At 30.4% G+C, this 69,588-nt stretch overlaps 10 protein-coding genes across 15 annotated transcripts in view; 6 read left to right on the top strand and 4 right to left on the bottom strand.

Moving 5' to 3' along the window:
* Positions 1-13,930, top strand: part of LOC119606509 (ERI1 exoribonuclease 2-like) — a 24,143-nt gene extending 10,213 nt beyond the window's left edge. The window contains exons 1-3 of one of the 3 annotated variants that reach the window (XR_005231651.1): positions 11,167-12,591; positions 12,948-13,132; positions 13,196-13,298. Coding sequence is in view for 2 of the 3 variants with exons in the window: in XM_037960042.1 (XP_037815970.1) it covers positions 11,264-11,637; positions 12,948-13,132; positions 13,196-13,770 (1,134 nt within the window). In the remaining variant the exon portion in view is untranslated. Of the gene's footprint in view, positions 1-11,166; positions 12,592-12,947; positions 13,133-13,195 lie in introns of those variants that run through there. The other 2 variants (XM_037960042.1, XM_037960043.1) reach the window with 2 other exon arrangements.
* Positions 13,931-16,670: 2,740 nt separating this feature from the next.
* On the top strand, positions 16,671-17,755 carry LOC119606512 (ERI1 exoribonuclease 2-like). Its single transcript, XM_037960045.1, has 3 exons — positions 16,671-16,849; positions 16,914-17,023; positions 17,084-17,755. The coding sequence occupies exons 1-3, from the start codon at positions 16,833-16,835 to the stop codon at positions 17,656-17,658; spliced, it is 702 nt and encodes a 233-aa protein (XP_037815973.1). The 5' UTR covers positions 16,671-16,832; the 3' UTR covers positions 17,659-17,755.
* Positions 17,756-21,365: 3,610 nt separating this feature from the next.
* LOC119606520 (ERI1 exoribonuclease 2-like) lies at positions 21,366-22,818 on the top strand. Of its 2 annotated transcripts, none has more exons than XM_037960058.1 (3): positions 21,366-21,459; positions 21,918-22,024; positions 22,086-22,818. In XM_037960058.1, exons 1-3 carry the CDS (start codon positions 21,452-21,454, stop codon positions 22,661-22,663), a joined length of 693 nt encoding a protein of 230 aa, XP_037815986.1. In that variant the 5' UTR covers positions 21,366-21,451; the 3' UTR covers positions 22,664-22,818. The 2 variants fall into 2 exon arrangements, with proteins under 2 accessions (XP_037815986.1, XP_037815985.1); XM_037960057.1 differs by lacking the exon at positions 21,366-21,459 and adding an exon at positions 21,514-21,758.
* Positions 22,819-26,400: 3,582 nt separating this feature from the next.
* Positions 26,401-27,720, top strand: LOC119606516 (ERI1 exoribonuclease 2-like). Its single transcript, XM_037960050.1, has 3 exons — positions 26,401-26,526; positions 26,746-26,852; positions 26,922-27,720. Exons 1-3 carry the CDS (start codon positions 26,519-26,521, stop codon positions 27,494-27,496), a joined length of 690 nt encoding a protein of 229 aa, XP_037815978.1. The 5' UTR covers positions 26,401-26,518; the 3' UTR covers positions 27,497-27,720.
* Positions 27,721-29,833: 2,113 nt separating this feature from the next.
* Positions 29,834-35,424, bottom strand: LOC119606515 (hormone-sensitive lipase). Its single transcript, XM_037960049.1, has 5 exons — positions 35,064-35,424; positions 33,029-34,978; positions 31,985-32,680; positions 30,602-30,727; positions 29,834-30,531 (listed from the first exon to the last, which is right to left on the bottom strand). The coding sequence occupies exons 2-5, from the start codon at positions 34,931-34,933 to the stop codon at positions 30,352-30,354; spliced, it is 2,907 nt and encodes a 968-aa protein (XP_037815977.1). The 5' UTR covers positions 34,934-34,978; positions 35,064-35,424; the 3' UTR covers positions 29,834-30,351.
* A 575-nt stretch (positions 35,425-35,999) lies between these two features.
* On the bottom strand, positions 36,000-47,115 carry LOC119606508 (small subunit processome component 20 homolog). The gene is made up of 5 exons (XM_037960041.1): positions 46,949-47,115; positions 41,460-46,827; positions 37,459-39,299; positions 36,735-37,397; positions 36,000-36,528 (listed from the first exon to the last, which is right to left on the bottom strand). Exons 1-5 carry the CDS (start codon positions 46,991-46,993, stop codon positions 36,094-36,096), a joined length of 8,352 nt encoding a protein of 2,783 aa, XP_037815969.1. The 5' UTR covers positions 46,994-47,115; the 3' UTR covers positions 36,000-36,093.
* A 943-nt stretch (positions 47,116-48,058) lies between these two features.
* LOC119606519 (mitotic checkpoint protein BUB3) lies at positions 48,059-49,309 on the top strand. Its single transcript, XM_037960056.1, has 2 exons — positions 48,059-48,372; positions 48,433-49,309. The coding sequence occupies exons 1-2, from the start codon at positions 48,172-48,174 to the stop codon at positions 49,219-49,221; spliced, it is 990 nt and encodes a 329-aa protein (XP_037815984.1). The 5' UTR covers positions 48,059-48,171; the 3' UTR covers positions 49,222-49,309.
* Positions 49,310-50,093: 784 nt separating this feature from the next.
* Positions 50,094-53,239, top strand: LOC119606517 (transformer-2 sex-determining protein). Of its 3 annotated transcripts, none has more exons than XM_037960052.1 (8): positions 50,094-50,270; positions 50,371-50,447; positions 50,533-50,649; positions 51,480-51,612; positions 51,681-51,809; positions 52,103-52,278; positions 52,341-52,483; positions 52,783-53,239. In XM_037960052.1, the coding sequence occupies exons 1-8, from the start codon at positions 50,268-50,270 to the stop codon at positions 52,806-52,808; spliced, it is 804 nt and encodes a 267-aa protein (XP_037815980.1). In that variant the 5' UTR covers positions 50,094-50,267; the 3' UTR covers positions 52,809-53,239. The 3 variants fall into 3 exon arrangements, with proteins under 3 accessions (XP_037815980.1, XP_037815981.1, XP_037815979.1); XM_037960053.1 differs by having other exon boundaries at positions 50,572-50,649; positions 52,783-53,202; XM_037960051.1 differs by having other exon boundaries at positions 50,521-50,649; positions 52,783-53,201.
* A 56-nt stretch (positions 53,240-53,295) lies between these two features.
* LOC119606518 (biogenesis of lysosome-related organelles complex 1 subunit 1) lies at positions 53,296-54,159 on the bottom strand. Its single transcript, XM_037960054.1, has 3 exons — positions 53,989-54,159; positions 53,851-53,923; positions 53,296-53,666 (listed from the first exon to the last, which is right to left on the bottom strand). The coding sequence occupies exons 1-3, from the start codon at positions 54,047-54,049 to the stop codon at positions 53,369-53,371; spliced, it is 432 nt and encodes a 143-aa protein (XP_037815982.1). The 5' UTR covers positions 54,050-54,159; the 3' UTR covers positions 53,296-53,368.
* A 5,542-nt stretch (positions 54,160-59,701) lies between these two features.
* LOC119606521 (WAS/WASL-interacting protein family member 2-like) lies at positions 59,702-62,744 on the bottom strand. Its single transcript, XM_037960059.1, has 2 exons — positions 62,470-62,744; positions 59,702-60,939 (listed from the first exon to the last, which is right to left on the bottom strand). The coding sequence occupies exons 1-2, from the start codon at positions 62,488-62,490 to the stop codon at positions 60,667-60,669; spliced, it is 294 nt and encodes a 97-aa protein (XP_037815987.1). The 5' UTR covers positions 62,491-62,744; the 3' UTR covers positions 59,702-60,666.
* Positions 62,745-69,588: the final 6,844 nt, after the last annotated feature.

Raw genomic sequence — 69,588 nt, 5'->3', positions numbered from 1 at the left:
GTCTATACTCTAGTCTATAGTCTAGACTATAGTCTAGTCTTTACTCTAGTCTATAGTTTAGACTGTAGTCTAGTCTGAAGTCTAATCAGTGTATAACAGTTTTTGCGTTAGAAAATCTGTTGTGTAACAGTTTTTTTTAGATTTCTGTTGCCAACGTTTGGAAAAACTTAAATATTATTTCAAAATTGTTTACATCCCAGCTATTTGTGTTTAGACTAATTTAATTTTTGCAAATTTTTTATACATTTTTTTTTTTTTTTTTTTCAAAATTCAATTATAAATTTGAATTGTATTTTAAACAAATTTATTTTTACACTTATATCTAGCAAATTGTTTATAAACAATGAAATGTTTTATAAGCATTTTCAATAAACGTTGTTTATCTAAAACTTAATTAAAATTAGATTTCCTTAGAGTTTTTTCTTCTATTTTTTGATAGAAACCATGACGCATTTTACAATTACAAACAAAATTATTAAACAAATAATCGAGATCTCTTGCAATGACGTTTTATCTTAAAAAAATAAACCAAAAATAAACTTGTTATTTTCATTAAATATTGCGTAGTAGCTAGCAAACAGTTAATAAACAAAAAGTATTTGTTCAAAATTTAAATAATAAAAACAAATTATTAAAAAAAATATTATCTACCATATTATTTTTGGTAGATAAATGTTTATTACAACTTATTTGAACAGTTGAGTTATGTTCACGATATTTTTAGAAAAATTTCAATTAAAAAAATAAATAACTTTTTAATCACGTGATTTTGAGTTCAATAATAATTCAATATTCCCATTAACCTAAAGCAACAAATTAATTCAATGAAATTTTTTTTTTAATCTCTAAGGAAAGGAAATAATATTTCCTTTTAAAACTGTTTTATTTATTTATTTTCTAGCTAAATAATCAAAATTTATTATATTCTTTATAAAATTTTACTCTCGCTTTTGTTTTAATACTAGAATTTAATTTTTTTTTTTTTTTTGACCATAAATTCTTTTTTAGCCTTTAGATTTGATTTTATTATCAACTAAATTGAATTATTTGTATTAATAGTAGGGTGATCGACTCGATTTTTCAACCGGTTTTAAAACCGGTTTTTTCTGCTTTACCAGTGTCGGTTTTTTCTAAATGTTGATTTTTCGAATATCGAATAACCCGGTTTTTTCACTTTTTAAAAACCGGTTTCGAATACTTTTATTTACTTTGTATTCAAAGATTATTTAAATGAAATTTTGAAGTAAATAATACAGCCCGTTTAAATTTTAAAAATATTCGAGTCCAGGAACTAGGATATATTTTTCTAATGCACCATTGGTTAAACTTTTTTGATTTTCCTAATTAATTAAAAAAATGTATTTGTAAAATTGATAACTGTTTAATAAAATTTTATTAATCTTAAGATTATATTCCAACTACAATAATTAATTTAACGCTGAAATATTATGGAAGTGTTGGAATGCCTATGAAAATTTCCTAAAAGGGCTTTAGAATAAGCTAGGATTACATAGTACCTTATGTTTAACAGAAGTGTCCACTTTTTTCCTAATTTTTTTTTTTATATTAAAGAAATAATGTAAATCAGACGACTAGATCTGAAGTTATAATCTGTTAAACTGTTAAAAATTATTTCGGGCCATGTTTTATTAATCAAATTTAAACATAAACATTAATTTCTTTAAATTAACATATATTTTTTATTTATTATGAAAAACCGGTTAACCGGTTTTTTCTGAATTTGAAAAATATCAACCGGTTTTTTTGAAATGTCAACTATTCGAACTATTCGAAAACCGGTTTTTGGAAAATGTCGAATAATCGATCACCCTAATTAATAGTCATTCTTGTTTGCAATTCTTTATTTTGTTTTGATAATGACTTTTTTATTACTTTATTTGTTTATAATAAAATCAAATACATTTCAATGTTTAGAGACAAGTACTTAAGGTAATAAATAAATTAATTTTTCTGATTATAAATTTAAATCTGAAAAAACTAAAAATAAACTAAACCGGTTTATTATTTATTACACATTTTATGGCTCATGTCTATAGACTTGTCTATGATTCAGTCTATAGTCTAGTGTATAGTCTAGTCTATAGTCTAGTCTATAGTCTAGTCTATAGTCTAGTCTATAGTCTTGTCTATAGTCTAGTCTATAGTCTAGTCTATAGTCTAGTCTATAGTCTAGTCTAGTCTATAGTCTAGTCTATAGCCTAGTCTATAGTCTAGTCTATAGCCTAGTCTATAGTCTAGTCTATAGTCTAGTCTATAGTCTAGTCTATAGTCTAGTATATAGTCTATAGTCTAGTCTATAGTCTAGTCTATAGTCTAGTCTATAGTCTAGTCTATAGTCTAGTCTATAGTCTAGTCTATAGTCTAGTCTATAGTCTAGTCTATAGTCTAGTCTATAGTCTAGTCTATAGTCTAGTCTATAGTCTAGTCTATAGTCTAGTCTATAGTCTAGTCTATAGTCTAGTCTATAGTCTAGTCTATAGTCTAGTCTATAGTCTAGTCTATAGTCTAGTCTATAGTCTAGTCTATAGTCTAGTCTATAGTCTAGTCTATAGTCTAGTCTATAGTCTAGTCTATAGTCTAGTCTATAGTCTAGTCTATAGTCTAGTCTATAGTCTAGTCTATAGTCTAGTCTATAGTCTAGTCTATAGTCTAGTCTATAGTCTAGTCTATAGTCTAGTCTATAGTCTAGTCTATAGTCTAGTCTATAGTCTAGTCTATAGTCTAGTCTATAGTCTAGTCTATAGTCTAGTCTATAGTCTAGTCTATAGTCTAGTCTATAGTCTAGTCTATAGTCTAGTCTATAGTCTAGTCTATAGTCTAGTCTATAGTCTAGTCTATAGTCTAGTCTATAGTCTAGTCTATAGTCTAGTCTATAGTCTAGTCTATAGTCTAGTCTATAGTCTAGTCTATAGTCTAGTCTATAGTCTAGTCTATAGTCTAGTCTATAGTCTAGTCTATAGTCTAGTCTATAGTCTAGTCTATAGTCTAGTCTATAGTCTAGTCTATAGTCTAGTCTATAGTCTAGTCTATAGTCTAGTCTAGTCTAGTATAGTCTAGTCTATAGTCTAGTCTATAGTCTAGTCTATAGTCTAGTCTATAGACTAGACTATAGTCTAGTCTATAGTCTAGTCTGTAGTCTAGTCTATAGTCTAGTCTACAGTCTCATCTATAGTCCAGTCTATAGTCTAGTCTATAGTCTAGTCTATAGTCTAGTCTATAGTCTAGTCTATAGTCTAGTCTATAGTCTAGTCTATAGTCTAGTGTATAGTCTCGTCTATAGTCTAGTCTATAGTCTAGTCTATAGTCTAGTCTATAGTCTCGTCTATAGTCTAGTGTATAGTCTAGTCTATAGCCTCTATATATAGTCTATAGTCTAGTCTATAGTCTCGTCTATAGTCTAGTGTATAGTCTAGTCTATTGTCTAGTCTATAGCCTAGTCTATAGTCTAGTCTATAGTCTAGTCTATAGTCTAGTCTATAGTCTAGTCTATAGCCTAGTCTATAGTCTAGTCTATAGTCTAGTCTATAGTCTAGTCTATAGTCTCGTCTATAGTCTAGTCTATAGTCTAGTCTATAGTCTAGTCTATAGTCTAGTCTATAGTCTCGTTTATAGTCTAGTCTATAGTCTAGTCTATAGTCTCGTTTATAGTCTAGTCTATAGTCTAGTCTATAGTCTAGTCTATAGTCTCGTCTATAGTCTAGTCTATAGTCTAGTCTATAGTCTAGTCTATAGTCTAGTCTATAGTCTCGTCTATAGTCTAGTCTATAGTCTAGTCTATAGTCTCGTCTATAGTCTAGTCTATAGTCTAGTCTATAGTCTAGTCTATAGTCTAGTCTATAGTCTAGTCTATAGTCTAGTCTATAGTCTCGTTTATAGTCTAGTCTATAGTCTAGTCTATAGTCTCGTTTATAGTCTAGTCTATAGTCTAGTCTATAGTCTAGTCTATAGTCTCGTCTATAGTCTAGTCTATAGTCTAGTCTATAGTCTAGTCTATAGTCTAGTCTATAGTCTCGTCTATAGTCTAGTCTATATTCTAGTCTATAGTCTAGTCTATAATTTAATCTACGATTTATAATTTACACTATAGTCTAGTCTATAGTCTAGTCTATAGTCTAGTCTATAGTCTCGTCTATAGTCTCGTCTATAGTCTCGTCTATAGTCTAGTCTATAGACTAGCCTATAGTCTAGTCTATAGTCTAGTCTATAATTTAATCTACGATCTATAATTTACACTATAGTCTAGTCTATAGGCTAATCTATATTCCAGTCTTTAGTCTAATCTACAGTCTATAGTCTATTATATAATCAAATATTTATTCTACTCTTTAGTCTTCTCTATAGTCTAGTCTATATTCAAGTATAGTCTGTAGACTAGTCTTTAGTCTAGTCTATAGTCTGGTCTATAGTCCAGGCTATAGTCTAATCTATAGTATAATTTACAGTCTATAATCTACACTACAGTCTGGACTGTAGTATAGTCTGGACTGTAGTATAGTCTGGACTATACTATAGTCTGGACTATACTATAGTCTAAAGTACAATCTATAGTCCAGTCTAAAGTCTACTCTATAGTTTAGTCTATAGTCTGTTCCATAGCCTAGCCTGTATTATAGCCTATAGTCTAGTATATAGTCTAGTCTACAGTCCAGTATATAATTCTATAAAAAATCATTTGTAACAAAATTTTTTCGTTAAAATTTTGCAATTAATAAAAAAAACATTCATTTATGTTACTTTGTATTATTTTAATTACATTGTAGTTTATTTACCCGGCTGTCTGCCAGTGTCTGGGTAGGAAAAATATTATTGATCGTGTAACAGGTTATTGGTTATTGGCAAGTTTAACCGGTAATAAGCGTTTATATTTAGAAATTGAAAAAAAATTATATTTATCATCTATTACATTATTGAAAGAAGAAACACTGACACGTTTTAATTGTTTAAATTTACTAAAAATAAATAGTCATTATTACCAGGCAGACAAATAATTCGTAAAGTAATATTAACGTAGAATTTTGATATACGATTTAAAGAAAATTGAGTTAAAATTAACCTATGTTTTATGTAGTAAATGTTGCACAACATAATGTTTTGCAACATTTGTTTACTTGAAATATAAGCAGCTTGCCAAAAATTATTGGCAGCACTGTTAGGTGGTGGCTTTTAACGGTAAATTAGTGTTGACAATTAAATTTTTGTGAAATTTACTTAATGACTCTTTAAATTAAAAATCTCTACTAAGTTTTAATAAAAACCCTATAAATTAATAATTTTGTTTAGATTTCCTAATAAGTCGGCAAATCAATTTAATCGCTTAAATAATTCGAAGTAAATTCCAAAACAATACAATTTATTTAATATACATTCTAGCAAATCCCTTCTGATTCTGTAAGAATTAAATTTCTATAAACTTAATTTTCCTATAAATTATAATCGGTTGTAATGCATTAAATATTAACAAGAACTAAATAAAAACAGTTGTTTTTGGGTTTTGTTTAAGTTCATTGATTTTCTCTTCTACTTACTCCTACATAAAGACACGCAATTTGCAACAAATGTTTATTTAATTAAATTATTTCCGTTAAGGAAGTGTAACTAAGTAAAAATGCAAACTATATAAATTGTTCATTCTCAGTTTAACATAAATAATGACAATAATTCTTTTTTTATACAAAACTGCAGTCGCTATTTGTAAAAGAGGCAACAGGGGCGTGTATTTGAAAAAGACTAGCCTATGGACTAGACGAAAGACTAGAGTATAGAATAGACGAAAGACTAGACTATAGAATAGACGAAAGACTAGACTATAGACTAGAGTATAGACTAGACTATAGACTAGACTATAGACTAGACTATAGACTAGACTATAGACTAGACTATAGACTAGACTATAGACTAGAGTATAGACTAGACTATAGACTAGACTATAGACTAGATTAAGACTAGACTATAGACTAGACTATAGACTAGACTATAGACTAGACTATAGACTACTATAGACTAGACTATAGACTAGACTATAGACTAGACTATAGACTAGACTATAGACTAGACTATAGACTAGACTATAGACTAGACTATAGACTAGACTATAGACTAGACTATAGACTAGACTATAGACTAGACTATAGACTAGACTATAGACTAGACTATAGACTAGACTATAGACTAGACTATAGACTAGACTATAGACTAGACTATAGACTAGACTATAGACTAGACTATAGACTAGACTATAGACTAGACTATAGACTAGACTATAGACTAGACTATAGACTAGACTATAGACTAGACTATAGACTAGACTATAGACTAGACTATAGACTAGACTATAGACTAGACTATAGACTAGACTATAGACTAGACTAGACTAGACTATAGACTAGACTATAGACTAGAGTATAGACTAGACTATAGACTAGACTATAGACTAGACTATAGACTAGACTATAGACTAGACTATAGACTAGACTATAGACTAGACTATAGACTAGACTATAGACTAGACTATAGACTAGACTATAGACTAGACTACTATAGACTAGACTATAGACTAGACTATAGACTAGACTATATGTTAGACTATATACTAGACTATATACTAGACTATATGGTAGACTATAGACTGGACCATAGGCTAGTCTATAGACTAGACTAGACTATAGACTACACTATAGGCTAGACTATAGACTAGAACATAGGCTAGACTATAGACTAGACTATAGGCTAGGCTATAGACTAGGCTATAGACTAGACTAGACTATAGACTAGGCTATAGACTAGACTATAGACTAGGCTATAGACTAGACTATAGACTAGGCTATAGACTAGACTATAGACTAGGCTATAGACTAGACTATAGACAAGACTATAGACAAGACTATAGGCTAGACTATAGACTAGGCTATAGACTAGACTAGGCTATAGACTAGACTATAGACTAGACTATAGACTAGACTATAGACTAGACTATAGACTAGACTATAGACTATACTATAGACTAGACTATAGACTAGACTATAGACTAGACTATAGACTACACTATAGACTAGACTATAGACTAGACTATAGACTAGACTATAGACTAGACTATAGACTAGACTATAGACTAGACTATAGACTAGACCATAGACAAGACTATAGACTAGACTAGACTATAGACTAGACTATAGACTAGGCTATAGACTAGACTATAGACTAGACAATAGACTAGACTATAGACTAGACTATAGACTAGACTATAGACTAGACTATAGACTAAACTATAGACTAGACTAGACTATAGACTAGACTATAGACTATGCTATAAAATAGACTATAGACTTGGCTATTGACTAGACTATAAACTATACCATAGACTAGACTATAGACTAGACTCTATACTAGACTCTATACTAGACTATAGACTAGACTACAGACTAGACTCTATACTAGATAATAGACTAGACTATAGACTAGACTCTATACTAGACTCTAAACTATAGACTAGACTTAAATTTTTACTACAGATAGACTTTTAAAAACACCTTAAAATATGTAACATTAATTTTGAATCCCCTTTTAAACAGTCTTGCAAAGAGACTCTGTCAATAATGCAAAATTACACAACGACATACAAACTAACATAAAAGTGTCCAGTGTAAATGGTTCACTTGCTTTTGGTCTCGTGTCATTTATATGATTAGTTTAATGTTTGTTTTTGTTTGTTCTTGCTGTATTTGTTGTTGCCGTATAAAATGACAAGTTGATTTTCATAATTTCTTTGATATGTTTGCTATACACATACAAAACTACACTCGACAAACCACAAACAAAACACAGAATTGAAAATAATATTTACAAAAGAAAAATAAACCCACAAAAAAATAAATAAACAAGTGCAAAATGAGTCCATTGACTTTAAGCTTTTCTTGTTGTTATTTTTGTAATTTCATTCATTTATGCACTTGTTGTTTTTATGATTAAAGCGTAGGAGAAAGAGTAGGTTTATTTTATATTCGTTCCTTTGTGCTTAAAGAATCAATAGTAATAATGTTAAGAGACAACTGTTGTTGCGATGTGATTGGGGGCACGTCTAACAAATTTACAAACCCAATTACTCATTCACTACCTTTAGACGGAATATCTACAGGTAGTATTTTTAAATATAGTTTTGTTTTTGTTTCTTAAGAATTGCAAAAAATAATATAAAACAGACTGAATGAATGACTTTAGTCTCAAAATCTAATATTTTACGTGTTTATTGGTTAGTCAGCTATTTAGTTGTAAATCTATGAAAAAAAACAGTGAAACCTTTTAAATATTACACATATAAGCTTTTAGTTTACAGAATTAATTCAAACTAAAGGGTCCCTCTTAAAGGGTCTTTTCTCTATTTGCTAAAAACCTGAAGTAGTATTACCTCAGTTTGCAAAAGTTAAAATAATAATTAATTATTTTTTAGTCTAATAAAAAACAACAAAAAACTGATATCATCTAGTATTAAATCATGAAAAATTAACATGAAATAAATAAACTATAATTATTTGCAATTAGTTTTTATATTTTTATTAAGAAAAAGCGCACAGTGGGGCGGTTTTCTAAAGAAATGATAAAGACGTAATATGACAATTACTGGTAAAATGTTACCTCAGACTATAGACTAGGCTAGACTATAAACTAGACTATAAACTAGACTATAAACTAGACTATATGCTAGACTATAGTCCTGACTATAGACTAGACTATAGTCCTGACTATAGACTAGACTATAGTCCTGACTATAGACTAGACTATAGTCCTGACTATAGACTAGACTATAGTCCTGACTATAGACTAGACTATAGTCCTGACTATAGACTAGACTATAGTCCTGGCTATAGACTAGACTATAGTCCTGAATATAGACTAGACTATAGTCCTGACTATAGACTAGACTATAGTCCTGACTATAGACTATAGTCCTGACTATAGACTAGGCTATAGATTAGACTATAGACTAGACTTTAGACTAGACTATAGACTAGACTATAGACTAGACTATAGACTAGACTATAGACTAGACTATAGACTAGACTATAGACTAGACTATAGACTAGACTATAGACTAGACTATAGACTAGACTATAGACTAGACTATAGACTAGACTATAGACTAGACTATAGACTAGACTATAGACTAGACTATAGACTAGACTATAGACTAGACTATAGACTAGACTATAGACTAGACTATAGACTAGACTATAGACTAGACTATAGACTAGACTATAGACTAAACTATAGACTAGACTATAGACTAGACTATAGACTAGACTATAGACTAGACTATAGACTAGACTATAGACTAGACTATAGACTAGACTATAGACTAGACTATAGACTAGACTATAGACTAGACTATATGTTAGACTATATACTAGACTATATACTAGACTATATGGTAGACTATAGACTGGACCATAGGCTAGTCTATAGACTAGACTAGACTATAGACTACACTATAGGCTAGACTATAGACTAGAACATAGGCTAGACTATAGACTAGACTATAGGCTAGGCTATAGACTAGGCTATAGACTAGACTAGACTATAGACTAGGCTATAGACTAGACTATAGACTAGGCTATAGACTAGACTATAGACTAGGCTATAGACTAGACTATAGACTAGGCTATAGACTAGACTATAGACAAGACTATAGGCTAGACTATAGGCTAGACTATAGACTAGACTATAGACTAGACTATAGACTAGACTATAGGCTAGACTATAGACTAGAACATAAGCTAGACTATACACTAGACTATAGACTAGACTATAAACAAGACTATAGGCTAGACTATAGGCTAGACTGTAGACTAGATTATAGGCTAGACTATAGGCTAGACTACAGGCTAGACTATAGACTAGACTATAGACTAGACTATAGGCTAGACTATAGACTAGACTATAGTCCTGACTATAGTCCTGACTATAGTCCTGACTATAGTCCTGACTATAGACTAGACTATAGTCTTGACTATAGACTAGACTATAGTCTTGACTAGACTATAGACTAAGGTATAGATTAGACTAGACTATAGACTAAAAATAGGTCCTTAAAAATAGAAATTGAGTCAAAATTTGGCATATTTTGTCTTTATAAATCAGTTCAATATTTGTCATATTTCGTCTATAGAAACTTGGCCAAATATTGATTAGAATAGGGCGTAGTTAAAATGATTACTTTTATAAAACGATTCAATTTAAATATTTATAAAACTTATTGTTTTTCTCAGACTAACAAAGGAAATAAGATATCACTTCATTATGCATTCATACATAAATAATAACGACACGATTATGGGTGTACGTGATCATTAACAGCAGCATTTGACCATGAATTTTCAGTTAAAAAAAATCAAATGCTAAAAAATTATGACTTTTTTAATAAGAAATTCTAATGAATGAAATTGTATTTTGCAAATGTTTTAACACAAACTGTTGGGAGAAATGTTAATAAACTTGTTTTTTTAAATTAACATTTAAAAATAAACATTTTGAAATAAAATATTTACTAAACTTGAAAATGTGCAAAATTTGTTAAAAAAAAGAAAGAAAGAAAGAACCTGGAAATGTTTAACTAAAATAAATAAACTTTGTTTTTGTTAATTCTTTGTTTATAGCAATTATTTACAGATATACGAAAATTCTTTAGATATAAAGGGGGTATTTCATAAAGAAAATTGTTTTTAAAACAACAATTTTAAAATAAATGAATTTTTTATAAAAAATGTTTAAATTCTTTTAATATTTTATTAGAAAATATAAAAATTAGCTCAATATTCTACTTTTTGTTTTTGTATTGCGTAAATTTTATTTTGTAGTTTTCTTTTTAATTCGGCTTGAAATGTTGGCAATAATATGGAGTATTTTTTTATAATTTTAAGATTAGCTATATGTTTTCTATCATTTTACAAAATTTTATCAAAATCGGTCCAGTCGTTTTGAAATTACAGCTTAATTTCTATTTGTTGAAAAAAAATTCTTTAACTATATCAAGCGTTGTTAAGAAAAAGTACCATAATTTATTGATTTAGTACTAAAATTTGCAACTGTGTTATTTATTTACTTCTCTTTATTTTTGTTTTTGCTATAACCTCTCATCATAGTGGCAGCTGTTGTGTTTTGTTATTTACTTTGAGGTTTTTTAATACAAAGTTAGAAAATTTTTAAAAATTTCTTAAATTTCTACAGAATAAATTAAATTTTTTAAACAAAAATGGATAAAAAAGATTCTAAAGAATCCACCACCTTGATATTTAAAAATATACCAAAACAAATAGATGATTTAACAGGACTTTTAGACAAATTAAAATTGCCGGCAAGAGAAGTTAAACCATTTGGACGCAAACGTGCTTTGATAACTTTTCAAGAAAAAAATGAAGCAGAACAGGCTTTAAGTGCTCTTAAAGAATTGGAATTTAATGGCAATTGTTGTAATATAGCAATATTTTGTAAAGACAAACCTAACAACAACAGCATAGTGCAAAAACCCAACAAAACTTCTATAAGAAAAAGCAATAAAAGTATACAGACCCAATTGGAAGACACGTCAGGAACAAAGGCTTTAAATAAAGAACAACAACTTAACAAGTACGTACAAAAGTTATATGCTGTAGAAGAAGAATTGGGTTTTAATCAGCCTCCTGCTCCCTATTTGAAATACACATATCCTCCTATAAATAAGGATATTTTAGATAACATTTGTATATCTTTGCTAAGTAATAAACGTTTCTATACACAAGCTTTACATCTAATGAATCGTATGAATTTGGAGCCACCTTTTAATAAAAGAAATTATAAATTTACCCCACCTGGGGTACCAAAGGAGGCACAAACCCAAACAGATGAAGTACAAATACAGGAAAAACAAACTTTATCTCTACAAGAAGAAATTGAAAGTGAATTGGAATCCGCAGAAGAAGAAGAATATAAACCAAAACCTAAACCTACACAACAACTAAAAAGAAAACTAACCAATCAACCAGAACAATATAAAAAGAAGGCCCGACAAATGTTGCTCTCTACACAAAAGTTAAATAAAGAAACGCACAAAAAACCAGCAAAAACTAATTTATCTATTAAGGAAATATTTGAGACAACAGAGCATAACTTAACCACCAGCAACAAAATAGAGTTGCAATTGAAGCCCAATAAAAAGGAAACCTCCAAATCCTTAGTATCACTATCCTCGAATTTAAATACACAAAAACTTTCTCTGGAAGAACTTGAAAAACTACCCATTTACAAGAATTATCAAAAAGGATCAGCCAGCAATAAGCTTTATATTAAAAATTTACACAAAGATGTAACCACTGATGATTTAAGATTAATCTATCAACGTTATCTTAAGACTGAGGCTCTCAGTTTAGATATAAAAGTTATGCAACATGGTCGTATGAAGGGACAAGCTTTTGTTACTTTTCAGGGCCAGGAAATGGATATTATAAAGCCTTTAATAGCTGAAGCTTTAGAGGAAACTAATGGTTTTGTATTACGCGATAAACCCATGGTAGTGTGTTATGGAAAACAAACTTAAAGAAAGAGGTTAATATGGTTGTTTTTGGGGAAAATTTTTGTTATATAGTCTTTAGTAGTTGAAACTAAACTAAATTTAGTCTTATTTTTATAGGCAAAATTTGCTACATTTTTTATAGAAATCAAGCCAAAATTTAACCTATTTTGTCTTTACATATTGGCATATTTTGTGGACAGAATTTGGGGCAATAAATGTCATAGTTTGTCTATAGAAATTATGCCAAATTAAGCTATAATTTAATAACATGTTTTAACAGTTACTTAAACCCAGTTTCTGTTTTTTTTTTTCTTTTTATTCTTATTACTTTTAGACCATATTGTCTAATATAATTAAATTTTTTCTTTTTATGCTTTTTTACTTTCAGACAACTTGGTCTTATCGACACCATTTATGTAGATGGTGGACAACCACAAAATAATAATACTTCCACAAAATCCAGTAAATCAAAATTATCTTTACAATCTTATGAATATGTTATAGCAGTAGATTTTGAAGCCACTTGCTGGGAAAATAAAGCTCCCCCGAAATGGCGTGAATCTGAAATTATAGGTAAAAGAAAAACTTTAATTAAAAAGTGTTTCAATTTTACATAAATTTCATTTTGTTTTCCAGAATTTCCCGCTGTTTTGGTTAATCTAAAGACCGGCAAAATCGAAGCAGAATTTCATAAATACATCATGCCCATTGAATCACCCAAATTGAGTGCATTTTGCACTGAACTCACTGGCATAACACAGAAAACTGTCGATAATGGCATACCACTGCAGACTGCCCTTATGATGTTTCAGGAATGGTTGCGCAAAGAGTTAAGAGCTCGCCATCTAATGCTGCCCAAAGTATCAAAAGATAATAAAATTGGCAATTGTGCTTTTGTCACCTGGACCGATTGGGATTTTGGCATATGTTTGGATAAGGAATGCAGCCGGAAACGTATTAAGAAACCACCATATTTTAATCAATGGATTGATATGCGTGTCATATACAGGGAATGGTATAAGTATAAACCGCTTAATTTTCTCGACGCCCTCACCTATGTGGGTCTACAGTTTGAGGGTAAACAACATTCGGGCATAGATGATGCTAAGAATTTAGCCGCTTTAACACACAAATTGGTAAATGATGGTGCCACTTTGGCCATAACCAAAGATTTGACACCCTTCCAATTGAATTTGAATTGTGTTTTCTAAACGAACAACAACATTAGCAACAACAACCATAATACACCAAACTGTAGCCATAGCTTAACTAACTAGGTTTTAAAAACAACTAGGTCTAGGGAGTATTTTTTTACATATTAACAAAACAAAAAACAACTTAACTATATTTAAAAAAAAAAAAAACAAAAAACATCACAAAACCTAAAAAACAAATTATTAATTTATATAATTACTTTACTATAACTACTATTTTATAACAAATAAACAAGAAAATTACAAGACTTGAAATACTTTTTTTTATAAAAAAATCTAAAAATCAAAACACGAAACTTAAAGAAATTATAAATTTCTCGTAATGTTTAATATAAAAAGTCTTTTTATAACTTTTTTTACCTAAGAAAAATTAAGGCCAATTTTAAATTTTTTTAAATAAAAGTAAAATTAAAATTAAGTTAAAAGTAAATTAACAAAATAAAGTATTTTTAAAGACCAATATTTAATATACAAACAATTTCCAATAATAATCTTAAAAAACGAAAAAAACTTATTGCTTTTTTTTAGTATTTACCACACAACACACATTTTTGTACTTTATTTATAATGAGAAAATGAAAAAATAGAAAAGAAAAACACACACACACACCTAATGACATGATATTAAATAAAAATATTCAAATATTCAAGTATATAAATACATAACTTTGAATTTAAATAAAATCTGTAGAAAAGTAAGTATTTCAAAATAAAAAGATATAATAACCATACCTAGCAAAAAAGGAACATCCAAAGAATATCAATTTGTTTTTTCTCCATAGTCTAGTCTGTAGTGTAGTCTATACTAGTCTAGTCTATAGTGTAGTCTATAGTGTAGTTATTTAGTTAGTTTGAAAGGAGGATGTATATACATTAACTCCATAACCAGTGCCTCAGGTGGGAATCTAACCCACCACCTCCGGTCTTCCAGACTAGAACACTAACCTACCGGAGGCCAGAGTGTAGTCTATAGTGTAGTCTATAGTCTAGTCTATAGACTAGTCTATAGTCTAGAGTAGTCATAGTAGTCTATAGTCTAGTCTATACTCAAGTCTATAGTCTAGTCTATAGTCTAGTCTATAGTCTAGTCTATAGTCTAGTCTATAGTCTATAGTATAGTCTATAGTCTAGTCTATAGTCTAGTCTATAGTCTAGTCTATAGTCTAGTCTATAGTCTAGTCTATAGTCTAGTCTATAGTCTAGTCTATAGTCTAGTCTATAGTCTAGTCTATAGTCTAGTCTATAGTCTAGTCTATAGTCTAGTCTAGTCTAGTCTAGTCTAGTCTATAGTAGTCTAGTCTATAGTCTAGTCTATAGTCTAGTCTATAGTCTAGTCTATAGTCTAGTCTATAGTCTAGTCTATAGTCTAGTCTATAGTCTAGTCTATAGTCTAGTCTATATTCTAGTCTAGTCTATAGTCTAGTCTATAGTCTAGTCTATAGTCTAGTCTATATTCTAGTCTAGTCTATATTCTAGTCTAGTCTATAGTCTAGTCTATAGTCTAGTCTATAGTCTACTCTATAGTCTAGTCTATAGTCTAGTCTATAGTCTACTCTATAGTCTAGTCTATAGTCTAGTCTATAGTCTAGTCTATAGTCTAGTCTATAGTCTAGTCTATAGTCTAGTCTATAGTCTAGTCTATAGTCTAGTCTATAGTCTAGTCTATAGTCTAGTCTATAGTCTACTCTATAGTCTAGTCTATAGTCTAGTCTATAGTCTAGTCTATAGTTCTACTCTATAGTCTAGTCTATAGTCTACTCTATAGTCTAGTCTATAGTCTAGTCTATAGTCTACTCTATAGTCTAGTCTATAGTCTAGTCTATAGTCTACTCTATAGTCTAGTCTATAGTCTAGTCTATAGTCTACTCTATAGTCTAGTCTATAGTCTAGTCTATAGTCTAGTCTATAGTCTAGTCTATAGTCTAGTCTATAGTCTAGTCTATAGTCTAGTCTATAGTCTAGTCTATAGTCTAGTCTATAGTCTAGTCTATAGTCTAGTCTATAGTCTATAGTCTAGTCTATAGTCTAGTCTATAGTCTAGTCTATAGTCTAGTCTATAGTCTAGTCTATAGTCTAGTCTATAGTCTAGTCTATAGTCTAGTCTATAGTCTAGTCTAGTCTATAGTCTAGTCTAGTCTATAGTCTAGTCTAGTCTATAGTCTAGTCTAGTCTATAGTCTAGTCTATAGTCTAGTCTATAGTCTAGTCTATAGTCTAGTCTATAGTCTAGTCTATAGTCTAGCCTATAGTCTAGTCTATAGTTTAGTCTAAATTCGGAACTATAGTTTAGTCTAGATTCGGAACTATAGTTTAGTCTAGATTCGGAACTATAGTTTAGTCTAGATTCGGAACTATAGTTTAGTCTAGATTCGGAACTATAGTTTAGTCTAGATTCGGAACTATAGCCTAGTCTATAATGTTGCTTATAGCCTAGTCTATAGTCTGGATTATAGTATCGTCTAAATTCTGCTCTATACATTGATTTATAGTCAAGCTAGTTATCTTGTCTATAATGTAATATTTAGTCTTAACGACAGTCTATTCTATAGTCTAGTCTTTAGCATTTCTTATGACAACAAGATGGTATGGTGACTCCATTAATGTTAAAAATAATACTCTATTTTATTAATTAATATGAATAATTAATCACCAGAATGAATATTATTTAAATAAATCACAATAAGAGCAGATGATCGAAGGTTAAATCATACAAAATACTATAAACAATTCACAATGGCAATAAAAAAATATACAGATATTTTAATAAAATAATAAATAAGGGAAATCCCCTCAAATTCTCGGTTTGACTATAAATTTATTTAATGATATTAGTCACTCAATGTACTGTATGACTAGAAATTTTTTTTAGTGATAAAATTGAACAAAATATTTGCATGCAATCAGTAGCTATTCTACAGTCAAATAACAAAGGAATAAATATTAACAAAGCGTTTTTTAAACCCAGCTGATATTAAATTCAAATTAAAAGTTTTTCTCTGTTAATTAAACTAAAGTTAACATTTGTTATAAAAGAAACATTTCAACAAGTTTTCGAACAAAATGGATAACAATGAGAAGTAAATATTTTTACAAGTTTTCACAAATTTGTTATAAATTATTAATAATTTCATTAATTAATAGAGCCGCCAATGACTCTAAACGGCCTTATAAGTATATAGTAGCGTTGGATTTTGAAGCCACCTGTTGGTTGCATCAACCACCGGCAGAATATAGAAATGCAGAAATTATAGGTTCGTGTTACTTTCCCTGAACAAAGAAGTGCCAATGTTTAATATTTTTTTATTTTATAGAATTTCCAGCAGTTTTATTAAATCTAGAAACTGGGCAAATAGAAGCTGAATTTCATCAATATCTCAAGCCCAGAGAAAAGCCGCAATTAAGTGATTATTGTCTTGAACTCACTGGTATAACCCAGCAAACAGTTGATAATGGCATATCATTAAAATCGTGCCTACAACTGTTCGAAGAATGGTTAAGCAAAGAATTGAGATCACGTCAACTCCAACTGCCAAAGGAATCAAAAGATAACCCATTGGGCAATTGTGCTTTCGTTACATGGAGCGATTATGATTTGAGCGTATTTTTAGAATTAGAATGTCGTAGAAAATCGATTGAAAAACCTAAATATTTAGATCAATGGATTAATATGCAAGCAATATTTAAAAAAAAATTCCATAGAAGAAAAAGTAATAACTTTTCGAATGCTTTAAATTATGTCGGCTTAAAATTTAGAGGCCAACAACATGCTGGTATTGATGATGCCCGAAATTTAGCTTACTTAACATATAAAATGGTTAAGAAGGGGACAACTTTGAAGATAACCACTGATATGTCTCCCACTGTTTGGAATCTTAATTGTTTCTGATGAAAATTGTTCTATAAAACAAATCTTTAAATTTCCTTTCATGGAGTGATTTAATAAAATTTTTATGACAAACTTTAATGTTTGTGTCTATAGCCAATTTTTAAATTCTGTATAATCAATAGCTTTAACTTAGTCTATAGTCTAGTCTATAGTATACATAGTCTATAATCTTTTCTATATCTTTTCTATAGTCTGGCCTATAGTATTTTGTATCGTCTAGTCTACAGTCTAGTCTATAGTATGGTCTATAGTCTAGTGTACAGTCTAGTCTATAGTCTAGTCCATAGTCTAGTCTATAGTCTAGTCCATAGACTAGTCTATAGCCTAGTCTATAGTCTAGTCTACAGTCTAGTCTATAGTCTAGTCTACAGTCTAGTATATAGTATAGTCCATAGTATAGTCTATAGTCTAGTCTACAGTCTAGTCTACAGTCTAGTCTATAGTCTAGACTACAGTCTATAGTCTAGTCTATAGTATACATAGTCTATAATCTTTTCTATATCTTTTCTATAGTCTGGCCTATAGTAGTTTGTATCGTCTAGTCTACAGTCTAGTCTATAGTATGGTCTATAGTCTAGTGTACAGTCTAGTCTATAGTCTAGTCCATAGTCTAGTCTATAGTCTAGTCCATAGTCTAGTCTATAGTCTAGTCAATAGTCTAGTCTATAGTCTAGTCAATAGTCTAGTCTATAGTCTAGTCTATAGCCTAGTCTATAGTCTAGTCTATAGTCTAGTCTACAGTCTAGTCTATAGTCTAGTCTAGTCTACAGTCTAGTATATAGTATAGTCCATAGTCTAGTCTACAGTCTAGTCTACAGTCTAGTCTACAGTCTAGTCTAGTCTATAGTCTAGTCTACGCCAGAAAAGGTATCAATAAAACAACATATTTTAATCAGTGGAAGTCTTTAAGAAATATACAAATTCCTATAGACGTAGTAACTTCAAATAGGTATGCCCTAAATTATATCGGCTTACAATTCAATGGTAAGGAACATTCGTGCTTAGAAGATGCACGTAATACAGCTACTTTTACACGTGAACTGGTTAAGAAGGGTGTTAATTTAAAGACAAACACTGATTTGACTCCCTCTACTTGGAATCTTCATTACATCTAAAGAATCTAACGAGTATTTTTAAACATTTAATTTTTCGTTAACTTTTTTTCTTACCTTTTTAAGTTATTTTTACTAAAATTTATTAAAACATTTGTAAAAGTTATTAAATTCACTTATACCTCCTTACTTTTCACGTTAAATATGTAATATTTTTAAAAACTCACTTTATATAAATTATTTATAATTAAACTTCAACAAATTTGCACGGAGCCACAATAAAAAGCTTCGCTTTCATAGGGCGCCATTTTATTAAGACTTCAAAGCTGATTAAGAATAATTAGCGCCGTTCACAATAATGTAACGGTGGCAATTGAAAAGAAAAAATAAGGATTTACAATTTCAATTAAATAAATTTTGTAAAAATTCAAGGTTTTGATTATGGTTTTAACAAAATTTAAATTTAATTTGTATTGTATACATCTCAATACAGTATCGCAAAAATCCTGGTTTGTAATCCCTTCTAAAATTTGGTCAAAACTTTTAACTAAGCGCATCTCTTTTAAGGGTTTAATTATAACCTAGTACATAATACATATTTTCTGTCTATAGTCTCATAACAAACTAAGTTTAAAATACAACTTTATTTGTTGGAATAATTAAAATGTGCATTTCAAAAACGATAGAAGGGATATATACATACATATGTATATATAGGTATGTGCGCTATAAACAATTCACAATTGCAATCAATTATAGAACATCTATAAATTTAAAACATAAAGGGACATCCCCTTTAATTATTTATTTAACAATCAATTATTAACTACTGAATAAGTTTTATTATAGTATTATTTCAAAAGTATAAATACTAAAAGTCGTATATCTGGGAAAATATATGTATAACAACTAGAAAAAATTGTATATGGGAATATTGTATTTAGTGTAGCAAAGCACACTGGGTAAGCTAGTTCCATACAGAGGGCGAAGTCGACTTAAAATTGTCGGCGGCGGCGGCGGCTGATCCAAAATAATTCGGCGGCGGCTTAAAGTCGGCTCAGAGCCGAACGTTTTTAGGGAAATTGAAACTCTTAAATTTATGTTCAAAAATAATGTAAATATCAAAATTTAGAGACTGGGAGGATCACTTTGCTTAAAATATTAATAATAAATGATTTTTAAAAAAGGCTCAAAAGTTTCTAGATTTAGTCTACTTTAATTCTCATTTACACTATCTGGAATCTTATGAAGAAATTGTGGATGGAACAAATAAAAAATATTTAAATTAACAAGACATACATTTACATATCTTTTAAATTTTTTTTTTTTTTTTTTTTTTTGCAAAATATATATATTATTAATATAAACAAATTTTAGCATAATAGTTCCGAAACAACTTATTGCCCATTCACATTCATATAAAAAATATAACAATGAATATACATATCGGGAGTATTGAAAACTATAAAATATCGCTTGTTACATATATCCTTTGTAAAAATCTTGTACGTTTTCCAAATATAATTTGGCCAATAATAATTCATTATGTTACAGAATCAAAAATAATTGGTCCTACGGTCTATAGTCTAGTTAATAAAAACATTAAAAAATTTGAGTCGTCTATAGTCTAGTCAATAGTCTAGTCTATAGTCTAGCCTAGTCTATAGTCTAGCCTAGTCTATAGTCTAGCCTAGTCCATAGTCTAGCCTAGTCTATAGTCTAGCCTAGTCTATAGTCTAGCCTAGTCTATAGTCTAGTCTATAGTCTAGTCTATAGTCTAGTCTATAGTCTAGTCTATAGTCCAGTCTATAGTCCAGTCTATACTCTAGTCTACAGTCTAGTCTAGTCTAGTCTATAGTCTAGTCTATAGTTTAGTCTATAGTCTAGTCTATAGTCTAGTCTAGTCTATAGTCTAGTCTAGTCTATAGTCTAGTCTAGTCTATAGTCTAGTCTATATTCTAATCTATAGTCTAGTCTATAGTCTAGTCTATAGTCAGGTCTATAGTCTAGTCTATAGTCAAATCTATAGTCTAGTCTATAGTCTAGTCTATAGTCTAGTCTATAGTCTAGTCTATAGCCTAGTCCAGTCTTTAGTCTAGTCTTTAGTCTAGTCTTTAGTCCAGTCTAAAGTCTAGTCTAGTCTTTAGTCTATAATCTAGATTGTAGTCTAGTCTATATTCTGATCTGGAGTTTCGACTATAGTCTTGTCGACTATATAGTCTTTACTCTACTCGACTTTATTATCTTAACTATACTCTAGAATTCTAAAAAAACCCATCATAACTATGTTGGATAACGGATTTGGAAGTGTTTCGATTGTTGCAAAATAGTTTTTTTGTACTAAAAGAATATTCCAATGTTTTATAAAAATTTGTTTCTTCCAAGAAAAAGACATCAATTTAAATTACTATTTATAAAATATGGAAGCATATGAAGATTCTATAGAGCATGAAAGAAATAGCAATATAAAATATTTGAGTATATTGCTAAATATTTAAGGGGAACCCCCTAAATTAATTATATTATATAACATTGGAAATGAAATGTCACTATAGGAAATGCTTAAAGCGCGAAAGAGATGGCAATGAATTAATAAAAGTAGTATTTCAAATTTAAATTTTGAGAATTGTAGTTACTTGGTGAAAAACTTTCAATCTATTCGCAACGATTAAAAAACTTTTTCATAACAAACATTTTTAAACTTTTTAAAATTTCACAGAATATTTTAAATAAACAGGACAATGTTTGCGTAAGTAATTTTTTAAACGAATGTAATTGAAGTGTTAATAGATATTGATGAAATTCCAATTAAATTGAAATTAAGAATTCGAATTTAATGATTTTAATACAATTTAAATTTTAATTTAAATGTTTTAAAAACATTAAAAAATTTGAGTCGTCTTAAGCCGAGTGTTTGGGCGGCGGCTCAAGCAACTAAATATAGTGCGCCGACTCGAAGCCGGTCGACTTCGCCCTCTGGTTCCATATATAATTTTATTATTGTTGATTCTAAACATAACATTTTCGCCAAAAATAAACAATGACTTCGTAAGTATTTACACATTTCAAATAAATTTATGATAAAAACAAAAAAGGTGTGGTCAAAATCTCGCTAAAGTTTTTTTTTGTGATTCATAATCTAGAAATATGTTCATATTATGTACATATTTTAATAAAAACTTATTAAACTGTTTTTTTTTTTTACAGTCTTAGATTTAAAAAAATAACACCCAAATATATTATAGCTGTTCATTTTGCGGCTACATGCTGGGAAAAACAACCTTCACCGAAGTTTCGGAATGCAGAAATTATAGGTTCATTTTATAGCTATAAACATAACAAGTTTATATTATTAAAAATATTTTAATTTTACAGAATTTCCAGCAGTTTTAATGAATTTAGAAACTGGCGCTATAGAAGCCGAATTTCATGAATATGTCAAGCCCACGGAAAAACCCCAATTAAGTGAATTTTGCATTAAAATTACTGATATTATGCAGACGACTGTCGATAATGCTATAACTCTAGATAGTGTTTTAATCAAGTTTGAAAAATGGTTGGTAAACGAATTGAAGACTCGTCAGCTGGTGTTGCCAAAATTTTCACCACTTAATGTAGAGGGCAATTGTGCCTTTGTAACCTGGTCCGATTGGGATTTCGATGTATGTTTACATAAAGAGTGCATTAGGAAAAATATAAAAAAACCCGAATATTTTAATCAATGGATTAAAATTCGTCACTTATTCAGGGGTTCCACAAGATATATGCCTGATAACTTTACAGATGCCTTACGTCATTTAGGCTTAACATTTATTGGTAACGAGCATTCAGGTATAGATTATGCCAAAAATATGGCAGCCTTAACTCATAAATTGAAGAATAGAGGTGTTGCATTACAAATAACGGAAGACTTGACACCAAATAAGTGTAATGATAATAGTATTTTTGAGTAGTATTAATAAAAACTAATAATTTTCGCATACACTCTCTAAAGTATCGTATTTTATCACAAGTGAATATGTAAAGCTTAGTTCGCACCTATCAAATATCGAAACTTAAAATTTTTTGTAAAACTTTTTTAAAAACTAATAAAATGTTCTGAAATTAACCAAAAAATATTATTTCCAATATTGATACTTATTTGTACTACTAAACGTAGTACAGGATATTACATGATATTGTAGTTTTACGGGAGGATATAGTCCAGCATATCAGTGTCTAGTCTATAATCTAGTCTATGGTCTAGTCTATAAACTAGTCTATAATACGGTCTAGTTTTTATTATAATTTATTGTCTAGTCTATAGACTGGTCTATAATCTAGTCTATATTCTAGTCTAATCTATAATCTAGTCTATATTCTAGTCTAATCTATAGTCTAGTCTATAGTCTAGCCTAGTCTATAGTCTAGTCTATAGTCTAGTCTATAATCTAGTCTATAGTCTAGTCTATAGTCTAGCCTAGTCTATAGTATAGTCTATAGTCTAGCCTAGTCTATAGTATAGTCTATAGTCTAGCCTAGTCTATAGTATATCCTATAGTCTAGCCTAGTCTATAGTCTAGCCTAGTCTATAGTCTAGCCTAGTCTATAGTCTAGCCTAGTCTAGTCTATAGTCTAGTCTATAGTCTAGTCTATAGTCTAGTCTATAGTCTAGTCTATAGTCTAGTCTATAGTCTAGTCTATAGTCTAGTCTATAGTCTAGTCTATAGTCTAGTCTATAGTCCAGTCTATAGTCCAGTCTATAGTCCAGTCTATACTCTAGTCTACAGTCTAGTCTACAGTCTAGTCTACAGTCTAGTCTATAGTCTAGTCTATAGTCTAGTCTAGTCTATAGTCTAGTCTATAGTCTAGTCTAGTCTATAGTCTAGTCTAGTCTGTAGTCTAGTCTAGTCTATAGTCTAGCCTAGTCTATAGTATAGTCTATAGTCTAGCCTAGTCTATAGTATAGTCTATAGTCTAGCCTAGTCTATAGTCTAGCCTAGTCTATAGTCTAGCCTAGTCTAGTCTATAGTCTAGTCTATAGTCTAGTCTATAGTCCAGTCTATAGTCCAGTCTATAGTCCAGTCTATACTCTAGTCTACAGTCTAGTCTACAGTCTAGTCTATAGTCTAGTCTATAGTCTACTCTAGTCTATAGTCTAGTCTAGTCTATAGTCTAGTCTATAGTCTAGTCTATAGTCTAGTCTATAGTCTAGTCTAGTCTATAGTCTAGTCTGTAGTCTAGTCTAGTCTATAGTCTAGTCTATAGTCTAGTCTATAGTCTAGTCTAGTCTAGTCTAGTCTATAGTCTAGTCTATATTCTAGTCTATAGTCTAGTCTATAGTCTAGTCTATAGTCTAATCTATAGTCTAGTCTATAGTCTAGTCTATAGTCTAGTCTATAGTCAGGTCTATAGTCTAGTCTACAGTCTAGTCTATAGTCTAGTCTATAGTCTAGTCTATAGTCAGGTCTATAGTCTAGTCTATAGTCAGGTCTATAGTCTAGTCTATAGTCAGGTCTATAGTCTAGTCTATAGCCTAGTCCAGTCTTTAGTCTAGTCTATAGTCCAGTCTTTAGTCTAGTCTATAGTCTAGTCTTTAGTCCAGTCTATAGTCTAGTCTAGTCTATAGTCTAGTCTATAGTCTAGTCTATAGTCTAGTCTAGTCTATAGTCTAGTCTATAGTCTAGCCTAGTCTATAGTCTAGCCTAGTCTATAGTCTAGCCTAGTCTAGTCTATAGTCTAGTCTATAGTCCAGTCTATAGTCCAGTCTATACTCTAGTCTACAGTCTAGTCTATAGTCTAGTCTATAGTCTAGTCTATAGTCTAGTCTATAGTCTAGTCTATAGTCTAGTCTATAGTCTAGTCTAGTCTATAGTCTAGTCTATAGTCTAGTCTATAGTCTAGTCTATAGTCTAGTCTATAGTCTAGTCTATAGTCTAGTCTATAGTCTAGTCTAGTCTAGTCTATAGTCTAGTCTATAGTCTAGTCTAGTCTATAGTCTACTCTATAGTCTAGTCTATAGTCTAGTCTATATTCTAGTCTATAGTCTAGTCTATAGTCTAGTCTATAGTCTAGTCTATAGTCTAGTCTATAGTCTAGTCTATAGTCTAGTCTATAGTCTAGTCTATAGTCTAGTCTATAGTCTAGTCTATAGTCTAGTCTAGTCTATAGTCTACTCTATAGTCTAGTCTATATTCTAGTCTATAGTCTAGTCTATAGTCTAGTCTATAGTCTAGTCTATATTCTAGTCTATAGTCTAGTCTATAGTGTAGTATATAGTCTTATCTATAGTCTAGTCTATTCTATAGTCTAGTCTATAGTCTAGTCTATAGTCAGGTCTATAGTCTAGTCTATAGCCTAGTCCAGTCTTTAGTCTAGTCTATAGTCTAGTCTAGTCTTTAGTCTATAATCTAGATTGTAGTCTAGTCTATATTCTGATCTGGAGTTTCGACTATATAGTCTTTACTCTACTCGACTTTATTATCTTAACTATACTCTAGAATTCTAAAAAAAACCCATCATAACTAGGGTTCTATAGTTGAAACGAAAAGTCGACTTTTCGACTTTTAGACTTTTTGCATTTAGTTAAAAGTCGACTTTTCGACCTTTCGACTTTTTCCATTTTATGAAAAGTCGATTTTTCGACTTTTCGACCTTTTTCATTTATTTAAAAGTCGACTTTTAGACTTTTCGACTTTTAGTATTTTATAAATGGTCGACTTTTCGACCTTTCGACTTTTTCCGACTTTTCGACTTTTTCCGACTTTTCGACTTTTTCCGACTTTTTTCGACTTTTCGACTTTTTCCGACTTTTTTCGACTTTTCGACTTTTCGACTTTTTTCGACTTTTTCGACTTTTTCCGACTTTTTTCGACTTTTTTCGACTTTTTCCGACTTTTCGACTTTTCGATTTTTTACGACTTTTTGACTATTTTCGACTTATTTCGACTTTTTTTCGACTTTTTTCGACTATTTTTTTACTTTTTTCGAGTTTTTCCGACTATTTTAGAGTTTTTGACCTCTTTTCCACTTTTTTAAAATTTTCGACTATTTTCGACTTTTCGACTTTTTCCGACTTTTCGACTTTTTCCGATTTTTCGACTTTTTTCGACTTTTCGACTTTTTTCGACTTTCTTCGACTTTTTTCGACTTATCGATTTTTTTCGACTTTTCGACTTTTTTCGACTTTTCGACTTTTTTCGACTTTTCGACTTTTATTTACAAAGTCGACTTTTCGACTTTTTTCATAGACGATAGTCGAGTTATCGACTTTTTTGGAACAAAATAGTCGACTTCGACTTTTCGACTTTTTTCGACAAAAAGTCGATTGTTCGATTATTCGAAAGTCGATTTATAGAACCCTAATCATAACTATGTTGGATAACGGATTTGGAAGTGTTTCGATTGTTGCAAAATAGTTTTTTTGTACTAAAAGAATATTCCATTTTTTTATAAAAATTTTTTTCTTCCAAGAAAAAGACATCAATTTAAATTACTATTTATAAAATATGGAAGCATATGAAGTTTCTATAGAGCATGAAAGAAATAGCAATATAAAATATTTGAGTATATTGCTAAATATTTAAGGGGAACCCCCTAAATTAATTATATTATATAACATTGGAAATGAAATGTCACTATAGGAAATGCTTAAAGCGCGAAAGAGATGGCAATGAATTAATAAAAGTAGTATTTCAAATTTAAATTTTGAGAATTGTAGTTACTTGGTGAAAAACTTTCAATCTATTCGCAACGATTGAAAAACTTTTTCATAACAAACATTTTTAAACTTTTTAAAATTTCACAGAATATTTTAAATAAACAGGACAATGTTTGCGTAAGTAATTTTTTAAACGAATGTAATTGAAGTGTTAATAGATATTGATGAAATTCCAATTAAATTGAAATTAAGAATTCGAATTTAATGATTTTAATACAATTTAAATTTTAATTTAAATGTTTGTAATAAAATACAAAGAAAAATTTGTGAAAATTGGAAATAAAATAGTTTGATTATTTTGAATGATTCTATAAATAATTTTGTGTACTTTATAAGTTCCCAGATTTCCCAACAGCGCTACAAGTACATTGTAGTACTGGATTTTGAAGCCACTTGTTGGTTAGGTCAACCACCAGCAGAATATAGAAATGCAGAAATTATAGGTTCGTTTTTATTTTTGCGAATAAGGAAATTTGATTTTTTCTAATTCGGTGTTATTTCTAATACTACAGAGTTTCCGGCAGTTCTTTATAATCTAGAAACCGGTACAGTTGAAGCAGAATTTCAACAATATCTGAAGCCTACGGAAAAACCAAAATTAAGTACGTATTGCCTCGATCTAACTGGCATAACACAAAAAACTGTTGACAATGGCATTTCACTGCAAAAGTGCTTGATAATGTTTGAGGAATGGTTGCGTAAAGAGTTAAGAGCTCGCAATTTACAGCTGCCAAAAACTGTGAAAAACAACGAACTGGGCAATTGCGCCTTTGTGACATGGAGCGAATGTGACCTGGGAATATTTTTGAAACAGGAATGCTACAGAAAAGGCATCAATAAACCAACATATTTTAATCAGTGGATAGATATGCAAGAAGTCTTTAAGAAATATGCAAATTCCCATAGACGTAGTAACTTCAAATATGCCCTAAATTATATGGGCTTACAATTCAAGGGTAAGCAACATTCGGGCTTAGAAGATGCGCGTAATATAGCTGCTTTTACTCGTGCACTTGTTATGAAGGGTGTTAATTTGAAGATAAACGCTGATTTGACCCCCTCTACTTGGAATCTTAATTATTTCTAAAGAAACTAACGAATTTTTAATAACTTTTAAACAGTATTTTAATACAAACATTAAGTTTTTTGTTAATTTAAATTTTTTCTTACCTTTTTATGTTATTTTCACTAAAATTTATGAAAACTTTTGTAAAAGTAATTGAATTCACTTAAACTTCCTTACTTATATATTTTTTTTAATTCACTTTAAATATGAAATATTTTTTAAAAATAAACTTAAAATATAAATTATTTAAAGTTAAACTTCAATAAATTTGCACTGAGTTACAATAAAAAGCTTTGCTTTTTTAAGGCACCATTTTATTAAGAGTTCAAAGCTGATTATGAGTAAACAGCGCCGTTCACAATAATGTAACGGTGGCAATTCAAAAGAAAAAAAAATAATATTAGTGCTCCTAGGGATTTTGTAATTCAAAATTTTGAATATGTTTTTAAAGATATTTAATACTAATTTATATAGTATACATCTCAGTACAGTATCGCAAAAATCCTGGTTTGTAATCCCTTCTAAAATTTGGTCAATATTTTTAACTAAGGGCACCTCTTACTGCTGTAAATGAATCATTCATTTCTGATTTTAATTCGTTTACGAACTGGCTTAATTTTGAATTAATTCATTTCACAAGAAAGAAAATTTAATGAAATTTGAATCAATTCAAATGATAATAATAACTTTCTGCAGATTTGTAAGTAAATCTACAGTGTAGATTTACTAACAAAATCGATTCATATCTCAATCAATTCAATTCAAATGAGTTGAAAAGAATTGCCAATTCCTTTTTCTAATTCATTCGAATTAATTCAAAATCAATTTAATTCAAATGGATTGGAAATGAATTGCAATTCATTTGAATTGGAAACAAATTGCAATTCATTTACCAAATTGATTTGAGTTGGAAATTAATTGCAATTTCTTTTTACCAATTTCATATGAATTGACTCAAATTTCATTCAATTCATTTTTTATGTAAAAAGAATTAATTCAAAATTTGGTAATTCAATTCACAAATAATTCACGAATTAATTCAAAATGGATGATTCATTTACAGCTCTAAAACTTTGCCAATAGAATTGACTATATTCTATTCTAGTTTATACTGTAGTCTTTTCTATAGTCTAATCTATAGTCAATTCTATAGTCTAATCTATAGTCTATAGTTTTATCAACAATCTTCTATTCAATACTCTAATCTTTAGTATACTTTATTTTATAGTCTAGTCTATAATCTAGTCTATAGTCTAGCCTACAGTCTAGTCTATAGTTTCATCTACAATCTAGTCTACATTATATTCCATAATACTCTAATCTTTAGTCTAGTTTATTATATACATAGTCTAGTCTATAATCTAGTCTATAGTCTAGTCTATGGTCTAGCCTACAGTCTAGTCTACAGTCTAGTCTATAGTCTAGTTTATTGTCTAATCTACTGTCTAGTTTATACATTTTTTAACGATTTTCAATTTTAGTAAGTCTTATGTAAAAAAATACTAATACTTTATTATTAATTACTTCCTTTTAAAATCTACTAAATATCTTCACACAACAATAGAAGAGAAGAGAAGTGATATTGGTTCACAAAGTTGATCGAATAAATACATAATAACGGTAAAAGCGTTTCAATCACATCAACGGCTTATTGTAGAGTTAAATAGCCGTCGTTACATTATTGTAAACGGCGTCTTTTATTTTTTAACGGCTTTGTTGTGTTTTAAAGAAAAAAGCGCGTTTCCTTTAGAAAAAAATTTAATTTTTTTTGTTACAAGTTTCAAATTTTTGGCGTAAGCCGTAATTGGTGATGGCGTTATGAATATTTCGAGGCCAAATAATTTCTCCTTAGCGGTATCGTACTGTTAAGGGGGCAACTTAAATCAAAACCAAACCAAGTTTCAAATTAAAAGTAAGTACAATTATTTTTACAAAATTAATCAAATTAATGTAAAAAAGCAAAGTTAATTAGTGAAATTACCATAAAATTAGCTAGTTTTCGCAAGCCAACACTTTCCTTAACCATTTTACTAGTAAAAGCAGCTAAACACGAATGTTCCCTACCCTTAAACTTTAAATCCATATAATACAGGCAAAAGAAAGGTTGCTACATTCGGTTCTAAGCAATTGCTCCTTCCATAATATAATGTAGTAATAACTATAGTATAACCTGTAGTCAAGTTCAATGCCCTGACTGCGGTCTTGTCAATAGTCAGTGTACTGTAAAGTCTACTTTAGTCTCCACTATAGTTTAGTCTGTAGTCGACGATTAGTTGATCAGTAGTCCAGTCTATAACTTGATGTCTAGTCCATAGTTTGGACTAAAAAAGAAGCTAATAAAACAAGTAAAGGTTTTATAATTTTGTTAATATTTTTAATATATTTGTATAATTTATAAATACTATATTATTTTTTGTAATATTTTTTATAATGTTTAGAAAAAAATATATATTGTAAGAAGAAAAAATAAAATTCAACAGAGATTTTTAACCATAAATAAGAGATTTTAAAATAGGTTTAATCTCAAAAAAAAGCACTTACAAACTAATATTAATAACAAAAACAACATAAATAATTAACAAAATATGATAGATATAGCCAATATGATAAAAAATAAATAAATCAAATAACATTTGAGCATTTTAATTTTTGTTCATATAAAAACGTTTCCAATATAAATAAGTTTATGCAAAAATTTTTTGTTGTTTGGTGTTAAACACTTTTCAATTTGTATTAATTTATCGTATATTTGTGTGAGTGTAAGTTTCAAATTACAAAAAAGCGCGTGTAGTTTAAAATTGAGTTTTTGCATTATTAGTTATTTTTTGTTTTCTTTTCTTTAATAAATATATAATTTAGTGCAATAATAAGTTATTTTATTTATTTTCTGTTTCACAGTTATTTGAGGACTCCTTAGTTGAACCGTTAGAGACTGTTGTGGGGGTAGTGGTGGTGGTGGTGGGTGAGGTTTTTGTGGGGTTTGTTGTTTCTATTTCCAAAAGTTGTTTTAATAGATTAATACAAATTTTGGAACCTTCCATGGCTTCATTAGAGAGCTTATAGAAAGAAATGTAAATAAATTATTTTTATTTTTATATAATTTGCTTAAAGTTGAAAAAGTCTTACCATTGTAAAATTTAGGAAACCATGTGGTAATCCCTTTAAAATATCCAAAGTAACTGGTCTATTAAGTCTTTTTAATTTTTTGGCAAACATTACACAATCATCTAGACAAGGATCCATTTCTAAAGTCTGTAGTAAAAGAATTTATTCAAGGATTTGAATCAAAACTTAACTCAGTCTGGACTATAGCCTAGCCCTGGACTATAGTCTAGACTATAGTCCAGACTATAGACTAGACTATAGTCCAGACTATAGACTAGACTATAGTCCAGACTATAGACTAGACTATAGACTAGACTGTAGTCCAGACTATAGACTAGACTATAGTCCAGACTATAGACTAGACTATAGTCCAGACTATAGACTAGACTATAGTCCAGACTATAGACTAGACTATAGTCCAGACTATAGACTAGACTATAGTCCAGACTATAGACTAGACTATAGTCCAGACTATAGACTAGACTATAGTCCAGACTATAGACTAGACTATAGTCCAGACTATAGACTAGACTATAGTCCAGACTATAGACTAGACTATAGTCCAGACTATAGACTAGACTATAGTCCAGACTATAGACTAGACTATAGTCCAGACTATAGACTAGACTATAGTCCAGACTATAGACTAGACTATAGTCCAGACTATAGACTAGACTATAGTCCAGACTATAGACTAGACTATAGTCCAGACTATAGACTAGACTAGTCCAGACTATAGACTAGACTATAGTCCAGACTATAGACTAGACTATAGTCCAGACTATAGACTAGACTATAGTCCAGACTATAGACTAGACTATAGTCCAGACTATAGACTAGACTATAGTCCAGACTATAGACTAGACTATAGTCCAGACTATAGACTAGACTATAGTCCAGACTATAGACTAGACTATAGTCCAGACTATAGACTAGACTATAGTCCAGACTATAGACTAGACTATAGTCCAGACTATAGACTAGACTATAGTCCAGACTATAGACTAGACTATAGTCCAGACTATAGACTTGACTATAGTCCAGACTATAGACTAGACTATAGTCCAGACTATAGACTAGACTATAGTCCAGACTATAGACTAGACTATAGTCCAGACTATAGACTAGACTATAGTCCAGACTATAGACTAGACTATAGTCCAGACTATAGACTAGACTATAGTCCAGACTATAGACTAGACTATAGTCCAGACTATAGACTAGACTATAGTCCAGACTATAGACTAGACTATAGTCCAGACTATAGACTAGATTATAGTCCAGACTATAGACTAGACTATAGTCCAGACTATAGACTAGACTATAGTCCAGACTATAGACTAGACTATATTCCAGGTTATAGCATTTTGTAAAAATAAATACCTTCAAACATCATCCACTTACCAATATCTTCGTATTCGGCATTTGTTTTAACCACTCGTCACTAGCGTAGTAAGGCGATAGAAATGGATCTTTAGGTATTTGAAAAGCAAACTCCGCACTGGGACTACGTGCTATCAATGCATCCATATTACGTAAATCCTGTAACGGCTTTTGCCCCTCAACTCCATCACTTTTGATCTCATACGATTGTGTATAACGATTAAGTGTATTCGAAATACTGTTAACGGCATTATTAAATCTGCCCTGTATAGTTTCTAGAGCTATAGCCTCTTTGCTCGCTTCAACTAAAAGATTCTCTTCGCTTAGAGTTTTTGCCGGCATAGTTTGTAAGTCGTCTTCTGAACCGGCAATGACCCCACTTTTAACGCCATCCACATCATCGGCCTCCTTAGCCTCTTCGGTAGAGCCATCCACTATATAGGAATCCAAAAAACGATCTATATATTGTTCAGAATCGGAATTTTTATGCGCCGGCACCACGGGATAATGTTCTATGGGCTGAGAATCATCTTCGAAGGAGAGACAGGAGCTATTGTCATCATCCTCTATGGAGGGCAGATCGGTGTGTTCAACAGTTTGACTGTGATAAGAGGCACTAGCAAACGTATTCTCTGAACTATCTTCGGTTTCCTCCTCAGCCATTTCAATGCCATGGGGAATTTTAGAGTTACCCTCGAGATGATCAGTGTTGTGGCACTAAAAAAAACGAATTTTGTTTAGAAATTAGAAAGTTCATGTTTAGCTTCAGTTCAGTTCTAGGTTAGTTGTAATTCAGTTCCAATTTAGTTTTGTTCAGTTCTAGTTCAGTTCCAGTTCTAGTTCAATTCTAGTTCAGTTCTAGTTTAGTTCTAGTTTAGTTCTAGTTTAGTTCTAGTTCAGTTCTAGTTCAGTTCTAGTTCAGCTCTAGTTCAGTTCTAGTTCAGTTCTAGTTTAGTTCTAGTTCAGTTCTAGTTCAGTTCTACTGCAGTTCTAGTTCAGTTCTAGTTCAGTTCTAGTTCAATTCTAGTTGAGTTCTGGTACAATTTTAATTACATTTTAAATTACCTTAATCTGTTCCCATTTGGAATTTTCGGCCGCAGAAGATAGGGGACTTTTGGCATTTGAGGTGCGTCTAGAAGACATATTACTCTCTGGATGTTCCAAATGCAGCTTATAATGCGGTTCTTGTTCACAAGCCTTGCGTATTTCCTTTATCAATTCTTCACTCTTAGAGTTTTCGGTTAAAACCTCCGGACTGGGGGCAGCATAGGCTCTCAGGCAACGCATCATAAAGCCGAAGGGCAAAAGAGGATCCATAAGGCATAGTAAACGAGCTGGACTGGGTACAAAGGAAATAAGGGTGGGACAATATGCCAAAAATAAACCATCTGGCACACGCACACCCTGTTCAATACACTTGAGAGCTAAAGCTATGCATAGATTGGCACCTGCCGAATCACCAGCCAACACGATACGTTCAGCGGTGGTGCCTAAGTAGGAGTAATTTTTCAGCATCCAACAGTAGGCATAGAAAACCTCTTCAATGGCCCGTGGAAATGGAGCCTCTGGAGCCAAACTATAGTCCACCGATAATATGGGACAATCTAAGGCCACTGCCCAGTCTCGTAGATATAATTCGTGAGATTTCGATGATTGCGCCACAAAACCACCACCGTGACAGTGAAATAATAGACAGGGACTGCGAGCAGGCAATTTACGCCATCCCCTATAGCCACGCGAACCCAAACCCACCATACCCTCACGTCGATGATAGCTAAGTAAACGCACTTGTATGGATAAACCAGGACCCAAGTGACTGCTGGGTACTGGTATATCAATAAATTCCTCTTTTTCATTGCGTTCTTTAATATTTTCTTCATCTTCTTCATGTTTAGGAGATTTTTGTGCCTTAAACTGCAACGGCTCTGAGGGTATTTCAATAATTTGATTAATCTTTATAGAACTACCCACTATACTGGGTATTTTATGCATTAGTTCCGATTCGGAGAGAAACCAAAATGATTTACAAAAATCTATTTTGGCATTTTGTGACAAATTCACTATACGACGAGCCCTTAGCTCGGGATTCAGCAAATATTTACCACTAGTCCAAACACTGCGGGTAGTCTTCAACAAGGCGCCATCATGATCGGGAGCATAAAACGTTTCCGAGAACCCGGCCATGCTAATGGAGATAAAACGCAAAACTCCACGTATGGAGTCGCCATATTGGAAACCCAAACAACGACCATAAAAACAATACTGATTAATGGTCTCGCCCATTTCGAATAGTTCTTCGGCCGAATGTTTGCCACAGGCAAATAAGTCACCCGAATCCTTAGACCAGTCATGCAATATCAACAAATGTTTAAGACAAGTGCACAAAGAAGACAACAGTTGAGAACAGGCCTCCACCTCCTTCATATAGAATTTCTTGCGAAAAAACATGGTGGAACGGGAAGCCAAGAGATTTTTACAAATACCCAAACCATATTCTATGCAAGAGTCGTTAACCGAAATAAAACTGCGATAACCATTGCCGGGTGTCTGCTCATCAAAATCGTATTTATAGGCAAACGATTCTACTTGTTGCACCAAATCATGGGAGAGTAAAATGAAATCCTGCCAAGCCACCAAAGCAGCATGTAAACGTTGTCCACGCTCGCTGACATCATCTTTAAAGAACTCCGCTTGCTCTTGACAGGCTAATAAGAGTTCACGGTACAAAGGTTTCATATTAGGTGGGGGTGAGGGTGGTAAGGTTGTTGGTGTGGGCGGCTGCTGAGAACCAGAAGCTTCTGCAGCTTCTCTATTATCCTTTAAGTGACCATTGCATTGGTTGGCCTCATCTACAGCTATATTATCGTTATTGTTCAGGGTTTCTTTGCTTAAAATTACGTTTGCATTTTGTGTTAAATCGGCTGCATTGGGTGACAACGTTTGACTCTTGAAACATTGCATATTATTCATAAAATAACGAAAACCACTTTTATTATTGCAAGCAGCTCTAATTAACTTTAGAAAACAATAATTTTTTAAAAAAAACAATATTTTTTTATTATTCTTAAGAAAAAAGTTATAATTAAAACAAAAAACTCACCCAGCCAGTTGTCGATGATGATGATGATGTTGATGGACATGTATCATACAGCAAAGTATACCACCTAGAGCAGCTATTTACGGTTCGACTAACAAATAAACGTTTTATAAAAGCCACTTTCTCTTTTCATTTATTTCCAAATGTATATACACAAAATTTTAAACAATTTTACTTAAAAATTTTAAATAATTTTCTATAAAATCTTAAAAATTTATTGCGTTTTTGCTCAGAAAATTGACATCACTTCTGTTCTATACGGATGAGGAATCACAAAAAAAAATAAATACAAAAGGAAAAAGAGATTCTCACAGAATAAATCCAAATGACAAGTAGTAGCAGCAACAACAACAAGACAACTAATAACACTGACAACAGCAGCACTACGAAAAAAAAACAATGTTAAACCATAACAGACTTCATAAAATGTTAAGGTATGTGTAGATGTGTGTATACGTAATAAAAAAAATATACCATTCACTGTAAACTATTAGCTACTGGATATGTCAATGTAAACATATGTTTAGATTACCGTTAATAGTATACCGAAGAAGAACTATTTATATACAAAGAGTTAATTTAAAATGTTTACATTTCCTTTTTGTTTTGTTCACCATAATTGTTGTTGTATGTCGGTGATTTTGTGACGCATGAAAAGCAACAGGTGTTACGTTCAAGGGAAATACGTTTAATATTGTAATAAAAATATTGCTTGTAGGTATTAGGGGAAAATTTAAACAACAATTATACAATTGTTGTTGTCTTATCTGCTGAAACAAAATAATTATCAAAGGCAATCATAAATAAAGGAATAATTAAAAAAAAACGTCAATAAATTGTAATAATCTGGAATTCTAATCCCATAAATATACAAATCTATTAAAAAACACAAAAACACTGTTAATTAAAAAAAAATAAAACAAAAACTTTCTTTAAATTTAAATTTTATTTTAAAATATACTTTTCATATATTTCTTTAAAAAAGAACTGTATCTAGTATAAAGTAATTTTACAATTTACAAACTAAAACTGCTTAAAACAAATCTTCTTCAGCTTTACGTTTTCGTTTCTTTAGCTTTTGTTTAACATCAGCCGTTTTACCACGTATAACGCTGGCCTTCAACTTCTTAGACGATTTCTTACGTTCCTGTACGGCCACCTTACGTTTGGCTGCCCTTACAGGATCATGAATTTTCTCTTGAGCTATAAGTTTTCTACGTTCCGCTCGACGTACCATTAATTTCATTTGAGCTGCGGCCCGTAGTTTATCATAAAGATCTGAACCCAAACGTTTACGTAGACGACTGCCAACACGTAGCGCCAGCTGACGTAATTCCGCATCAATATTTTGATCTTCTTCGGACATTTCGCGTACAAGAGCGGTAAGCAGTGAAGGTCCTAATAATTCTAAAGTCTCGACGGTTAGTAAGGTGATGAGGGCTTCGATGAGAGTGAAGAGGGCAGTACGCTAGAGAGTAAAAAAAATTGGTTAAAATTAAATATTGAAATAAAACTTTTTGTGAAATATGAACATTTGGTGAAAACTTAAATTTCTAAAGAAAATTTTAGTTTTTAGTAAAAAATTTGAGTTTTTAGTGAAAAGTTAATTTCTAGTTCGGTTCTAGTTCTGTTCTAGCCTAGTTCTCTTTCAGTTATAATAGAATGATTACTCACCATACTAGTACTATGCGGAGCTTTAGCCACTTCCTTATTTATAAGAAATCTTATATTTTTCATCAACCAATTAAGATTGATCTTCGTTAAAGACTCCTTATTATCTTCCTGCACCTCCTCGACTTCCTGCTCAACCTCACGTTTAACCTTAAACGGCACCTCTCTCAGCATAGTGGCTACGTAAAGGAATATCTTTACGATTTCATCAATCATGGGCTGAGCCGTATCACCCGGTATCATTTGCGCGCATAAATCCAAAACCAAAGATTTAATATCATATTCAGGATTCAAATAAATGAAATCCATTTTAATGCGTTTCTTCTCATCTTCTTCGCTAACAATTTGAGCCAATTTGCGGCCAATTAAAGGCAGATCAAAGCCACTTATAATGTGGCTAATAATTTTCGCAGCATTACAACGCACCCAATTGTGTTCGTGAGCCAAAAGACGTTGCGATTCATAGGCCAGTTCATCTATAAGATTGCTTATCTCATCATTTTTAAATAATTCCTCCGAACAATAGTCGAAAATTTTCAATAAACAATATTGCATTTGTATGAGTTCATGATCTAAGGCTTTTTGTTTGAGCAGCAATGCGGCTTCGTTTTGTTCCTCATCGTTGTGTAAAATATTTTGTACTTCATTTTCTAGATTTATGGTTGTCTATAAGGAAGTAAAGGGTTATTAAAATGTTTGATTGGAATTTGTGTTTTTATAAACTTACCTTTTTGGACTTTTTGGCTTTCGGTTTATCCAAATCTTCAGCAGCTAAGGCATGAGGTGCTCTAACAAATCTGCCCGGTTTCGAGGAATTTGTGGTCATGCGCCCTATTAGAATGGGTAGCAGTAGTTTTATTCTAGGAGCAAATGATTGTTTTTCAGCCATTAAGAATCTAGAACATAAAGCTGCTGCCATTTCTCTCACGGAGGGTTTATTTTCAGCATTGAAAAACAATAGAGTCATATCGAATAACTGCTGGCGATCGGCCTTTTCTAATCTACCAATCATTATCTCTATACAATTAGCCACAGCTTTGCGACACTCTGGTTCCTCATCGTTAACCAAACGTGAACCCAAAGAAAGATATAAAAACTCAGCTCTTTTGGACAAAATTGTTAGAGGAAACTTTTTGATAATTGTACATAAAAATTCTATAGCTGAGAGCCGACCAGCGGATAAGGAGTAGCACAATTGCACGGTAAAGAATTTAACAATTTGATCTACACGCTTATGTAAAGGATATTCCATAACATATGTAGTTAGCAAATTCCGGGCCTCATCTCTAACATAGTCCGAGTGTGAGGTAATAGACATATCACCTATTCTTTTCATTATATCATGCATGGCTTTCGATTCAATTTTACGCGTTAACATGGCCTTGAGTAAGTTAAAAGTCATGTTTTGATTTTCACCCTCATGTAAGTCCTGTTCTATATACAGCACCAATTCATCTATTTGCTCTTCGGTTAGATTATAATATTGACATTTGCGCAGCAGGGCAACAATGGCTTTAAAAGCGGATTTCATTAATTGGAAATTGTCTTCTTGTTTAGAGGCTCCAAAGGTAGAGAAATTCTTAAGGATTTCAAACATTCTCTCCACCACTGCCTTAATATACTCCGGCTCCTCCATATTACTCAATTTATATTCCTCCACCCATAAAGTGGCAAAACATTTCAAAGCAAAAGTGGTTACTCTTATATGAGTACTTTTTAAAGAGTCTTTCAATAACGGCAGTATGGGATTGAGAAAGGGTGGATAATCTACCTCCACTAGTTTTTTACGTTTCAAAACTATATGCAACATTTCCAAACCAAATTCAATTAGGATATGAGCATTAGCCTGGGCATTTGTTTTCACTTGTTTATTTACCGCGCCCGATCTATTGCGTGGCACTGGTTGTATAATAAAACAATCCGGTCTTGCTCTTCTCATTTTCTCTTTTTCCTGTTCGCTCAACACTCTTCTCTGAACACCCGGCAATAGATCTGTTATACTCTCCGACATGGTTCCATAGATAAAAATCAATAAACTTTCTCTTGATATATGAGGATTTTCAACCAAACCATTGACTATTTTGGCAAATGCTTCTTGTATCTTTAAAGTAAGTTTGCGCGATTTTGATTTAGCCAAATGATCTTTGAAAGGCATAAGTAAATCCAACAAGCAGATTTCACGTATATTGCGTGCTATTATATGCAACACCAGGAAACTTTTAGCACTAGGTTTAGCTTCTGGGGTGTGAGAAGTCAACTTATCTATTTCCTTTTCAGCACTAATCTCACCGAATATATCATTTAAGGCCACTTCCAAAAGATTATGCAAACAGCTTTCTATATCTTGAGGCTGTAGGCAATCGCGTAAAGCATCCAAGACTCCATGCACAGTAACCGAAAGAACATGCACTTGAAAACCTCTGGTCAGCAAATTTTGTAAATGATCCATTAACATGGGTAAATATTTAGAGCCCAAACACAACATGATTTTCTTTAATATATCACGGGTCAACATGCGCACCGATTTCAGGGGAGAACGCAAAAATGTACAGACTTTCATAAACACACCTGGAAGAAAAAGATTTAAGAGGGTAATATAATGTTTTCAATTCAAGGTTAGCTTTGATCTAGTTCAAATATAGTTCAGTTCTAGTTCAGTACTAGTAAAGTTCTAGTTCAGTTCTAGTTTAGTTCTAGTTCAGTTCTAGTTCAGTTCTAGTTTAGTTCTAGTTCAGTTCTAGTTCAGTTCTAGTTCAGTTCTAGTTCAGTTCTAGTTCAGTTCTAGTTCAGTTCTAGTTCAGTTCTAGTTCAGTTCTAGTTCAGTTCTAGTTCAGTTCTAGTTCAGTTCTAGTTCAGTTCTAGTTCAGTTCTAGTTCAGTTCTAGTTCAGTTCTAGTTCAGTTCTAGTTCAGTTCTATTCGGTTCTAGTTCAGTTCTAGTTCAGTTCTAGTTCAGTTCTAGTGCAGTTCTAGTTCAGTTCTAGTTCAGTTCTAGTCAGTTTCTAGTTCAGTTCTAGTTCAGTTTCTAGTTCAGTTCTAGTTCAGTTCTAGTTCAGTTCTAGTTCATTCTAGTTCAGTTCTAGTTCATTCTAGTTCAGTTTCTAGTTCAGTTCTAGTTCATTCTAGTTCTAGTTCAGTTCTAGTTCAGTTCTAGTTCAGTTCTAGTTCAGTTCTAGTTCAGTTCTAGTTCAGTTCTAGTTCAGTTCTAGTTCAGATTCTAGTTTCAGTTCTAGTTCAGTTCTAGTTCAGTTCTAGTTCAGTAGTTCTAGTTCAGTTCTAGTTCAGTTCTAGTTCAGTTCTAGTTAAGTTCTAGTTCAGTTCTAGTTCAGTTCTAGTTCAGTTCTAGTTCAGTTCTAGTTCAGTTCTAGTTCAGTTCTAGTTCAGTTCTAGTTCAGTTCTAGTTCAGTTCTAGTTCAGTTCTAGTTCAGTTCTAGTTCAGTTCTAGTTCAGTTCTAGTTCAGTTCTAGTTCAGTTCTAGTTCAGTTCTAGTTCAGTTCTAGTTCAGTTTTAGTTCAGTTCTATTTCAGTTCTAGTTCAGTTCTAGTTCAGTTCTAGTTCAGTTCTAGTTCAGTTCTAGTTCAGTTCTAGTTAAGTTCTAGTTCAGTTATAGTTCAGTTTTAGTTCAGTTCTAGTTCAGTTCTAGTTCAGTTCTAGTTCAGTTCTAGTTCTGTTCTAGTTCTGTTCTAGTTCTGTTCTAGTTCTGTTCTAGTTTTGTTCTAGTTCTGTTCTAGTTCCGTTCTAGTTCTGTTCCAGTCTGTTCTAGTTCTGTTTTTTTCTAGTTCTGTTCTGTTCTAGTCTGTTCTAGTTGAGCTCTAATTCTGTTCTAGTTCTGTTCTAGTTCTGTTCTAGTTCTGGTCTAGTTCTGTTCTTGTTCTATTGTTTTCAATTCAAGGTTAGCTTTGATCTAGTTCAAATATAGTTCAGTTCTAGTTCAGTTCTAGTCCAGTTCAAGTTCTAGTTCTAGTTTAGTTCTAGTTCAGTTCTAGTTCAGTTCTAGTTCGGTTCTAGTTCAGTTCTAGTTCAGTTCTAGTTCAGTTCTATTTCGGTTCTAGTTCAGTTCTAGTTCAGTTCTAGTTCAGTTCTAGTTCAGTTCTAGTTCAGTTCTAGTTCAGTTCTAGTTCAGTTCTAGTTCAGTTCTAGTTCAGTTCTAGTTCAGTTCTAGTTCAGTTCTAGTTCAGTTCTAGTTCAGTTCTAGTTCAGTTCTAGTTCAGTTCTAGTTCAGTTCTAGTTCAGTTCTAGTTAAGTTCTAGTTCAGTTCTAGTTCAGTTCTAGTTCAGTTCTAGTTCAGTTCTAGTTCAGTTCTAGTTCAGTTCTAGTTCAGTTCTAGTTCAGTTCTAGTTCAGTTCTAGTTAAGTTCTAGTTCAGTTATAGTTCAGTTATAGTTCAGTTCTAGTTCAGTTCTAGTTCAGTTCTAGTTCTGTTCTAGTTCTGTTCTAGTTTTGTTCTAGTTCTGTTCTAGTCCTGTTCTAGTTCCGTTCTAGTTCTGTTCCAGTCTGTTCTAGTTCTGTTTTTTTCTACTTCTGTTCTGTTCTGTTCTAGTCTGTTCTAGTTGAGCTCTAATTCTGTTCTAGTTCTGTTCTAGTTCTATTCTAGTTCTGTTCTAGTTCTATTCTAGTTCTGTTCTAGTTCTAGTTCTGTTCTTGTTCTATTATAGTTCTGTTATAATTCTGTTCTAGTTCTGTTTTATTTCAGTTCTAGTTATGTTCCATGTAATTTCTCTTTTAACTCACCTGGCAAACTGGTATCCATTAACTCTTGAGGTAATTTCTGCATTAATTTTACCAAAGCTAAACCAATTGGTACCCTCAATATTTCCTCTTCTTCACGCTCCATACTCAAACGTTTGCGATTCACTTTATGTTTAACATCATAAGAAGATTTATCAGTTATGGAACGATTTAGGGTGGGTATCAATATGGTGGTTATAGTAGTTAACACTTTCTTCGAGGCATTTGAGGGTAAAACTGTGATTTTGTTTAAACAAGGCTCCTGTTTGATAATGGGTTTGCTGTTATTGTTTTCTTCCTCACTATCATCGTCGTCCTCTTCTTCATCTTCTTGTTTTTCTAAAGCTTGTTCTAATGTTTCTTCTTCATTGGCTTTAGGTTTATTTTCTTCTTCATCTTCATCTTCTTCTTCCTCCTTTAGCTCCTGTTTTACTTTTTGCTCTTCCTCTGGTTTTGAAGTCTTAATATCCACCTCAAATTCTTCAGCCTTTTCTTTGATGACATTCTTAAGCTTCTCCAAAGTTTGTTGATCTTTTTGCGCCAGCGATAGATCATAATGGAAAGCATCTAATATTCTTACTACTATGCGTACACATTGCTTTTGGTAGTCATGAGAGAGACGCATTTTCATAAGATAATAACGGAGGATGGAATGATAATGCTGCCAGGGTAATAGTTGACAAACTATGCCCACTGTTTCTATGGCAGCATCTATTAGGGTGTGTTTACTGGCATGTTGTTCTTGCAGCAGATAACGCGAGGCTAAGGGCAGAACAAATTGCGTGAGAGTTCTTACGCAGGGAGGCTTTTCCAAAGAGGCAGCATAGGTGTTAAACTTGAGTAAAGCTCTACCATGACGATGGGACTGCAAATGGATCATGTTCTCAAAGAAATCTACCTCGACATCCAGTTTATCGCCTAGACCATGAAGATCTTGTAGAATTTCATGCGACTCCGGACATTCACGAGCCATTTCACCCAGCAAACGTATACCTTCATTGCGCACATTTTCATGAGAATCCTTAATAACACGACGTATGAGATTAATGAAAACATCGCCCACTAAATAGTCTATTTGAATTTTATCGCCAGAATACTTTTTGGTCAAATGAGGCAGCAATAACTTAAGACTTTCACTAGCATTGTCACGCAAACCCATATCTTTGTCATGCCTTAGGAAATAAAAACAATTGTAAATAACCAAAATACCCAAATCCAAATCAACACCCTGTTTGGAAACCGTTTGTTGCTTGATTTCCTTGAAAGCCTCCAAACGTTTTTCATAATCCGGTTGCTCCACCCAACGTTTATCCCAGGAATTTAGTAATAATATAATTCTGGCCAATGATTTTAATTGTTGGGTGTCGAGAGAGGAAGGATTTTGTTTGTGTTTTATCCTGGCTATATCGGCTATTAGATCACACAACTGTTTGCGGGCACAAACCTCTTGAACCTGTTCGAATAAGGGAGCTATTTTGCGTATATATAGTTCCGGTTTCTCTAGTCTTTTGATAAGATTTGCTAGAGTTGTTATAACTTGTGCCACCACTTCATTGGAGCTTTGGGTTTGTGTCTTAGCTATGAGTATGGGTAGAAGCAATTGCAAGAGACTGTCACAGGTTTCAGGTTCCGTAACATGTTTAGTCAACAGGGACAAAACATTTAAATCACGTTTATCCAATTGTTGTTTTGAACCTTTGGTAGAGAAATTCATTTTCAAACGCTGCAATAGCTCTGGAATATAAGGCTTAACCAGTTGTAGTCCTTCATCAGCGAATTCTAATTCATTTTCCGAGGCCACTAGCAAACGTTCCACCAAAGCCATTATGGGTTTACGCACTAAAGCCTTAGATTTTTCATTTAACAGCAGTGATATAATAAAATGGAAAATGTTCTCTTGTTTGTGGGGAGGATTTTGATTTAGGAACTTGAAATGTTTAGGTTTTTCACCCCATAACAGCAAAAGTTTTAGCAAAACAGTAGGTGAGTGTATACTTTCCACTGGCAGTTTCTCCAGCGAGGGATAAATGAAAACCTCACTTAAGCATTTAATCAAATCCTCAGACCATTCAAAGTCCTCGATATGCTCAAAAAAGTTATAAACACTTTGTAAACAATTGTGTTTTAAATTTCTAAAAACCAAAGGCATTTTGGGATGAATTAATGATGAATCCAAGGAAAACACTTCATTGCATACACAGCCTATAAAAACCAATAGTTTGAGCATATAATAATGGAACTTTTGCTGCATTATGCCACCAAATTCTTTGCGTATCAATTCCAGTAAATTAACCACACTTTGCAGTTTCTTGGGAGACCACACCTGTTGCATATTAAATTGTTTTTGTACGAGGGAAGGTATTGCCAGAATATCTGTAGAATCCTGGCAAAATTCTCCATACAAACCAAAAGCCATTTGTAAAAACCATTCTATCTCCTCAAGGCTACATTGTGCCAAAAATCTTAATATTATAGATTTCCTTTGCTGAGGACTTAAACCCTTTTGGGAACCTTTAGTAATCATTTTGCCATAGAGTAATCTTAAGAGAATTTCCATAAATTCTTGTCTATGTTCCAGGGAAACAGTATCCACTTTAAAGTTTATCAGTTCATCTTTAAATTTCTTTTCATCCAACATATTGTAAAGTAAGTCCTTATAGGGTATTAAAGCTTTAGATTTATAAGAAAATAAACAATCTAAAGCGGACTTTTGCAGCTGTTGATTAGAGCCTTTTAGCAAGCGTAGATAGAGGGTTTTAAGTTCTGCTTCCCGGTATAAGGCACGAGGATTTTGATGTGCTGCGAAGACGGCCAATTTGGTTTGTAAAGTTTGTAAAATGGATTTGATGTTAGAGGAGTCTAGTTTGTTAAGATATTTCGATTTCTTTTTAAAGCTGGTTGTCTGGGCGGGCTGCTGTTGTAATTCCTGCTCATTATCTTCCTCTATGTCTTCTATATCCAAAGAGTTTTGGCTTTTTACTGATAAATCCCAAGAGTTTTCTTTGCTCTCCAATTGCAGCTGGTATTCTTCTTCCACAAATTTCATAAACATGGTCACCAGTTCACGATTTTTCAATTCCACTAATTTGCCAAATTGAGGCAATCTTTGCCATAGTAAATTTCTATAGTTAAACAACTGTTGTTGGCTTAACGTTGGCTGGTGATGTAAACACAATAAATCATTTAAGGCCGGGGACTGCCAAGTTTGAGTAACAACTAAATCTTGATTATTTTTGCTGTTTTGATAATCTATATTATCTTGTGTTGTTTGCAGTTTTTCCTGATAAATCAACCAAAATTTCGAAACATCCAATTGTTTAGCATAATCTTCCAAAAGTTTCAAAACCGGCTCCCAAACATATTTGAAATTGTGATACAACAAACCCAAAAGAAAACGTACACAATCTTCTTTATAGAAATCCTCTTTAAATTGTTTAAATAACTCAGCTTGGGTCTCCAATTTTTGCACCAATAACACTTGCTCTCTATAGTTATGCACTGTAGGTTCTATTAACTCGGCCTGATAGAAAATATGATAAGGTGTCTGTTGTTCTTGGGCCTTAAATATTAAGGATAATGTGTGAGCAGCTAGCAAACGTTTTTCATGGTCATGGTGTGCCAAAAACTGAGCCAAAGTTAAGCGTAATTCTGGTAATTCCTTAAACAATTGAGGATAGTTAAAGATTAAAAGATTTAATACACCCAAACATCTTAAATTGTTACAGTTTTGTATTAAAACAGGTGTTAAAGTATTAACCGTTTGAGGGTTTAAGGCAAATTTCAATTGTAGATATATGGTTATGATTAAACACAATAGATTGAGTTGATTTTCTGCAGCATTGTTCTCTAGCTCCTTTAATAATGTTTGTATTAAGGAGTTTAAAGGTTTTTTTAATAACTCCTGCTGCAAACCCTTCAAATGAGGAGCTATAAGCAACATTAATAATTGCTCTTCCATTTGTTGGTCATTTACTTTAAATTTCTTCAAGTTTTGCTCTAGTTTTTTTAAAGTCTCGGCAGATTTAACTTTAATATCTAAAGGCTGCCATTTTTGTGCACTTAAAGCATTAAACTGTAAAGGCTGTCTCTTTAAAAGCACCTCTGCTAATAGTTCAAAAGCCGGCTTATCATAAAACTCCTCAAAATGCTGCACTAAACTAGGTAAAATAAAAATTTCAAATTGCACATGTAAAGTCATTTGTTTAACAAAGGCAGCATAGATTTCACGTTCCTTAATGCTTAATGATTTCTTCAACAAACGGCTGGTATCCAATTGGGTGACCAAAGAAGAACCCGATAACAAAATGCAGCTGATGACCTGGGTACAAGTTCTTAAAGCTTCAAAGCATTCTGTAATATGTTTCCCCGTTACATCCACTAGATGTAAAAGACAGGGAACTATAACATCCATTTCGGCTAAAAAGCGACATTCTTTATACTCCACCACTTGCAGGAATATACGACAAAGATTTTGTAGTTTAGCGGGATTCAAACAATTTTTAGAAACTTCACACAATTTCAGCCAAAACAAAGACATTTGTTGGGGTTGTATGAACTTGAGCACCTGGCTAATACAGTATTCCACTATATCATTCAATAGCTGGCTTTGTTTAGGTTTAATTTTCTTATCCTCCACCAAAGATTCAAAGATAAACTGCAAAAAATCACCCGCTATAGAATGGAATTGTCCTTTAACACCGCGCATTATCTCAAACAGCAAACGACCACAACCCTGAACACTTTCCACCTGTTCGCGTACTATGGTCTCCAATATAAATTCCAAAAATTTGCCATAATCCCGCACATCTCGAGCAATAAAAGAAAAACATTCTACCGCAAAATTGGTAACATGTTCCTCATAACGTCTTTCATCTAATAAAGGTAGAATGCAATTGAACACCACCCCTATATTCCTTTTCAAATAAGGCTTAAGAGCCTTAAACAAATAAGCCAAACACACTAAAGTCCATTCCAATTGCTCAGCATCTTGGGTATTCAGCAAACATATCAAACGATCCAATACCCTTTGAAAATAAGGATAAAATTCTTCTCTTAGATCTCTGGCCAAAACATACAACAGCTCCAGCAGCGGTTGTAATGATAGATTAGTAGCACAGGCCAACTTCTCCAATAGCAAGTCCACCACAAAATCTTTTTGATGTAAAAGCTGAGGCAATGTCACAACCTTGATGACTTTACGGGAAAATAAAGAATATTCCTCGGATAAATTTAAAACCATCCATTTTTTTAAAGTCTGATGGAAAAATGTTTCATTTTCTTCCTCTGGCAGCTCCTCGTTTTCATGGCCTATATGGTATAAAGCCAAACGTCTTAGATCGATTTCATTAACACGATCAGCAAAACTTTTGAACTGAAATTTATAAAATAAAATCATAAATATTAATATAAAACAGGATTTTTTATATTTATTTTATATTTTTAAACATTTTTTTAAGACCAAAAAAATTTTGGTTCCACTTTTCTTTAATTACCCGAAAGGTGTTTGAATTTTTAGTTTTTTGTTGTTGCTCCGCCATAGTTTTATAAAATTTCTTAACACTTTTTTATTTATAATATATTTTCTTTAATTATTTTATTAAATTTTATATTTTTTACAAATTTCACACGTGCGTCCACATTTTTCAGCGATTGTCTTGAAAATAATATAAATATTTTGACAGTAGTGCAACAACACGTGCACAGAGCAAAATGTAAACAAAGAAAATGAGAGCAAAAGAGTGTAAATATGGCCACAGGGTTGTTATAAAAAACATAAACAAATGAAAATAATGTGGCCAGATTGAAGGAAAAACGTAAAATTTGCAAAAAAAAAAAAAAAAAGGAGAAGAAAATATTTTGGTATTTGCTTGGTTTTTTGTTTAAATATCAGATGTTTACGAAATTTTGAGAGTTTTTATTAGAAAAAAAAAAATGCATTTTTAATGTATAAAACCATTTTTTAACTTAAAGATTTCATTTTGTTACAAAATAATAAGTTTTTCTTAATGTATTTTCTTTATAAAAGAGTGTGCATTAGTTTTCTATTGAATGGTATTTTCTTCAGCAAGTTTTCTACAGAACAATTTTTTATACAATGATTTTAGATAGTTTTCTATAGAAAAATGTCTTGTTTAGGTAGTTTTCTATATAAAAGTTTAGTTAGTGCTCTATAGAAAAATGTTTGCTTATAAATTGTTATAAATTGTTCTATAAAAAATTGACTTCTATAGAAAAATGTCTTCTTTGGACCATTTCTTAAGGCTTTTCTCTGTTTTATAATAAATATCAATTTAAAAAACTATTTTTAAAAATAAAATCTTTATTTTGTTACAAAAATTATAAATAGTTATTGACAAATGTTTGTCATTTAATATTATTTTGTTTATTTTTATAGTTTATGTATAAAAAAATTCGAATTTTTAATAAAATTGTAAAACTTATTAAAACATCAAAAATATCTTAATAAACTTAATAATAGTGGCAACTCTCTGTGTAATTTTAAAATAACGTTTGTTATCATATCCCTGTGAATAAGATTTGCCAAACCGACATCTGTTTGCAAATACGGCAACTTTTGCACGAATTTTGATTACGAAAATTAAGAAAATAAGAGAATTAATAAAAATTACTTTACAAAGTAATTGAAAAAAGCGCAAATATTGTTTGAAAGCTGCCAAAGAAACAAAGAATAAAATTAAGAAAAACACAAATTTAAATGACGAAAATGAGACCAACAGAGGTTAAACTTAATAATGCTCCCGAGGATTTAATATCTACAGTTAGATTTGGTCCCAAATCCAATCAATATCTAATAGCCTCATCTTGGGATGGCACCGTGCGTTTCTATGATGTAGTCAACAATGCGGTAAGGCAGAAATTTGTACAGGGAGCGCCGCTATTGGATGTAACATTTATGGTATGATCATGGAAAGCTTAAATGTATTTGAATTTATTAGAAAATTGTGTTTGTTTGCAGGATGTGGTCCATGTGGTAAGTGGCTCTTTGGATAATCACTTGCGTTTATATGACGTTAATACCCATACAGAAAATATAGTGGGTTCCCATGACGAACCTATACGTTGTGTAGAACATGCTGAATCAGTGAATGGCATTTTGACCGGCAGTTGGGATAAAACTGTTAAACTATGGGATATGCGCGAGAAACGCTGTGTCGGCACCTATGAGCAGGGCAATGGTAAAGTCTATTCTATGTCGGTGAATGATGAGAAAATTGTGGTGGCCACCTCTGATCGTAAGGTCTTAATATGGGATTTACGTAAAATGGAAGAATACATGATGAAACGAGAATCCTCTTTAAAATATCAAACACGCTGTATACGCCTGTTCCCCAATAAAGAAGGCTATGTTATGTCATCCATCGAGGGCCGTGTAGCAGTTGAATATTTAGATCCCGATCCAGAGGTACAAAAGCGTAAATTCGCCTTTAAGTGCCATCGCAATAAACAAGACACCGTAGAACATATTTATCCCGTTAATGCCATTAGTTTTCATAATGTTTACAACACGTTTGCCACCGGTGGTTCTGATGGTTATGTCAATATCTGGGATGGTTTTAATAAGAAGCGTTTGTGTCAATTTCATGAATACGACACATCGATTTCATCACTTAATTTCAGTCATGATGGCAGTACTTTAGCCATTGCCTGTTCTTATAATGATGAGTTGGATGTACCGCCAGCTAGTGTACCCAATCCGGTAATCTATGTGCGTTATGTTACTGACCAGGAAACAAAACAAAAGTAAATTTTGGTATTTATTTGAAAATGTTGTACTTTTACATGTTCTTTTAAGATTTTTTTAAGTAAGATTTAATAAAATTTAATGTAAAATTAAAAAAAAAAAATGGTTTATATTTGTGAAATTTTAAGGGAAAAATAGGATTTTGAAAAGAACCCAGGAAAAAATTACATTGAAAAGTAATGAGTTAAAAAGCTAATAAAACCTACCTCCTTTCACTACTTCATTTGCATTTTAAGTTATTATTTTAACACGGTGATGTCATTGAAGGCAAGTACTTCCACGCTCGCTTACAAATATGTAGTTAAAGAAGTACATACCTCGATATCAAATTATTAGAAAGTCATTACCAGAGTACTTCTAAGTAATGCAGAAGATAAATAGTAGTTATAGAAGTACAAACCATTACCGTGTTTTTGCTGCGAACATAGATTTCTTTAAAATTAAAAGTATTAATGGAAAATCGTAAAACTTTGAATTTTTAATAAAATTTTAGATTTTGGTTAAAATTTAAATTTTTAGCAGAATTTTAACTTTTTGAAAAAAATTTAAATTATGTATTTTTATTTTATCGTTTTTTTTTTTTGTAAATTAAATATTTAATTTTTATCAGAATAATATCGAATAATTCTCCAGCTTTTTAATTTTTAATAAATTGCTTAATTTTTTATAATTTTACATTATTTTAAGTTATTTTTCTAATTAATTTCATTCCAGATGAATTTGTTTTGTTTAACATGTCGCTTGTCGTTAGCGGTGTCAATTGTAATCTGTTTAGTAATGGTATTTAAGCGATAACCTAAAAACCAAATAAAAATCGCTAGAATTATTTAAACATTATAAACCCGCTAATAAATACTCAAAAACGCTATATTAACCTTACTATAGACAGTCGGCTTTGCATTTTTCAACAGTGTTTTGATAATTTTTTTCACTTTTTAACAAACAAAATTTATTAAACTTAACAAAACTTTATTAATAATTTAAAGAAATAAAGAAAACACCTTAATTAAACAAGAGCTATCAATAATTCTTATTTTTCTGCCTAAAGAATGGTAAATATTAAAAGAAACTAAAGCTTTCACTAGCCTTTTGAACAAATTTCCTCGAATTTTCCTTAATTAAATATTCCTTTTACTTTATTCCTCCTGCTAGAGTCCACGTTCACGTAGTCGTTCTGTTACTCCACGTCGCTCGTATTCCCGCTCCCCTTATAGACGCTCTGGACGCCGGTAAGTCGTTTAGCTGTAGTTAAACTCTGATGGCAAATAGTTTTCTACATTATTTGTTATGCATTTTTTGTAGTAAATCCTATAGCCGCTATAAATATGATTCACGCAGTAGTTCCAATTCTAGACATCCACCATCACCACCTCCTATAACAACTGGCCGACACAGTGGTCGCTATTCTAGTGATAGTCGTAGTACTTCCAGGTAAGTTTGTTGTTGTTGGTGTTTCAAAATTCATTGAAGTTACTTTGAGGTTAGAGAGAAGATAAATTTAAGTTTTTGAAAAAAAAAATTTTATTAATTTTGAAATTTTTTTAAGAAAATTATTAAAATTTTTGTGTTTGTTATATCAAACTATTAGACTATAGGCTAAAAATAGACTAGACTATGAATTAGACTAGATTATAGACTAGATTATTGACTATATTATAGACTAGACTATATACTAGACTATAGAATAGACTATATACTTGATTATAGATTATATACTACAGAGTAGAATATAGACTAGACTATAGTTTAGACTAAGGACAAGATTAGATGGATGGATTATAAACTGTCCATAGATTAGACAGAATACCAGACTGTAGTTTAGTATAAAGACTTGATTATAAACTAGAATATAGACTAGACTGCAGGCTAGAGTATAGACTAGAATTTAAGTACTTCAGTTTACCAACATCTTTCTAAACATGAGTTTAATTTATTTTATGTTTGAAATTTAATATTTACTTAAATATTTTTAGGAAATTCAAGTCTCAAAATATTACAAAACACAAATTGGTCAAAATTTTCAATACTAACAAGTTTATATTTATTATTAAGAAACATTTTAGCAAGATTACAATATACTAGTCGAAAGTCAATTTATCAAATTGAATACATTTCAAAACGTTAACAAATATCTTAAATAATTTAAATAAAAACAGAAATCAAGATTTACAGATAACAAAAATTGCATATAACTCAACATTTAAAAATAAAATAAATTAAGAAAATTATAATACTATTTATTCCCTCTTACTACTAAACAGATCCATATCACCCACCTATAAAAAAAGACATCACAACAGTCGTCGTCATTATAGTAGATCTCGTTCAAGAACAAAATCTCCAACACGTTCCCGTTCACGTAATTCGTATGATAGAGCAAATCGTAGCAATAGAGTAAGTTTAATACATTTAGTTAAATTATATCATGGACTTAATTTTTAACTTTTTTTCTTTTATAACAGGAAAAACCTTTACCCTGTCGCTGTATCGGTGTCTTTGGTTTAAGTGTCTATACCACACAACTTAAAATCAGAGAAATATTTTCCAAATTTGGCCCCATAGAACGCATACAAGTTGTTATTGATGCTCAGGTATGATTTATGTTAGAATTACATCTTTTTTTAAATAAATACACCCTACTAAATGCATTTAATTTAAAGTTTAAAGAAATTAAAATGTCAAACAGAGGGGTCATAAAAAAATTTAAACAGCAATATATAGAGTTTTGATTTAAAAGTGTTTTAAACGAAACCAAAGGCTTGTTGTTACAAATTCAAATTGAAATGAAATAAAATTTAATAGACTAGAATGTAGAATAGACTATAAACTAGATCTAGACTAGACTATTTTAATTTTTCACAAATTTTTTCACTTTCCTTCACAGACCGGTCGTTCTCGTGGTTTTTGTTTTATTTATTATGAAAATTTAGCTGATGCTAAAGCAGCCTGTGATAATTGCTGTGGCATGGAAATTGATGGCAGACGCATACGTGTAGCCTACTCCATAACCGAAAGGCCTCACACGCCAACGCCTGGTGTTTATATGGGTCGACCAGCCAAGTAAGTTTTCTTTATTAGTTTTATAAAAACAGATATTTTCTAAATGTTATCCGATATCCTAGAGATTTACGTGAACGTTATCGTGCCCAAAAACAGCAGCTACAGCAACAACAACGTCATCATTCTCCTGTTAGTTATAGTAGCAAATCTCATCATAGTCATCGACATCGTTATGAACGCAGTCGTAGTCGTTCCTATTCACCACGTAAGTAAAATGTAAATATGAAAAATAGCAGCAATACACTTCACACATTAGAACAAATAGAAATTCTATCTTTTTTTGCTTTCAATATATAAAAGAGATTAAATAATAAAGTACAGTTATTAATTAAACCTAGTTTAACATAAAACACAAACTGGTTAAGAAACACTGCCCCCTTGTAAACTACTTTAATCTAGATTTAATTGAATTATTTCTAGTTTAAACTAGGTTCGACCTAAAGTTTAAATTAAATTCCGACCTTTTGCATGATTTAAGTTTGCTTTTAACTTTTATCTTTTCAGGTCGTTATCGTTATCGATACCATTAATATATTAGGCTAATTTATAAGCCAATTTTTGTTTTTTCTTCTACTTGAATTCATTTTTTTAATGTTTATGTTACTTTAGTTTTAATCGCTTTTCGCAGCTTGTTTGTGTAATAAATTGGTTTAGTTTTGTGGTTGTCTTATACATAGAGGTGAATTTATCTTTTCACATAAACTTTTTGTTCTGTACCTTAATTTCTGAACTTCAGTTTTGTCATAATTTTAATATAAATATAAGTACTTGTGTGCAAGTTTTATTTTAGTAATAATTTATAACATATTTAAACAAGAAACAATTATTTTGCAAAAAACTTGTAAATTTCTAAAAAATCTAACTCAAAATAATTGTTTCTTTAAAAAAAAAACCTTAACATTATAATAATGTTTGTGTAATTATTTAATTATATGTAACAACAAACAACTAGTTGTAATATTTTGTATTTATTTAAATTTCTTTAAATGGACAAACAAAACCAACAAAAAAAAAATAAAGACTTGAAAACTGTGAATTTATATTAATTAAAAAAAAAATATTAGTAAATACTTAATTATTGAACTACTGCTCATGATGAGGAAGTACTAGCACCTGCAGCAGCTGCTGCTCCTGCACCCTGATGTGCTTGCTGTTGCGTTTGTCGACTAGTTTTATAGGCAATTTCCAAAGTATTTTGTATAACTTGCATATCTGACTCTATACTTCTAGCCCAATTCTCTACATCACCCAGTTCTTTTAAGGCACTACTAAAATTGTCTATCAATTGCAGCCACTGTTGTGTTTGTTTGGCAAAATTTGTAGCTCCCACATGCAGCTGTTTTGCCTCGGCATCTAAACGTTTTTGATTTAAATAGGCCTGGGCGACTCTAAAAATGATAATAAATTAATTAACAAGTGGAATAGGAAAGACTGTGCAATGGTTTCGACTAAAATATAGTTCGGTCTATAGTTTAGACTAATGGTTGGTTATGGTCCAGACTATAGTCTAAACTTGACCATGACCAACGTTATATTAAGTTTGAATAAGCATTTGTAGATATATACACATACCCCACATTTAAATGTTCCACTAGAGCTTTAGTCAATTCATTGGAAGCTTCTATGGCCTCTTTGCGTTTTACTTCTGCAATATAGTTTAGCCAACAATAAAGAACAATCTTATTTTTTTTTTCATTATTTTCAACAAACCTTGTTCCTGTTTACGTTTCACTTGTTTAGCCTGATGTTCTTTTACCATAGAACTTAACATTTTGGTAAATTTATTAAATTTTTAACTTATTAAATTGCTGTTGATAAACAAAAAAAATCTACTTTGTCAGTGAAAAGATGACTTGTTTTCCTCTTCTTCTTGAATGTACACATTCACTGTGAATGATAACAGGGTGGCCACTTTATGAAAAAATAAACTAGGGGTTGTTTTGGTTGTTTATAATATTTAACGTTAATTTAAATTTTCTTTAGAAAATATATCGATAACTATAAATTATACAGAAAATTAAAAAATAACTATTATTTCTTATAGAAAATTAATTGGTAACTCTAATTTTCTATTTAAAAATAATCGATAACTATAATTTTCTATGGAAATTGTATCGATATCTTTTACAGGAATTTTATCGATTTATATAATTTTCTATAGATAATTTATCGATTTATATAATCTTTATACAAAATTTATCGATTTACATATATAATTTTCTATAGTAAATTTATCGATTTATAAAATTTTCTATAAAAAAATTTATCGTTTTATATAATTTTTCTATAAAAAATTTATCGTTTTATATAATTTTTCTATAAAAATTTTATCGATTTATATAATTTTACTATAAAAATGTATCGATTTATATATTTTTTCTATTAAAAATTTATCGATTTATATAATTTTCATATATATTTCCACAGAAAATTTATCGGCTTATATAATTTTCTATAGAAATTTTATCGATTTATATAATTTTCTTTAGAAAATTTATTCAGTTATTTTATTTATTGATAACTATAATTTTCTATAGAAAATTTTATTGTCTATAGATCATTTATCGATATCTATAATTTATCGATATTTCCCAATAATTTAGTAACATTTCTTATTTAATTAAAACTTCAAAATTTAGTTTTTTTGTTAACTTTTAATATTTATTTTTTCTTTATATATTTCCAAAAAATCATATCATAATATAAGTTTGTATAACATTTTATGATTAATGATGAGTTTTTTATGTAGACTTTTGTTTAATAAAATTTTTATAAAATATTTAAATTTTCTTTAGTTTTTTTTTTTATAATTTCGTTAAATTATGTTATTATTGCCAATGTAAATTCATAAAAATTTTAATTTTATTAGATTAATTAGTTACAGTATATAATCAATCGAAGACAAACAAAGTTAATAATACTTATCACAATAAGTTTATTAAATTTTCTTTTATAATAATTATTAAAAAGTAGACGCTAATAGAAATATTTAGACATACATTTTTAAAAACTAATTTGCTATAAACACCAATCAATTGAAACAAACAAAAATAACAAATTTAAAGTTTTTAAAAAACAGTTTTTTTAAATGATTAATATTTAAGTAGATAAATTCAATAAACTATTTTTAAAGTTTAGAGATAGTGGTACAGAAAATGTTATGTTTTAAGGTTAAAATTCCAAAATTAAGGATTCCAAAATGTAATATTTGAAACATAATTAGCTTATTTTATTTAATTATATAATATTTATTTGATAATTAAGTGATGGACTAATCTCGGACTTTACAGTTTAAACTAATAGTACTGATAAAAATGTATATAGAGTTAATAATTGATTTAATATGGTTTGTTACTTATATTGCTTTTATATAGAATTTTTATACTTTTTTGTTGTTATTAGCAGCTATTGTATAGAACAATTATTGCTTATACATTATTAAACTATTTTTCCTTAATGATTTTTTTTTTAATTTTACTAATTTGTAATAATAATGTATGTTTGTGCTATTATTGTTAATTTGCTACTTGTGCTATATAAAAAAGATTACAGTCGGGTCATAGGTTTTGAAACTATATATTGTATAGAAATTAAAAACAAAATGAAGTGAATTTTATTTAAAGTAAAATAAGATTTTTATATATGAAGAAAATGTAATGTTTTCACCTTTGCAGTCATTGATTTATTGATAGTTTTTAAATTTTGAAAGAAAATTTATTTTTTTTAGAAAATTTATCGTTGAACACAATTTGTTCTTAAAAATGTATCGACTTTCTATAAAAAATTTATCGACTTTACTTTAAATTTGCATAGGAAATTACCGAAAATTTTTAATTTTTATAATAAAGTTATCGATAGCATTAAATTTTTTAAAATTTATCGATAACTATAATTTTCTATAGAAAATTGCTTAATATAATTTTCTATATAAAATTTATCAATAACTATAATTTTCTATAGAAATTTTATCGATAACTTAATTTTCTATAGAAAATTTATTGATTACTACAATTTTCTATAGAAATCTTATCGATTCCTACAATTTTCTATAGAAAATTTATCGATTGCTACAATTTTCTATAGAAAATTTATCGATTCCCACAATTTTCTATAGAAAATAAATCGATTCCTACAATTTTCTGTAGAAATTTATCGATAACTATAATTTTCTATAGAAAATTGATCGATAACTACAATTTTCTACAGAAAATTTATCAATAACTATAATTTTCTATAGAAAATTTATCAATAACTATAATTTTCTATAGATACATATTTTATCAATAACTGAATTTTCTATAGAAAATTTATTGATTGCCATAATTTTCTATAGAAATCATATCGATTCCTACAATTTTCTATAGAAAATTAATCGATAACTACAATTTTCTATAGAAAATTTATCGATTACTGTAATTTTTTATAGAAAATTTATCGATAACTATAATTTTATACTGGAAATTTATTGATATATATAATTTTCTATAGGAAATTTATCTATAACTATAATTTTCTTTAGAAAATTAAACAAAAAAATAAAATTTTCTATTAAAAATTTATTTGTAACTATAAATTTCATAGAAAATTTACCAATAATTAAAAATTTTAAAACAAAATTGGTCGATTATTATAAATTTGTCGATAATTACAATTAAATTAAATTTCTTAAAAAAATTATCGATAATTACAAATTTATTCTACAAAATTTCCATATGAGATTATTTTGTCCGCTTTTTGCGAAGCTGGCAACGGCAACTCTGTGTTAAAACAACAAAATAAATATGGCCACTCTAATTATTTCCTCATTTTCTACTTCACAAAAAAAATAAAACAGTTAAGTTAACAGTTAAGTGAAATAATTTTGTTAAAAACCTTTTTGTGTTAAAATTTAAAGGTAAGAAACCAAAAAGAATATTAATTATTTTAATTATAATTAGTTAATATTAGTTATTACGATTATAAGTATTTATTTATTAAATATATTTATAAAATACACAACTATATGTTAATAAAGGCATTGATGTTTAAATTATTTTTACTGTACTTGTATTTATACATACGTTAATAGAGACAAGGATTAAAGTCTTTTTTTTAATTTAACAATTATTTTGAAAAAAGTGTTTCTTCCTTTACATGATAATACAAAAATTACAACACAACATTTAAAGGATATTTTGCAATGCTATTAATTAAATATTCATCTATGATTTATAGTTTAGTGTTTTCTTTTAACAATTACAATTGTTTTTTATATTAACTAATTATTGTGTATGCTGGTGACCTATACCAGCGGCTCCATAAAGGAAACTAGATTGACGTATTACCGAGACCGTGGCAGCAGCTACACCTGCTTGTGGTGGCGGTGGAGCTGGTGCTCTATGTTTTTTTATAAATGGTTGATAACCGGCGGGTTGTAGTGGTTTTGGTGTCGTCGTAGTTGTTGTTGTGGTGACATTTGCAGTTGCTGTTGTAGTATTTGTATTTAAATTGTTATTATCAGTTGTAGTAATGTTATTATTATTGTTGTTATTGTTATTACTGCTAGCTGTGGTAACTGGAACAAATATTTATTTATGTTTGAATGATTGTTGGTTGTAGAATTAGGAATGAGTTTAGAAAATGTTAATTTTGTTGTTTGTTTTTACAAAGGATGTTTATAGTTTGTCAGTGATATAGTCTGTACTCTAGACTACATATAGTGTAATCAATAGACTACATTCTAGTTTATAGTCTGCACTATAGTAAGTATAGTTTATATTCTTGTTTTTTCTATAGTCTGGACTAAAGTCCAAAGTCTGTAGTATGGTCTATAGTATCTGGACTGTAGTCTAAGCTAAAAAGTGGTTTGTAGTTCATCTATAAGTCCATAGCCTGGAAAATAGTTTAGCCTTTAATCTCAGCTAAGTGTAGTGTAGTCTATAGTCTGGACTTTTGTCTAGTCTATACTCTGGACTATTGTCCAGTTTCTATTCTGCCCTATATCTCTGTTATACATTATAGTTTATAGCCTGGTCTAGCTTATAGTCGAGTTTATAGTCTAGCCTAAAGTGTATACTATAGTCAAGTCTATAGTCGAAAGCGAACGAAATTTCTAATAAAATTTTTTAAAATTCTATTGAGGTTTCGATCGATATCGAATGCCAGAATTTGTCCCTAGTTTATACTCTAATCTATAGTCTGGATTGTTGTCTAACCAATAGACTAGTCTCTGGTATACAGTTTAATTTACAATATAAAGTCTGGACTATAGTCTAGTCTATAGTTTGGTCTATAGTCTAGTTTATAGTTCGATCCATAGTCTAATTTATATTTTTGGTCTATAGTCTATTTTATAGTATGGCCTTCTGATTAGTTTATAGTCTAGCCTTGATTGTCTTGTCGAAAATCTAGTCTAACATATGAACTATTGTCTGTTCTCAAATCTGGTCTATAGTAAAGTTTATATTATCTATAGTCTTGCTTATAGCCTGGACTATTGTCTATTCTACAGTCTAGTTTAGTTTATTCTCTATTATATAGTCTAGTTCATTATATAGTCTGGACTATTGTCTAGTTAATAGTTTATGTTCTAGTTCTGTAGGACTAGGCTGGACTCTTATCTTTTCTATAATCTGCACTATTGTCTCTTCTATAGTAAGTCATACAGTCTATTGCCCAATTTATACTCTAGTCTGGACTATTGTCTTGTCTATTGCCTAGTTTATACTCTAGTCTAGCCTATGGTCTATAGACTACTGTCTATTCTATAGCCTGGTCTATAATCTAGGTTATTCTCTAGTTTATAGGTTTTGCTTATTGCTAATCTGGGTTTTTGTCTATAGTCTAGTTTATACTTTAGTCTGTACTATTGTTTAGTTTATAGTTTAGACTAGTTTATGTTCTAGTCTATAGTTTGGACTATTGTCTAATCTATTGTCCAGTGTTTTTATAGTCTATAGTCTGTTCTTAAGTCTGATCTACTGTCTAGTCTATAGTCTGGACTATTGTCTAGTATATATTCTATAGACTATTTTATATCATAGTTCATACACTAGTTTATGATGCAGTCTATAGTCTAGTATGTAGTTTGGACTATTGTCTATTCTATTATGTGGTCTAAAATCTGGACTAGTGCGTAGCCTATAGTCTAGTTTATTCTCTAGTTTATAGTATGGACTCTTATATAGTCTATAGTCTGGAATGCTGTCTAGTCTTTTGTCGACAATCCAGTCAGCAATATGGAGTTTAATATAATCTATTGCCTAGTCTATTGACGGCTCTGTAATTTGATTTGAATAGTCGAATATTTTTTATAAAAAAAAAAATCAAAACAAAATGCAATCATATACAACAAAAAAAAAAATATAAATAAATAAAAAGTGAAACAAAAATATAACAGTTTTATTTGTTTTATTTTTTGAAAATGATTAAAAATGTGGATAAATTTGTTTATTAAAGATTTTATTGTTGATTTTTTTTTAATGCGCATACAAAATAGAAGTAGAAGAATCAAATAAAATGTGTATAAATGTTTTATTAAATATGTATTTATTTATGTATATAAAATAATTAAAACATTTTTTTTAATTATAATTATTATTTTAAAAACAATAATGTACATTAAAAGTAATAATTAAAAAATAATAATAAGCATGCTAAAAGTAGAGGTGTGAGTGTAAGTGTATGTAGGTGTATGTGTTTTTTTTTTTTATTTGTTTTTATGCAGCATACTTTAAGGTGTTAAAACTACTTAATGTTGAGGTTTTTCTTCTTTTTTTATAACAAAATGACATTAGTTTAAACAAATAATAGTTTTTTATAAAAACCTAAAAAAAACAAAATTTCAATAAAGCTATTCTTTATAATTCATAATTTTCTAAATAAAAACTTCAAATTTTCTTGCTTAATTAACGACAAGTAAAAATATTTTGCTTAAAATTTGTTGCTTCGATAATAATTAAAAAAATTTAATTTAATAATAATATTAAATGATTAGATAACATTAAAATATAATAAAAATAATAAAAAAGAACTTCATTTACAAAATATTACAGATTTATTTTATTTAATAATACAAAAGAAATGATAATAATAATGAAAATAATACATCGTTTTTTGTTATTATTTAAAAAAAGACATCAGTTTTTGTTTGCAATAAAAGTATAATTCACGTGCAGTAACGATTTGCTAGAAAAGAAAATATTTTTGTTTTCTTTGTTGCAAATAATAAAAACAAACAATATTTGTTTAAAACTAAAGTTTAACTTAATTTTTAAGAAAAAATAATAATAATAATAATATTTTTAAAAAGAAAATGAACAGCATTCCTTGATAAATAATTCCTCATTTCATTTAGTGGCTAGAGGAGTAGCATATTGTTTGTATGTTGTTTTTGTTTTCTTTGTTTATTTACATACCATTTGCTGTTTTGACAGTTCGACTAGGATACACTTTTTGAATATTTACAAATGGTGGTGGCTTGGGAAATTCGGTAACATTGTGAAAATGTTTACCGTATTTTGTTTCCAAATCAATGACTAAACGACTAACAGCATTGGCATTATTGCTGCTGCTATTACCACCAAACGTGGGTGCTGCAGTTATGCCAGTGGGTGGTGTGCCTGGAGCACTACCACGCATAGAGGAGTAACGTTGTGGTGGTACTGGTGGGGCACCGGATGTCTGAAAATAGTAATTTAAAAAGAAATTATTTAGATTAGTTTGAATTTAGTAATTTTGGAAATTTTTCTTAGCTGAATTGTAAATTTTCTTTATAAAATCCTTGTTTTCTGCTAATTTTAGTATAAAGCACTCAATTCAGCTTAGCTGAATTAGTTATTTTGCCACATTAAAAGTTTTTCTTAGCTGAATTCAAACATTTCTTTACATAATCGATTTGTACAACTTATTTTCAATATTTAAATTCTTAAGCTCCCAATTCAATTAAGCTGAATTAAAATCTTACTATAATTAAAAAAAAATTTTCATAGCTGAATAGTAAAATACTAGCCATAGTAAGCAATTTTATAACTTATTTTCATTGTTTAGCTCTTAAGATGCCAATTCAGCTAAGCTGAATTAAAATTTAGCTATAATTAACAAAATTTTCATAGCTGAATAGTAAAATACAAGTCGTAATATGCAATTTAATAACTTATTTTGAATATTAAGCTCTTTGGCTTCTAATTCAGCTAAGCTGAATTATCCATTTTACAATAATAAATAAAAAATTCTTGGCTGAATTAGAAAATCTAGCCATAATATGCAATTGAATAACTTATTTTGAATATTAAGCTATTTAGCTTCAAATTCAGCTAAACTAAATTACCCATTTTGCAAAATTAAACTATTTTTTCTCAGCTGAATTAGAAAATCGGACTATTAAATGCAATATAATAACATATTTTAAATACTTAGTTATTAAGATCTGAATTCAGCTAAGCAGAATTAATAATTTTTAAAATAATAGATCACTTTTTCTTAGCTGAATTATAAAATTTCTCTATAATCATGATTTTTTTACAAATTTTCCGAAGATTTAACTATTAACAATTCAACTGATTATAATATAAAATATTTTAAAAATATACTATATCTTTTAGCTGAATTGCACATTACTAAATGAAAATATTTTTTTTTTTAATGTATTTAAGACCTTTAAAGCCAATTCAGCTTAGCTGAATTAGGAAATATATTTTCTATAGCTGTATTTTCTTAGCTGAATTAAGAAATTTTAAAAATATACTATATTTTCTTAGCTGAATTGCATATTTATAAATTAAAATTAATTTTTTCAATATTTTTTATGTATTTAAGATCTTTAAAACCAATTCAGCTTAGCTGAATTAAGAACTTTTAAAAATATACTATATTTTCTTAGCTGAATTGCACATATCTAAATGAAAATTATTTTTTTCAAGATTTTTCATGTAATTTAAAAGCTTTAAAGGTAATTTAGCTTAGCTGAATTATGAAATTTTTACAGCTGAATAAAATTTGAAGATTTTCTGTTAAACAACAATATGGTTTTTAAAAATTTTTTGAACTATACTTTATTTACAAAACAAATTTAACAAAATTAACTTAAATATTTAAAAATTTTTAAATAAATTTTAATATTTTTAAAATTATTATTATTCCTTTAAAAAAAATACTAAATTTCTTACTGTGTTTAAAGGTTAAAGATTAAATTTAATAATTAACAATATTTACCCTAGTTTTATAGTTCATCATTGTTGTAAACTTTTGCACAAATTAATTTTCGGAAAATTCTTTAAATAATACTACGATTTTGTTCTTTAGTAATGGTTTTTAACTTTAAAAACACTGATTTTCTTTTTCTTATTATGTTATTGTTTATTTATTGGTAATTTCACACAATTGTTCCTTTTTTTATTTCTAAAGAACTGTCATGTTCTCGTTTATTTATGTTACTGTAACGATTTTTCCCTAATAATTTGCCATTTGTCTATAAAACTATGTGTGTAGGCCTCGACACTGAGTCTGCCAGTGTAGAATTTTCTGTGTGGTACACATATACAGGAAAAGCAACAACTTTTGTTTTTCTTTTATTTTCATTGTTGTTCTTGTTTTATTTTTTATTCACTAGCACAATAAAGGAACGAAATGACAACAACCTACACACCCTTATAAAAACAACAAATACTCACACAATGTACAATGCAGTGCCGTAAGGAAAACAATAACAAGAAAAAAGTTTAAAATGAAAGTCCATAATACAGAAATCCTTATGATTTGTTTTTAGTAAAGTTTGTTTTGATTTCGTTATACTATCTATCTACTACTACTATATGGAACTAACGAGAGATACAAGAGAAAATATAGAAAAGGAAATGAAAATAATATATAGCAAGCATGGAAAATTTTAAATACATAGTATTTTTTTATGTAAAGTATGTAAAGTCTATAGTCTAATCTATATTTTAGTCTAGTTTATAGTTTAGTAATCAATAGTCTATAGTGTAGTCTTTAATCTAGTCTAGAGTCTAGTCTTTAATCTAGTCTATAACCTAGTCTATTGTCTCTAGTCCCGTTTATAGTCTAATCATTAATCTAGTATGTAGTTTTGTCTATAATCTAGTCTAGTAAATAGTCTAGACTATAGTCCAGTATATAGTCTGGTCAAGTCTATGTAGTATAGTCTGTAGTCTAGTATTCGATATAATCTTTAGTCTTGTCTTTAATATAACCTATAGTCCTGTCTATAGTCTAAACAATAATAGTCTTGTCTATAAACTAGTTCATAGTCTTGTCTAGTCTATAGTCTTTTCTATAATTTTAAATGTTAGCTATTACCATTTTGACTATAGACTAGTCTATAGTCTAGTCTATAGTCTAGCCTATAGCCTAGCCTATAGTCTAGTCTATAGTCTAGTCTATAGTCTAGCCAATAGTCTAGTTTAAAGTTTAGTCTAGTCTACAGTCTAGTGAATTATCTAGTCTATAGACTAGTTTATAGTCTAGTCTATAGTCTGGTATATAGACTAGTCTATAGTCTAGTGTATAGTCCAGTCTATAGTCTAGTTTATAGTCTAGTTTATAGTCTAGTTTATAGTCTAGTCTATAGTCTAGTCTATAGTCTAGTCTATAGTCTAGTCTATAATCCAGTCTATAGTCTAGTCTATATTCTAGTCTATAGTCTAGTATATAGTCTAGTATATAGTCTAGTATATAGCCTAGTCTATAGTCTAGTCTATAGTCTAGTTTATAGTCTAGACTATAGTGTAGTCTATAGTCTAGTCTATAGTCTAGTTTATAGTCTAGACTATAGTGTAGTCTATAGCGTAGTCTATAGTCTAGTGTGTAGTCTAGTCTATAGTCTATTCTATAGTGTATTCTACAGTCTAGTCTATAGTCTGGTCTATAGTCTAATCTATAGTCTAGTCTATATTCTAGTCTATAGTCTAGTCTATAGTCTATTATATAGTCTAGTCTATAGTGTGGTCTACAGTGCAGTCTATAGTCTAGTCCATAGTCTATTCGATAGTCTGGAATATAGTCTAGTGTAGTCTAGAATATAGTCTAGTGTAGTCTATAGTCTAGTCTATAGCCTAGTCTATATTCTAGTCTATAGTCTAGTCTATAGCCTAGTCTATATTCTAGTAGCCTATAGTGTAGGTTTATAGTGTAGGTCTATAGTGTAAGTCTATAGTGTAGGTCTATAGTTTAGGTCTATAGTGTAGGTTTATAGTGTAGGTCTATAGTCTAGTCTATATTCTAGTCTATATTCTAGTCTATAGTCTAGTCTATAGTCTAGTCTATAGTCTAGTCTATAGTCTAGTCTATAGTCTAGTCTATAGTCTAGTCTATAGTCTAGTCTATAGTCTAGTCTATAGTCTAGTCTATAGTCTAGTCTATAGTCTAGTCTATAGTCTAGTCTATAGTCTAGTCTATAGTCTAGTCTATAGTCTAGTCTATAGTCTAGTCTATAGTCTAGTCTATAGTCTAGTCTATAGTCTAGTCTATAGTCTAGTCTAGTCTATAGTCTAGTCTATAGTCTAGTCTATAGTCTAGTCTATAGTCTAGTCTATAGTCTAGTCTATAGTCTAGTCTATAGTCTAGTCTATAGTCTAGTCTATAGTCTAGTCTATAGTCTAGTCTATAGTCTAGTCTAGTCTATAGTCTAGTCTATAGTCTAGTCTATAGTCTAGTCTATAGTCTAGTCTATAGTCTAGTCTATAGTCTAGTCTATAGTCTAGTATATAGTCTAGTCTATAGTCTAGTCTATAGTCTAGTCTATAGTCTAGTCTATAGTCTAGTCTATAGTCGAGTCTGTAGTCTAGTCTATAGTGTGGTCTACAGTCTAGTCCATAGTCTATTCGATAGTCTAGAATATAGTCTAGTCTATAGTATAGTCTATAGTGTAGTCTATAGTCTAGTGTACAGTCTAGTATATAGTCTAGGATTGAAAATTTAGTACTTTTCATCATATAAAGTTCAAGTTATCAATTTTCCATGCCTGATACATAGTTAACAGTAAAAGAGAGCAAAAAAGAAAAAAACAAGCCAATTACCGTATTGAAATGTTTACAGAAAAAATCGATAACAGCATGAACTAGAACTGTCATTATTTAGAACATTGGCGAGAAAAAAGCCAATTTTTAGGTGTAGCGCATCTTTAAATATAATTTAAATTTTTTGCATCTTCATAACCTTTCCGGTAGACCTTAAATGTCTAAATTTATAAACTTTAATCCAGCTCTAGCTCATATCTAGTTATATGAAGTTGTATTTCAATTGATCTTTAAAAATTACTCATTTATTAAAATTGTATCCTTAAAACAGCCTTTATTGTTGCTCAAAAATAGATTGCCTACTTTAGGGCTACCAGCATACACAACATTATTGCGTACTTTTTTTAACTTTTTGTCTAGTTTTCCAAAATCAATTGCTACTTATGTTAAGGGTAGTTTGGTTACATATATTTACGCTAAAATGGCAAAAACAAAACTGGCTATATTTAGCAGTAAAGTTATTTATAGTAAAATATGTTAGAATACCTAACCATAGGCAACATAAAATTGTTATACAGACACAGTTTTTCCGTAAATGTCTATACAAAAATATATAGAACTTAGTCATGAATGAATTCCAAGACTATTTGGCGCCAGGCTTGGTACATACATATTTTTTACTTGTTTCATCTAATTTTGATTATGTATATGTATACAGCAAAAGCAACAATGTAAACATGTTAGGGTGTTAGGAAGATGGGAGGTAATGGTAAAAGAACGTGCTACTCCATTCGATTTTTTTAGTAATTTTTATTAGAACAAATACTCTTGTTTTAAAATTTATAGTTTTTTTCTTTCCGGGGATTAAGCAAATACAATTTTATATTTGTTGGTACAAAAAAGGAAATGTCTTATTACCTTATAAGGAGGTTGTATATTATATTACAATGTGGTTAAAAGTAAAAAAGAAAAAAGACAAGTGGATCTGGGACTACTAAGTAGTTAAATTGAAAATTTATTATTTCAGTTTAATTGCTGAGTTAGTTAAATTGCTTTTTCTAGTCAGAGCTTTCAATTCAGCTAGGAAAAATTTGTTTATTATTGCAAAAATTGCAGCTCTTTAGTCTCTTTTAATCTATTGTCTACTCTTGTCTAGACTACGGACTAGACTATAGTATAGACTACAGACTAGACAAAAGAATTCATACTAGACTAAATTATAGAGTAGATTATAGACTAGACTGTATACTAGATTATAAACTAGACTGTAGACTAGGTAATGTCTAGACTATAGACTAAACTATAGACTAGACTATAGACTAGACTATAGACTAGACCATAGACTAGACTATAGACTAGACTATAGACTAGACCATAGACTAGACTATAGACTAGACTATAGACTAGACTATAGACTAGACTATAGACTAGACTATAGACTAGACTATAGACTAGACTATAGACTAGACTATGGACTAGACTATAGACTAGACTATAGACTAGAATATAGACTAGACTGTAGACTGTAGACCATAGACTAGACTGTAGACTATAGACTAGACTGTAGACTATAGACTAGACTATAGACTAGACTATAGACTAGACTATAGAATAGACTATAGACTAGACTATAGACTAGACTATAGACTAGACTATAGACTAGACTATAGACTAGACTATAGACTAGACTATAGACTAGACTATAGACTAGACTATAGACTAGACTATAGACTAGACTATAGACTAGACTATAGACTAGACTATAGACTCGACTATAGACCAGACTATAGTCTAGTCTATAGTCTAGACCAGACTATACTATAGACTAGATTGTAGACTAGACTATAAACTAGACTGTAGACTAGACTATAGACTAGACTATAGACTAGACTATAGACTAGACTATAGACTAGACTATAGACTAGACTATAGACTAGACTATAGACTAGACTATAGACTAGACTATAGACTAGACTATAGACTAGACTATAGACTAGACTATAGACTAGACTATAGACTAGACTATAGACTAGACTATAGACTAGACTATAGACTATACTATAGACTAGACTATAGACTAGACTACAGACTCGACTATAGACTAGACTATAGACCAGACTATAGACTAGACTATAGACCAGACTATAGAATAGACAGGCTATGGACTAGACTATAGGCTAGACTATAGACTAGACTATAGACTAGACTATAGACTAGACTATAGACTAGACTACAGACTAGACTATAGACTAGACTATAGACTAGACTATATACTAGACTATAGACTAAACTATAGACTAGACTATAGACTAGACTATAGACTAGACTATAGACTAGACTATAGACTAGACTCTAGACTAGACTATAGACTAGACTATATACTAGACTATAGACTAGACTATATACTTCACTATATACTAGACTATAGACTAGACTATATACTAGACTATAGACTAGACTATATACTTCACTATATACTAGACTATAGACTAGACTATATACTAGACTATAGACTATAGTCTAGTCTATTGACTAGCTTCTAGTGTAGTCTGTAGTCTGGTCTGTAGTATAATCTACAGTCTAGTCTAGTTTATAGTCTAGTCTTTATTCAAGTCTATAGTCAAGACTATAGTCTAGTCTAGTCTTTATTCAAGTCTATAATCAAGTCTTTAGTCAAGACTATAGTCTATAGGCTAGTCTATAGTCTAGTCTATAGTCTAGTCTATAGTATAGTCTATAGTCTAGTCTATAGTCTAGTCTATAGTCTAGTCTATAGTCTAGTCTATAGTCTGGTCTATAGTCTAGTCTATAGTCTGGTATATAGTCTGGTCTATAGTATAGTCTATAGTTTAGTCTATAGTCTGGTCTATAGTCTAGTCTATAGTCTAGTCTATAGTATAGTCAATAGTATAGTCTATAGCCTGGTCTATAGTCTAGTCTATAGTATAGTCAATAGTATAGTCTATAGTCTAGTCCATAGTCTAGTCTATAGTCTATTCTGTAGTCTGGTCTGTAGTCTGGTCTACAGTCTGGTCTATAGTCTGGTATATAGTCTAGTTTATAGTCTAGACTATAGTCTAGTATAGTCTATAGTCTAGTCTATAGTCTAGTCTATAGTCTATTCTATAGTCTAGTCTATAGTCTAGTATAGTCTATAGTCTAGTTTATAGTCTAGTCTATAGTCTAGTCTATAGTCTAGTTTATAGTCTAGTCTATAGTCTAGTCTATAGTCTAGTCTATAGCCTAGTCTATAGTCTAGTCTATAGTCTAGTCTATAGTCTAGTCTATAGTCTGGTCTACAGTCTGGTCTATAGTCTGGTATATAGTCTAGTTTATAGTCTAGACTATAGTCTAGTATAGTCTATAGTCTAGTCTATAGTCTAGTCTATAGTCTAGTCTATAGTCTATTCTATAGTCTAGTCTATAGTCTAGTATAGTCTATAGTCTAGTTTATAGTCTAGTCTATAGTCTAGTCTATAGTCTAGTTTATAGTCTAGTCTATAGTCTAGTCTATAGTCTAGTCTATAGCCTAGTCTATAGTCTAGTCTATAGTCTAGTCTATAGTCTAGTCTATAATCCAGTCTATAGTCTAGTCTATAGTCTAGTCTATATTCTAGTATAAAGTCTAGTATATAGCCTAGTCTATAGTCTAGTTTATAGTCTAGACTATAGTGTAGTCTATAGTCTAGTCTATAGTCTAGTTTATAGTCTAGACTATAGTGTAGTCTATAGTGTATTCTATAGTCTAGTGTATAGTCTAGTCTATAGTCTAGTCTATAGTGTATTCTACAGTCTAGTCTATAGTCTGGTCTATAGTCTAATCTATAGTCTAGTCTATATTCTAGTCTATAGTCTATTATATAGTCTAGTCTATAGTGTGGTCTACAGTTGTAGTCTATAGTCTAGTCCATAGTCATTCGATAGTATAGAATATAGTCTAGTGTAGTCTATAGTCTAGTCGATAGTCTTGTCTATAGCCTAGTCTATATTCTAGTCTATAGTCTAGTCTATAGCTAGTCTATATTCTAGTAGCCTATAGTGTAGGTATATTGTCTAGTCTATAGTCTAGTCATATTCTAGTCTATAGTCTAGTCGATAGTCTAGTTCTATAGTCCTAGGTCTATAGTCCTAGTCATTAGTCTAGTCCTATAGTCTATAGTCTAGTCTATAGTCTAGTCTATAGTCTAGTCTATAGTCTAGCTATAGTCCTAGTCTCTAGTCTAGTCTATAGTCTAGTCTAGTCTATAGTCTAGTCTATAGTCTAGTCTAGTCTAGTCTATAGTCTAGTCTATAGGTCCTAGTCTAGTCTATAGTCTAGTCTAGTCTATAGTCTAGTCTCGTCTATAGTCTAATCTAT

The sequence above is a fragment of the Lucilia sericata genome, unplaced genomic scaffold (assembly GCF_015586225.1).
Source record: "Lucilia sericata isolate MDLA Ls3-8-SP2 unplaced genomic scaffold, ASM1558622v1 Contig000596F_arrow, whole genome shotgun sequence".
NCBI lineage: Eukaryota > Metazoa > Arthropoda > Insecta > Diptera > Calliphoridae > Lucilia > Lucilia sericata.
Note: the sequence above shows the minus strand (reverse complement) of the source record. Positions and strands in the feature narration are given on the sequence as shown.

Coding starts and splice junctions, on each gene's coding strand:
- LOC119606512 (XM_037960045.1), top strand. Junction 17,024..17,083: donor TAGAAATGCAGAAATTATAG/GTTCGTGTTACT, acceptor TTTATTTTATAG/AATTTCCAGCAGTTTTATTA.
- LOC119606520 (XM_037960058.1), top strand. Junction 22,025..22,085: donor TCGGAATGCAGAAATTATAG/GTTCATTTTATA, acceptor TTAATTTTACAG/AATTTCCAGCAGTTTTAATG.
- LOC119606516 (XM_037960050.1), top strand. Junction 26,853..26,921: donor TAGAAATGCAGAAATTATAG/GTTCGTTTTTAT, acceptor CTAATACTACAG/AGTTTCCGGCAGTTCTTTAT.
- LOC119606515 (XM_037960049.1), bottom strand. CDS start 34,933: ATGAATAATATGCAATGTTTCAAGAGTCAAACGTTGTCACCCAATGCA. Junction 32,681..33,028: donor CCAAATGGGAACAGATTAAG/GTAATTTAAAAT, acceptor CGTTTTTTTTAG/TGCCACAACACTGATCATCT. Junction 30,728..31,984: donor TGCCGAATACGAAGATATTG/GTAAGTGGATGA, acceptor CTTTTACTACAG/ACTTTAGAAATGGATCCTTG.
- LOC119606508 (XM_037960041.1), bottom strand. CDS start 46,993: ATGGCGGAGCAACAACAAAAAACTAAAAATTCAAACACCTTTCGG. Junction 46,828..46,948: donor AAAATTCAAACACCTTTCGG/GTAATTAAAGAA, acceptor TATAAATTTCAG/TTCAAAAGTTTTGCTGATCG. Junction 36,529..36,734: donor CTCCGCATAGTACTAGTATG/GTGAGTAATCAT, acceptor TTTACTCTCTAG/CGTACTGCCCTCTTCACTCT.
- LOC119606519 (XM_037960056.1), top strand. CDS start 48,172: ATGACGAAAATGAGACCAACAGAGGTTAAACTTAATAATGCTCCCGAG. Junction 48,373..48,432: donor TATTGGATGTAACATTTATG/GTATGATCATGG, acceptor GTTTGTTTGCAG/GATGTGGTCCATGTGGTAAG.
- LOC119606517 (XM_037960051.1), top strand. Junction 51,613..51,680: donor GAGCAAATCGTAGCAATAGA/GTAAGTTTAATA, acceptor CTTTTATAACAG/GAAAAACCTTTACCCTGTCG. Junction 51,810..52,102: donor AAGTTGTTATTGATGCTCAG/GTATGATTTATG, acceptor TTTCCTTCACAG/ACCGGTCGTTCTCGTGGTTT.
- LOC119606518 (XM_037960054.1), bottom strand. CDS start 54,049: ATGTTAAGTTCTATGGTAAAAGAACATCAGGCTAAACAAGTGAAACGT. Junction 53,924..53,988: donor GAAACGTAAACAGGAACAAG/GTTTGTTGAAAA, acceptor ACTATATTGCAG/AAGTAAAACGCAAAGAGGCC. Junction 53,667..53,850: donor GTGGAACATTTAAATGTGGG/GTATGTGTATAT, acceptor TATCATTTTTAG/AGTCGCCCAGGCCTATTTAA.
- LOC119606521 (XM_037960059.1), bottom strand. CDS start 62,490: ATGATGAACTATAAAACTAGG. Junction 60,940..62,469: donor TGATGAACTATAAAACTAGG/GTAAATATTGTT, acceptor TACTATTTTCAG/ACATCCGGTGCCCCACCAGT.